This window comes from Vigna unguiculata, chromosome 11, assembly GCF_037176805.1.
Source record: "Vigna unguiculata cultivar grain cowpea cultivar isolate G323 ecotype 2 chromosome 11, ASM3717680v1, whole genome shotgun sequence".
In the NCBI taxonomy this organism is placed as follows: Eukaryota; Viridiplantae; Streptophyta; class Magnoliopsida; order Fabales; family Fabaceae; genus Vigna; species Vigna unguiculata.
Window position 1 is genome coordinate 41,750,093 of NC_140802.1, and position 71,127 is coordinate 41,821,219.

The window sequence follows — 71,127 nt, forward strand, 5'->3', positions numbered from 1 at the left end:
AACATTTTGACGGGCTTCCCCTACCCTGCCCGCTATCTATGTTTTCAGATCTAGCTACAATGAATAGCCATGTCTTTTTTTTTTTTATTATTATTACGTTTTAAATGTTAGTTAAAATATTTTTTTTCTTTACCAATTGTCCCACTCTGAAATGTTTGCATATGTTCTGCCCCTCTGTGTACAAAGGTACTCTTCACTAATCAAATTTAAAATTCGGTTTGATTGCTTTTCTTTATCAGATATAACTCATTATCATAATTTGATAAATAATTAATGAGGATCAATAACTAATATTACTAATATTGAATGGTATATCAATACTCGTCAGAGACATATGACTGTAGGTTATAAGAATAAATAACATTTTTCATGTTGAAAAATATTGTAAATAAGACTTACAAATGATATGATCTCACTAATGTTGAATGTTAAATAATCAATATTGTGAATAAGACTTAAAAATGATATGATCTCACTAACGATGAATGTTAAATAATCGGACATAATCGGACATCACTGTTCCTATGCATTGCTTCAAATGGGTCAAATAGACCCAACAGTGTTGAAATTTTTAAGTTCAAATATGTGGTTCATACTTCTCATAAATGAAGATATAGAAAAGCTCAAACTTAACTTTAAGACTCCAAATACAAAATAAGACAGATTTTAAGCTGGAACATGCTATTCTCAATGTCTTGCCATTAGATCTCTGATCAAGGCCAGGATCTCACCTCGCATGCTGGCAACCGCAGAAGAAGTAACCTGTTCCTTCACATCAGAAAACCACAAATCATTCATATCGGCATTCTTATGATTTGCATGCCAGTTGCATATTGTTCTTGCTGCGGCTGTCACATATAAACCACAGTCATAGCCATTATCTTGCATGGGTGAATTAGTGCATTCCTGAAAGCTAGCCTCAGAAGCTGATCCAGAGGATCCCATGTATCCAGCAACAGCTTTATAGAGTTTCTTGGCAGGTGCTGCATTCATACCTCTGCAACTATCATGGTGAACAAACACATTAGCATTGCGGCAATATGCAACTAAGCTCCAATGAGAACCACCTTCAGCTCTGTCAACATCATCATTGTCATTGATGGGGAACATAACCAGTGCCTTATCAGACAAATGCAGGGGTTCTATGAAATCACCAAGAGACTCAACCACAGGACATTGCATTATCCAAAATGCAATGGATGGTGGAACCAGCAGTATATCCTCAGAGGAATGGCTTGAACAAAGATAACTGAAATAAAACTCAATAATCCTATCATTCAAATAATATGGACCACTAAGGATTTCAAGATCTGATTGTCTAAGCACCACATCATTGTAGCCGAGAATCTTCTCATCTGCTCGTGATTTCTTCATCCTAGTAAGAAGGCTAGCATGGTGAAAACAAATTAGGACAAATCTAAACCAAATTATCACCTACAATCTCCAAAGGAAAAGAAAAGGGAAAGGCACATAGAGCTAGCAATTGTGCTATTTTATGTTCTAATAGCTAAAGTACAACATGCAATACCTTAAAAGTGTGAGAAAAATAAACAAACAATCTATTATTGCTTGGGGTTCTTCTACACATCCGCAAAGACATTACAGTTCTCAATATGTTATTTAGTATAAATCCAAATTGTCAAATTTTTGTTTAAGTTGGAAGATGTTTCTCCAGACATCAGAATTTCTGATGGTAAAACTAAATTACCTTCAATCATCAACAGCAGAAAAAAAAAAAAATATCAAGAACAACTTCATAAGAGAAATAATTCAAATCAAATAGATGTGTTTAGGTTTAAACTTTCATTCCACAGGGATTTGGTGGAATGAATAATGGTTGCAACCGTCTATACATCGATTGGGTCAAGAGATGAGTAATCTTGTTTCTACCTATTAAAACTTATGTTAATTTATTTTCATCAGAAATGATCTCCGGAGAAAGAAGTTTGGGGGCAAACTATTAAACTCCAACTTCAAATAATGAAAAAAAAAAAAAAAACCTTGTTTGTTTTGTTATATATCAAACCTAATCTTGCAGTATCTTGGAATTTAAATTGGAACACATTGGAATATATGTGAAAATAATGAAAAGAAAGAGAAAATGCAAGAATCAATCAAAGCTATACCAGATAATGACGCACAGTTACAGAGATTGCGCAAGTAGAGGTGAACAATTGCGATGCCACTGCGTCAGAGAAAATTGAAGATGAAAGTACTATTTATAGCATGTGATGTGTCAAACAGTGCTGCTTTTGACATGAAAGGTTAATTTTCTTCTTCATTCTCTTTACATTCATGGTTGCAAGATTTTAACATGAACCAAGATTTATAAAATAAAATTTTATAAATTAGAAATTAATATTTGCAACTTAAAAACTTAAATGATAAAATTTATTAAATATAAGTTTATTTTAGTTATATATATTTAAATTATGGTAAAGATGAAAAGCACTACTTGTATTCTATACTTACACTGTTTAAGAAAAATAACAACAGACTCATTTCTCTACCATTTATATAATTTTCTACCCATTTGTACTTCTTTTTTCTGTCTATTTTTCCTTGTTTTTCATCTTTTTTTCTAACTAATTTTCATATATTTTCTATTTATTTTTACCCTTTAGTTTTTTAAACTAATTTTATTTTTTTCTATAAATTTTCTTACTCATTTGTCTTTATTCCTCCAAATATTTTTTTTTTTAATTTCTTTTGTATTTGCTCAATTTCTTTCACAATCATTAACTTGATCTTTCAATAGTTAATTTAAATGAATTTTATAAATCACTTTTTGTTTATTTAGTTAGTATGTATAATTTTTTTTAAAATGTTTTAGAATTTTAAGTTATATTTAAACATGATGCTTGATGATTATCACGAAATTCATGGTCTCACACTTCTTTGAATCTTATGCAATGAACAAACTCAAACTCTTAACAACTATGAAACCCATATTTAAGATTAAGTGAAAGCTCAAAATTCAATACAAGACTTAAAAAATCTATGACAACAATAAAAATTAAATTGACCTAGGAACTTCATAAAAGATGATAATTAATATATATAATAAAAATGCAGGGGTTTAACATATGAAGGTTAATGGGAGGAAGATGCTGCTCAATGTATTGTTTGTTCGGAATAGAAGAGAAGGACCAATTGTTAGACTTTGAATAAAATATCCACAAATTTGATTATCATTTGAGATGAGAGAAATGTTTTAAGATTCTTTCCTCAATTGTTTTAATTTTATCAAGAATTTTCTATTTGTTGTGATAATTCTTAAAGGTTATAAAACTTTGCTGTTTGTTTGTGATGCCTATTTTTATGTCTTTTTCAATCTAATGGTAATTTTGTATGTCAAAATTTTCATTTTTCAATTCTACAAGTTTTAGACTTCATAATTGATAACATCATTATCTAAATTTCATATATGTTCATATAATTTCATTATAAATTACATCCACATTTTGATTAGGTTCAAAATTCATTGAAACTAAAAATAATATTCATCATTAATACGTCTTTCATTTCGATGTTTGAGTAACTTCACTTATAATCTCTATTGCTAGAGTTTCAAGTTATCATTTGATTTAAACATCACACAATTTTTGAATAAAATTATGCATATATTAAATACTCACAGCTTAAACTACAATAATTACAAAAAAAAAAAAAACTATTTTTACTTACACCATCACAAACTTTCATAAATTTCACATATATTAACAAACATAAATTCTTAATAATCACATGTCAATACTGTAATCTAATTCATCATACATATGATGTACTAATGCAACTAATATGTTTTTTCCACATCTAAATAACTTTTACCTAAAAGTAACATGTGTGTACAAGTAAAATCTTTATTATACAATGTATAAAAAATTATATACAAGACTTTATAGTAATCTTAGTATCAAATCTTTTACCAACATCCTTTTTACCGAAACGAACAAGAAAGGAAACTAAATCTCAGTAAGAAATGAACTACTTATCACATCAATAATTAGATTGTCTCAATTTAACACTCACATTACTACGATAAAATCTCCAATGAAACAAATGATGAATACTTATAACCTACTTATAGGCTTTTTTATATATTTATCTACTTACAAATTACCTTTACTAAAATCTCAAGTCTTATTTTTCCAATAACAAAATTTCTTGTCCTTTGAAACCATTTTTATAAGATCATGCTAAGAAATCATGTAACAACCTAAAAAAAAAGGAATATATATATATATATATATATATATATATATATATATATCACATTATTGATATAGAGCAATCTTGACCGAATGAACATCAAAAATATAATGTAGTTACAGTTCTTGGTATAAAAGTTTGTTCAAAATAAGTACATACATTTACTTATAATTTTTAAATGAAAATAGTACCACTACACTATACATAATGTTCATATACATTTAAACACAATGCAAAACACTCCTGACGCTACTACCTCTCTTATGGCTTAACTTCACCATTATCTGCAACTCTATCTGCTCACGCCATAATAACCATAATAATGATTATTGCAAAAGAAAATACACGACCAACAAAGTGAGAAGGGTAAGCTAATGTTAACTTTGACTATGCATAAATAAACTTTCGTATAACATGTTCTCAAATGATAAAATTATCAAGCCAAATGAATACTCAGTTTTGCACACTCCATTCAATACAACTCATGTATATACACATTCTATACTGAATATCTAGATTTATGCATTGACTTGGGCTCCTAAAAGGCTTGCACTTGTCATGTAAAATGAAATATTTAAATCCTAAAGTATTACAATCTAGTAATGGTACACGGTTCCTCCTCCTTCATGACAGTGTAAGTTCACCTATAAAACAAAAAGGGGTCCCTGAATCCAAATCCAACTATAGGAACCTCCTCTACTTTTCACTACTTAGACTTCATCCTCTATATGAGTTTGTGAGTCTAGTAGAGTAAGGACGATTTCACAAAGAGGATCCCTATCCAATGCATAACATTACAATAGCCATCAGACATTCCTTCCTAGTAATCTTATAACATCACAACACATAAAATTCAATCCATTTCCAAATCATATTGATATTCCCCCTCTTGAAACCATAACCAAACTCCATTATTGTTGGAAGTCCCACATAGACTAGAGATAAGACAATTTGATAGTATATAATTGGGTGCAAATCTCACCTTACAAGTTGGTTTTGTGAGGTTGACTTAAGCTTAAAACTAATTTAACTTGTATTTTTTAAAAAGGCCAACATATTGCAACTAATATGATCAAATTCCATTCTTACATCCAAACTCATATCTCAAAAAGCTTTTATAAACTCTAACTTTTTATTCATATATAAAGCATATCATTTAAGACATATCACCTTCTTTTTAACATGTTTAACTCTTTCTAATTAAACAAATACTTCAAACTCTTGCAATCACTTAACATATTAAATCTAGCACAACACAAATAACATCTTCAAAGTAAAAGCATTTAAATTTAACACTACAAAAATAACGATTCCATATCTTCAAAGTAAGTACCACAACAATCAACTATACTTAATAAGTAAAATACTTTTTCTCATGAATTTTAATTGTTAAAAAGCATAAAAGACGATTTTTTCTTACATAAATACAGATCCCAAATTCTATTTCAACTCTAAGAAAATCATACTTCTCTATTCAAACAAAATGTTAATATATATGGTTACTGAGTTAGAGCATTTATTATCTTGAAGAATCTCTATCTGAATCTCTTGTAATATCTAGTCAACTTAACAAAATTTTTATATTTGAAATCGTCTTAGGACTCTTTTACTAAAGAACTACTTCAACTTTAGAATGAGTTATAAAAATCTCTTTGGTTGAGTTAAAATACTACCAAAACTGAACTTTTGACATCCAAAATTCGCACTTCAACAATTTTGAAAAAAAAAAAAATTTCTCTTTCAGAATGCTTGACATGGTTCTCAAATGTGGTTCATTTTTATTATGAGCATAAAAGTAAATCAATATATTATCAATAAACACACATTCATAATAATTACATTTGATCCCAAAAGTTATTTTCACTTTTAGACTTTGATCTAATACAAAAATATATAGATTTCAAATCAATCTTAGCACATACCATTGTGAAATTGTAATGTAACAAATCATGAACATAAATAAAGGATGAACATGTCAAAGTGAACCAAAATCTATGTTACGTGATATTTGTACCCAAGTTATATATTAGGAGATTGTCTTATCTTTAATCGATATGAGACTTACAACAACTCATGAGTTAATCCGACTCATCACATACTCGAATTAGACTGAATTAAAAAAAAAAAAACTTTTACCAATCATGAGTCATAATGGATTCAACTTATTTAACTCACAAGTTTATGAGGGTTTGAGTCAGCTTATAGTAAACTGAACCACAACGTACATATATTTCAAAAAAACCCACACCTTAAAATTAGGGTATAATTGCTGATTTGATATCCCAATTTTTTTGTTAAGTTCAATTTGGTCCCTATACTTTTGGTTTATTCAATTTAATATTCCAATTATCTAAAAAGATTCAATTTGGTCATCTCCGTTAAATTGGACCAAATTAAATCCTTTTAAATAATTGGGATACTAAATTGAATAAACAAAAAATATAGAAACCAAATTCAACTTAGCAAAAATTAGGTACCAATTATACTTAAAATTAAACATGTAACTTCAAATAATTTAATTTCCCTCTTCTTCATATTTCTACAACCAAACAAACTCTAACTTCCCTCAGCCTCGTACACGCCACACATAGCTTCATCTCCAACATCATGTTTTGTTCGTTGGTATGCATGGATGCTGTCCCACATCGGTGATCATCGGCGTCAGTGCTCCTGGCGTCGATGCTAAGATCTTGGTGTACGAAGCTTTATCCTTTTCTTCCCTCTCGTATTTGGATTCTTTGCTCCATATCATAGACTGTGAATCAAACAATAACAATCATTTTCTGGTTTCAGGGTCTGTGCAAGAAAATTTGGAGATTTCATCAGCAGTGATGGGGTTGAAATTTTGATTAGCACTTTTTAAATTTTATGTTTTCAATGTTTGAATTTTTTTAATTTTTTATTCTGATTTCGGATCGATAATTTATGAGTTTTACTTCTAAATCTATCTTGCAAATTTGAATATTTAGAAATGATAAAAGAAATTATTTTTTATTTTTACATGAATTAATGAGACAAATCTTAAAAATTATGACTTATTACATACAAAATAAGTTGTGTTTGAATCACTTATTTTTAATTCAAGTGAGTAATCTTGTAAACGGAGTTGACTCACCTTGAATATTTATATTATTTTAAAAGTTATAACTATAATGTGAAAAACTTAAAATGTATAAAGTATTTTTTAATGAATGAGTAATTTATATTTGTTATTATTTTCTAGTTTTTAATGAGTGAGTAGTTTATATTCACTATTTTTTTTTCTTCACCATTGTAAAATGTAATATTTTAAAACGTAATTAATAATAAAACAGGAAATATGTGCACAAAATGAGTGAATTCATATTCAGTATAGATTTCAACTTGAAAAACTTATAGATAAAATGAAATAGAAAAAATAATGACCTTCAAAAGTTTTGTAACCATTGTCATTGTTCTTGATTTTTTTTTTTCTGAAACATGACAAAAAATAATGCTAAAAAGGTTAAATAAACATTATGCCTTTGAAAATAACAAAATTATGAATAAATGAGATACAAATTACACTGATTACATGATTTTGAGTAAGTAAATTATATATTAATTATTGTAACAAAAGTATAAATAAAAAGTATATCTTGAAATATTTCTTAACTACTATCACTTGATTTAGTTCATTTGATACCTCACATAATACAAAATATTTGAGGACATAGATTAATTAAAGCTTAAATATATAAGTTTAATCTAAAAGATTAATGAGTTTTATTTTAGTTTCAGTAAAAAAATGTTTTCATCTTTCTATAACTAAAATTCATTATTTTTATGTTTAAACTCACTTTTAATGTTTTTCTTAGTTTGTGAATATATAATCTTAATTAATATTAGTGTAATTGTAAGTTCGGTCTTTCAATTTTCCAAATTTAAAAGAATCATAGTTGGTAATATATTATTTAATTTTAAGTTTAATTAATTTTTGAGTCTCTTAAATTTAGATATATTTCTTATTATAATTTTAATTTAGATTTAATTGTTTTAAATCTTTCTTAGATTTAGATATTTTTAATTAGGTATTTATTAAATCTTTTAAGTACTATATTTTTTAAAGTGAGTTCCCATCTCATTAAGCTTTTTTTGTTAAGTGGTGACGTGAGATTTATTATTATTTTCTTGTATCTTATATTAAGAAATATTAAGAAATGTAGGATGATTTTGTGAGTAATAAAATAATATTATAATTAATATAAAATTATAAGTAATTTTTATTGTTTCGATATTATTTTATATTAATTACAAAAATCGTACTTTTAACAAGTGGAAAAAATAATTACATTTACCAAATTGACATTTAACAAGAATTCAAAATTTAATTGAACATTAATTTTACATATTCATGCAAATAATAGTGGTACAAGTATATTCAATAAGATATTTTTATCAATAGAAATAACATTTTAATATAAATTTCACAAATATAGGTATCTTAAAAAAATTATATCTATAGTATCATATTATTTCCTTTGTTCATAAGAAAAATATAAGCAATTTTCGTTATATATACTGTTATGTTATAGGTAGACTTTGTTACATCAACTTTCCCTCTCTTCATTCTTTTTTTAAAACAAAAATACTCTGATTGTGGTCATAATAAGACTTAAATGTTTGCCAGAACTTCCAAACTGTTAGGTCTTTCCTAATAAGTTTTATCTAACTTTAATAATGACTAATTGATTATATTATATATTGAATAGGTTAATATTAGAATTAATAATAATATAATTTTATTGCGTGTATGGGAAGTAAACATTCCTTACGCTTGAAGTTCAATTAAAGTTAAACAATGTTTTCAATATATTTTAGACAAAAATAAAAATAAATGCTTGTTTAGTAAGATATACACAAAATCAGAAAAATTAATTAACATTGCTTTAAAAAATTCATCCATTGTAATTAGTTTACTAAACAGTTATAAATTTAAAACTAAAGAAGGAAATGTAATATTTTTTATTTTCAAGTAATTTCACAAAATCATCAAATTGTATTATTTAACGTGCTCCTTTGTAAAATTTTATTAGGTGGATGCAACTGAATTGAATTATTTGTTGAAATGACCCAAAAACATCAATGTTGGAAAGCATTCAAAACAAATAACATGACACAAATGTAAGACAAATTGATAAATACATTTTTTTTTGTACTTAAATTGACACGCATTTTAAAACAATGGCCCTTTTTGAAGTATGATTTTGGATCTTGTATAGAACTATACTTAATTGTACTTAATACAATTATATGGACTTTGAATTTTTATATTATTTTGACTTCTATCAATTCATTAGAATAATAGCAGAAAGTGTTTCTATTGATAAGAAACATAAAATCAGTGTTCGTAGATAAATTAATAGGGATTTACATAAGGTAAAACAATTTTTTTTTTTAAAAGTGAAAGTGTAATTATCATATTTATTATGTATATAGACAGGTGAAGTGTAAGGTCCATTAAAAATCTGCTTTCCCTTTTCTGCCCTAATGTCTAAAGGCTGGCCTTAATCTGTTGAGCCTAAAGGCTGGCCCATAGGGTGCAGAGGCCCTAAAGTTATTAGGGTTTCCCTTTCAGCCTCACTTTGCAATCTGAATCTAAACACTGCCTCCCTTTCCATTCCAGAGCTCTGCTAGGGTTAGCCGTCAACCCCCAAGGGAACTCCGACCAGAACTCCACTTCACGTAAGTCTGTTCTAACTCGTACCTTAGTTCCATCTAGCTTCTTCTTCGTGGTTCCAACTAGGGTCAATCAGGGTGAACTCGTTTTAATCTAGTTACACTGTTTTCCAGCTCACTAATCCACTCTAAGCGTCGTTGCGTTCGCTGTTGGTGCCTAGGGATCCAACTACTAGCTGGTTTTCCAGGTAAGGGAAGCTAGAACCCTCTTGCTTGTTTGGTACGAGTCTGTTATTCGATGTTGGTTGTGATTATTTGAGTTTGCTTGCTGTTATGGGTGTGTGATATGGTGGGAATGTTGTTTGGGGTACGCTCACGAGTCTGCTGCAGGTGAAAACAGTGGTGGGCACTGATAAACTCGCCCAGGTGACTTGGTCTCGCCTAGGCGAGGTTAACAGGGGCTCGCCTAAGCTAATTTTCCACGAATGGTCGCCCAGGCGACCCGCTGTTCTTTTTGAGCGAGCGAGCGTCTCGCTTAGGCGAAGAGGGTCTTGCCTAAGCGAGATCGTGCAAGGGCTATTGTTCTCTTCGTCGAGCTCTCGCCTAGGCGGAGGGGAGCTCGCCTGAGCGAGAGTCATTCTCGCTTGAGCGAGACCCTCTAGCCTGAGCGAGGAGTTGGGCGAGGATACATGCCAAGATGTTGTTTCCTCTATGCTTGGATGTTTAAATTGTGCTATATGGGTTATTGTGTGATGGCTTATTGAGAATGAGTATGCATGTTTGGGAAGGGATTATATGTGGGGGATTGTGAGCTTGGCATGATTTTTATATGAGTTGTACATGAGAAGTTGGATACATATGTATGTGCGTGTGATCACGAATTTGGCATGAGTTACAATGGATCTGATGGTTGGTAGACCAGTGGCGTGGTTTTGGCATGAGGAGAAACACATTACTCATGGTTGGGAATAGCGAGTTGGTATTGATTCAATGTATGAGAAACGAGGATTGGTTATGGATGTTGGTATGATATTTCATGTGTAATGTATGTGAAAATTCTTGGCTGTTATATATGTTGGTCCGTGTCAGTGCGTAATTCCTTGGAGTCTCTAGGTGAGACTTTCAGGCTCGCGCTTCAGTAGTCAGGACGTAATTCCATGGCCCCTGTTAGTGGGTGTCCATGGTGGTGCCCCATTTGTATAACTAGGTAAAGATTCAAGGTAAGGTTGCATCCTGACATCTGAGGAGTCAGTTAGTCTCACCTAGAGCGGACTGACTCCTGTGATGAGAGTAGCAGGAGGCCTGAAATTCATTAAGCGCTAATCTTGTGGTGAGGGAAAATTGATCCATCGTAACACTTGTAACATATAGCTCGGGGGTGAGTAGCTCGGGGGTGAGCAGAGGTATCCACCACAAGTGCGGGCATCCGCTGAATCCGACCAAGTTATACGTATCCAGATGAGTCGAGTTGGGTCGTAGTGTATTGATTGAAAAGTCTTGACATGCTTGGATGTTGTATTGATATTGGATGATGAAAGTATATTTAACTGTATGATAAAAATGTTGATTGGTTCTAGCTTACCCTTTTCTTGTTGGTTGCTTTGTATGTCGTGTTTCTATCTTTGCGATGATCATCAATTTATTGATGGGAGCAGATGCGAGGGACAATCGTGGTCATCAGGCAAGAGGCGATTCTGCAGCTTAGCTTTCTTGGAATATCTTGAGGGCTACGACCTATGTATTTGTCAGTCTTTTCTTATGCTTGTGTTTCCAACAGACTATTTATGATGCTCTTTTATTTTCGGTGGCACTGTAGTGTGCCTTAGTTGTAAGGTCTTATGTTTAAACTCCAGAAATGCGCTGTTATATTATAATCATGTGACGTTTTCTTTTAATTACGCTCATTAATTAATTGGGACGTTACACTGAGTTAGTAAATTATTGTTTTAATTTTGTAATAAAGCAATCATTTTTACAGCTACATTGGTTGAATCACTAATTGTGTGAATTATAAAAAAATAAATATAATTTCACGATTATTACAATATTTGTATAAAAAAATATATTATCATTTGTTTTTATTGAAACACTACTGTATAAAATATAATTTAAACAAAATCTAAAGTATGCTAATTTCACATTTAACATGTTTTTAAATATTTTAAAAATTGATTTAATTTCAAAAGCTTTAACAATAAAATAAAACCATGATAGAGATAAACATGAGTAAAATATAACCCTTAAATTACAAAATAATTTATATTTATAGAACAACTTTCGAGCAAAGTTACTTATCTATTACTAATAAGACAATACAAATTAGTAAGTTGATCAATTATTTTATAAGTTAATAATGCTTAGTGATTATAATTTGTATTAAACTTGAAAATTTATAATATGATATAAAAATATGATATAAAAAACTGAAAATTTAACATCTCAAAAGGATATATTATCTATATAAATAAATTATTTATAGTTCTTATAAATAAATAATTATGTATATTATCACGCTAAATTTAGTTATTTATATTAAATTTAATGTAATAAAATATAAATTTGAAAATAAAAGTCAAACTAAACAAGAATTTAAGACATGTAATTATTGATTTAGTGTCTCAAACTAAACAATTTGCAACTGATGTTGATCAATAGTAACTGATACACCAGTTTGTTGATGTTCACCATCATACAATATAAAAAATTGTTTATAGCATTCAAAATTTTGTGAGTAAAATATATAAATACATGAAACTCACCAACCATAGTTAGTTTCACTGAAATTAATTTTAATCCTTTTAATCAAGATCTTTAAAAATAGACTTCAATAGTGTCCGAACAATGTTGCGCCTATGGTTAAAAAACAATGTTTACTTTTCCATGTTAAAAGTACATTTATTTCTACTTAGTTCTCCCAAATAAAAACAAAATTATAGTAATTTTATATTCATTTTAATCTGTCTATATATATATATAATATTACTCTGTTCATTAATTAAAAATCCTTTTAGATATAAAATTTTTTAAAAATTATTACAACAGTGAACTATAACACTATGTAAGAGAAGCTATTGTCAAATGATGGCTTAAAAAATGCTATACTGTTAATATAGTTAAATTAAATTAAATTGTTTTATTATAATAAACACTTATCATTGAGCCGAATAAAATAAAATAAAATAATCACTTGTCATTGAATAAAGTAAAATAAAATAAACACTTGTCATGAGGATAGAAAGAGATTCAACTATAGAAAAGCACGTGCACTTTTTATCTTTCTTTGTGCTTAACACACAAAAAGGCACTTGCACTTGGGAATTATATGCCAAAAGCTTAGTTTTTTATTTTTGCGAATAAGATTCAGTGGGACTAATGTGAATTTTCCATTTCTAAAGCAATGGCAGTTGCCAAAGGGAAACTGAAGCAGAGTGGTTCGGTCTAACAAACCAACACAGCACGCTTCAAATTCAAACAAACAAAGCGAAACACACAACAAAACGGTTTTCTCAGATCCAACGCCGAACTTCCATTGCCGGGAAAATGAATCGGTTCGTAGACAACTTGCCGCCAATGGATCTGATGCGTTCGGAGAAGATGACCTTCGTTCAGCTCATCATCCCCGCAGAGTCCTCGCACCGCGCCATCACCTATTTAGGCGAACTCGGCCTCGTCCAATTTCGAGACGTAACTCTCTGAGATCCAACCTTCTTTCATTTCTTTCAATTTTATTTTCTCCTTTTGTTTTTGTTCTGCGAAAACATGTTTCTCTGCATTAGTCCAGTGCGTGAAGGTGTGAAGGTTGGACGGTTATGTTTGATGTTTCCGTTCTCAAGGCATTATTTTCGCATGATGAGTTCTTGGAATCTGGAACTGCTGGACGGATATGTTAGAACGTTTTGTGTTCTCTTTTTGTTTGTTGTGTGGTTGAGTTGGATATGGATGCATGCACACATAGTTTAGATGGAATATGATTTAACATTGGAGTGTAGATTTCGTATTTTGTCGAATCAAATTATGGTTTGAGAGATTGGTTGATGAAAAGTTTAGTTGCTTTATTAGTTATGTTTAATTTTGTGTTTAAAATTTAGGCATCTATGATTGGATTCCTATAAGGATGATTTGGATAAATTGAACTACGTAAGTGATGGAAAATAGAAAATAGTTTGTTTGTCTGGTATTGGCAAGGATGATGGTTTGTTTTGTTTTTATTTCTTCATTCCAAATAAGATTGCTGCTCTCTGTGTCTTGCATTGTTCTGTGCTGCATATAAATTTATGTTCAGAAGGCTAGATTTAGAAACTTGATTTTGTGGTTTCTTTTTATCGGCCGCTGAGGGTAATTTTGTGAATTCTATCAATGAATGGTTCACTATGTCCGTAGTAGTGATAGATAACTATAAACGGTGACCTAGTGCACGAGGCTCTCACCTAATAGGGTTTAGGGTATAAGCAGGCAGATCATAAACTGAGAGGCTACTCCCGTGATCTTCAAGTCACAGACAAAAGTCTTACTGTTGCACCGAGGCTTACTCTTGTGTTAAAGAGCCATACTGTTTAAAATTGTTATTCATTACTATTTAAGTATTTTGTTGTATAAGAGGACTCTCCTTAGAAGTTGTTTCTTTATGTCTGATCATATGAGTAAAAATTGGTGGCGAACCATACACGAAACATGGGAGAATCTCTGTACGTGTAGGGAATTGTTGCTCTTTCAGGTCAAGGGTCCTGGTGGGTCTGAGTATTTCTGGATATGTGAAAACTTTGATATTAATGTTCAATTATGGTCTATTTTCCATGCATTTTTGTATGGACAAACTAAAAGTGGTGAAGTTATTTAGATTTTCAGTAATGTATCTTCTTCGCAATATCATATATATTCCTGTGTCCTATTACAAATGATATTTTGGGTGGAAATTTTCAGGTGTGTGTGTGCTAGGAAATCTTCAAAGTTGATTTTACTTTTTCCTTTGCTGCCATGTATTCTAAAATTTCTGTTTTAGAATTCTTCTGATATTAATCATTGCATTTCTTATGGATTTTTGTTTTCTCATTTGTAGTTAAATGCTGAAAAAAGCCCCTTCCAGAGAACATTTGTTAACCAGGTAGTCTACACTGCGCTAATTATTAGAAATTCTATTGCATTTTGAATTTCCTTAATTTTGTCAACTTTTGGAGTGGTAACTCATTAGTATAATTTTTTGAGGTTAGGACTTTGTATGCAGTTCGGTTATGAGGTTCTCCTATGGGAACAGATATTATGACGCTATGCTTTCCATTTTCTAGTTAGAAAAGAAAGGATTCTATTAATTACCTAGTTTATTTCATGTTAATCAGAGTATTATTTCCAAAATATCGACATTCATATTAAAATAAGGTAGAAACTGGTTCAAACTTTAGGAAATAATTTATTTTTTGTTTTCCCTTTATTTTTCTAGAACTAAACTGAATTTGGCTTATAAAATCTTGTCATTGTTTAAATTATTGGGATTATAGTAAGAGATATAAAAGAGAGTACGGAATATATTTTCCAATGTATATTGATGTGATATGTGATATGTGACTCAAAAGACAAGGTACTAATCTTTATATACTTGACTCATAATCCTTATTAAATACGGAAACAGATAATGAAATATGGAACCACTCTAAGAGATCATCAATGATATTTTAAAATATTCAAAGGTCTTTGAAAAAATATTATGAGATTTGTAGATATTCTAACAGACAGATTAGCTTTTCATAGATTCATTTCATATTGTTATCTATCTGCAGACGTTCGGATTGCGGTAATATTCTCCAAATATATATTTTTTATTTACCAATATTAACTGCATTTTGCTTGACAGGTAAAGCGATGTGCAGAAATGTCAAGAAAGCTACGATTCTTTAAGGATCAAATCAATAAAGCTGGTCTAATGTCTTCTCCTTCGGTCTTGCAATCAGATATTCATCTGGAGGATTTAGAGGTCCTTCTCCATTTCATTGGTTTTCCTCCATCGTATGTGATCACTGTCTTTAGGGTGTTCTCGATATATGCATATTGTCTGGCTGCCATCAATAACATGATGAAACCTAAGTTGGTTGTCTGCAATTTTAAAACTTCTGGTGGGTGGTTATCACTTATCAATATTTAATCTGACATTGTGAGTTCTGTTGGATTTCTCTTTAAACAGATACAACTTGCTGAGCATGAACATGAGCTAATTGAAATGAACTCTAACAGTGAGAAACTTCGGCAATCATATAATGAACTGCTGGAGTTCAAGATTGTATTAGAAAAGGTATCATGGATATTTCTATAAGCACATTCTCTTTTAAAGTACTGGAAGTTTCGATACACTAATTGTGATTTTTGGTTACAAAGTCTTTCCTGCTTGAATGTAACTCAGAACTAGTGTGTTGTTGGAGATATTTTTTATTGATCTGTTTTTCTATTATACTTCTGATTTTAATGTATTCTGTCAAATGTCAATGATATTTTACTCTTAACTATGGATGTAATTCTGTTCTTTTTATTAGTGAATACTTCCTACATACTTTTTCTCATTTATATAAGATATATAATACGGTGCCCATGTTTCAGGCATGTAGTTTTCTTGTTTCAAGCCATGGTGCTGTCATTTCAGAAGAGCGAGAATTGAAGGAGAATGTTTTCTCAATTGGAAACTATGTCGAGACGCCATTTTTATATGAACAGGTTCCTTGTAACATTTCTTATTACTGTGGATATCTTTTACTAGTTAGTGTAAATTCTTTTACTAGTTTTTTTTTTTTTTTTTCTATTTTGTCTTGTGATGTAAGTGAGCTATAAATGGTTTATTTTACAGGAAATGACGCCTGCACCATCAAATCATTCTGGTTTAAGATTTATCAGTGGGATAATTTGTAAATCCAAGGTTCTTAGATTTGAAAGGATGTTATTTCGAGCGACAAGAGGGAATATGCTTTTCAATCAAGCACCAGCTGATGAACAAATCATAGATCCTATTTCAAATGAGATGGTTATCTTCCTTATTGATTTAGAGATATTTATCATTAGGCTGTAGTTTTGTTAATATGTACTTAACATGTTATTACTTTCACCAATCCCTTGGCTAGTTTTTTTATTTCCTAATAATTTATTATCAGTCCTCCTGATGACTAGACTGATTCCTGTCCTTTCCAGGTTGAGAAAATTGTCTTTGTTGTGTTCTTCTCTGGGGAGCAGGCAAGAACAAAGATCCTGAAAATTTGTGAAGCATTTGGTGCAAATTGTTACCCTGTCCCTGAAGATATAAGTAAGCAGAGGCAAATAACATCAGAGGTATGTATTAGATTAAGAACATTTTTCCTCTCTGAACTATTCTTACAATTGTATCACAGTATAGGAGCCAGGTGTATCTAGTTTCTAGGCAAAACTTAACTTTTTGCTGTTACAGTTTCTGTGGGAGAAAATTGTCTGAAATTCAAGATTATAATATTGTTCTGATCCCACATCAACTACAAATGTATCGTATATTATGACTAATGTATTCCTTATAAGGCTTGGACACTCCTTACCATATAAGCCAATTTTTGTGTGGTGAGTTAAGCCCTAATTACAAATTCTGAAATTGTATTTGAGTCTATCTCAGATTCGTTACATTACTCATGTTTGTCTGCAATAGATGTTTATTCCTAGGCATGAGGAAATGTTGTTATTGGGTGACCCATGTTTGTCGATGGTTTTGATATACAGTTTTGGGCATGAAGGAATGTGTTTAAATATTTCATTAAACCAGAGATATGACTATTGCAGTTATTATAAACCTTATGTGGATTCTCCCTACAAAATGGTTTTGTGGATAAAGATAGCCAATAAGCCAAATTTCTATGAAGAAATATCAATCTTTACCCTAATATCTATCTAAAGAACTTGTTTCCCAATCGAAGGAGAGGCTTTGTTTTGGCAAGGTAGTTAAAATTGAGATTATGACTAGAATTATGAAGGGTTTACAAAATTGTATGTTACAAGTGCCTTAATTGGGTTTTATTTTATTTGAAACTCATTCAACCAAGAAGGTGAACGGGCCAGTAAAAAACACCCTTAATTCTTAATTAGGTTTCGATTTCTTTTAATTGAAACTCCTATTCACCAAGAAAGTGAACAGGTGTTGTGGATGCAAAAAAACGTGAATTCTAAATGCATTAACTTTTAATTGGGTGGTTTTGCTGTTGTGGCTGAAAAAAAAAACGTGAATTCTAATTGCATTAACTTTTAATTGGGTAGTTTTGCTGCTAACAACACAAATAACAGGTTGAATTTTTAATCGAATTAACTTTTAATTTAGTTTAGGTTTTAATTGAATCGAATCCATTCACCTAAGACGGTGAACAGAGTGGAATGAACAATATCGAAAAAAATGGTGGTTTATGCAATTTCACAATTTTGTTCGACAATCCGTGCGATTTTATTGTGCCATGATCATGCGGGATAATTGAATCGGAAATACTATGCAAAATCGTGGATAGCACGATTTTACAAGTTAAATCTTGATTTGAACTACATAGTCTTTTGGTGTTCTTTAATACTTCCATTCTTTAAATGTAAACCATAGTGCTTTGTTCTTCAAGTTCTTAATGTTCCTTTATATAATTACAAGTTATCATTGTTGACTGAAAAATGGGAAGTAGGAAACTGTTCAAATTATTGGGTTTAGGTGTAGGAAGAAGAGAAAAAAGAGACTAAATAATGTGAAATTGATGGATTTGATGTGATACTATTGATAAAACGTTAACCCAAATTTAGTGATTACTAGATTTCATATACTAATTAATTAAAGAAAGAAATTATGAAACATAAGAAGTATGGAAACCATTCATAAGGGATTATGTAAAACACTCCAAATTAGTATGAGATATAATAATGATATTATTAGATATTCTAACACTTCTCTTAGAGCATGAGTATATCGAACTTTAAGGTTCTTACAATTGAAGTCACAGATGAGAATAAATGAGAGGTATAACAACGTAGACAGCAGGTCAGCAATGTCTACAAATAGAGCCATACTATGTTTTGGATTAGAGTTTGGGGCAAAAGATAGCATCAAACTGCTCTTGGAAGCAATGTTGGGGCTAGAATGCTGGGGACAAATATGTAGTTGATGTGAGATACAGTAAAAAAAAAAGTCGATTTGGAATGATCATGGGAGAAAAGTTACCATTGGTATGGTCATTAGTGGACTGTTGGACAATATCAATAGGAAAAAAAGGTAACTTTACATTGAGAATAATAACGCTGAAAAAGATGCACTTAAACCAAGAGAAAAATAGTCAAATGTGTATAGAGATAGCAGTAGAACATGGCAGGAGATATGACAAATTGAAAGAAGAAAATAATCGTGGAAATAAAGGTGGAGCTCCATATTTAAGGAAATGCAGGAGCTGAACAGTGTGTCATGGTGAAATTACTCCTTCATTATCATGTTTAGATAGTGTTAAAAAGGAAGGGTGAAAATGGAGATTGAATAATCTGAATTTAATATTGTGATAGACAAATATTAAGATGAATGCTATGTTCCTTAATTTAATTGAATAAAGAATCAATATAAAAGAGATATATAAGATATTATGATAGGGAACTCGGTATTATTGGATGCCTAGGTCTAACATCAAGTAGTAGAATGGAGTATTTGAGTGTTTGGTTTTCTAATCATATTCGAAAGTATTATAAGATGCACTAGTGATACCAAGGATATTTGTTTAGATATTATAATAGAGATTCTATGATTCTAATAGAAAATATAGTTTATGGCTACAGGTTTCGGCTCGCCTTGCAGACTTAGAGACAACTCTAGAAGCTGGAATTAGGCATCGGAACAAGGCTCTAGCTTCTGTTGGAGGCCCTTTAACAATATGGATGGAGATGGTAAGAATTAGCTTCTGAATACATTTATGTTCCTTGTGATGGATCTGCAAGGCATTACTAATACCTTATCAGCCTTTGCAAGGAATGGACATTTATTATGAACCAACAGCTCTCATTCTTATCATCTTGTGCTAGGTAAGAAGAGAGAAGTCTGTGTATGATACACTGAACATGTTAAACTTTGATGTCACAAAAAAATGTCTTGTTGGAGAGGGCTGGTGCCCTGTATTTGCAAAAACGCAGGTATCCCCCTCCCCCTCCCTCAATTTTGTTTGATCCTCACCAATTTCTTTTCCCTTTGATTTTTGAGGAGTAAAACATCTTTTATTCATATTATCTATTAAAGAGATTACATCTTTCAATTTACCAGATTCAGGAGGCACTGCAACGTGCAACTTTTGACAGCAATTCTGAGGTTGACATAATCTTTCATTCAATGGATGCACTGGAATCACCACCTACATATTTTAGGACCAACAATTTCACAGGTCCATATCAGGAAATTGTTGATGCATATGGGTGAGACTAATATTTAATATATTTATTAGTGGCAACACAATATGTTAATGTATTGAATCAAATTACTTTCTTTGAAGTAATAAGTGATGGCAATGTGCTAGCTCATGTAAATAGATCATTGAATGTCTTATTAATGTACCAAGATTTGGATAAAGTCAGTTTAGTATGGAACCCTTATTTTGCAATTTTGCTATAAAAACTGAAAAGACTCCTAGTCCTAATGATCTCTGGTACTCGGCAGTGTTGCAAGATATCAAGAAGCAAATCCTGCCGTTTATACAGTTATTACATTCCCTTTTCTTTTTGCGGTGATGTTTGGCGACTGGGGTCATGGAATTTGCCTGTTGCTGGGAGCATTGGTTCTTATAGCACGTGAGAGCAAGCTCAGCACCCAGGTTATTTCATTCTAACTTTGGCATAAATAAAGTTGCTGTGCCAAAAAATGAGTGACATCTGTTAATCTTTGTGAAAAAAAAAATTAAATTGAGTTATATCAAATTTGATCAATAGTTTATCAATTTGATTATAGTAGGATCGTCATTGTCCAATGTTTTCTAGTTGGTAAACACCACAATAATTAAGTTACCTTTTTTTTATGATTATTGTGATTTTATGGCCTTAATCTCGAAATGAAGTATGGTAATAATTCTATTGTACTGCATACAAGTGCAAAAGGAGTTGCACAATTTCCTTTACTTTTGTTCTGCTCTTGGAATTGGAATTGAAGTGTGCGTAACAGCTCTTCAATTTGATTTCTTCCAGCGACTTGGAAGCTTTATGGAGATGCTATTTGGTGGGCGCTATGTGCTACTTTTGATGTCACTATTTTCTATTTATTGTGGGTTAATATACAATGAATTCTTCTCTGTTCCTTATCACATATTTGGTGCCTCTGCTTACAAATGCCGAGATAATACATGCAGGTGTCTTTTATTTCTTACTTTCCATTGCCAGTTTCATTTCTTTCTCGTTTTTTGGGTGCCATAATGTGGATCCACAATGCATTAGTTTCTGGTGTTTTAGGTTATCTTTTTTTTAAAAAAAAAAAAAAGACTTGAAACATATAATCAACCATTCAATTCCTGGCATTGACTCCTTGATTACGAAGATTCTTTTTTTTTTTTAATTTACAAATCTTTCTGCTACTCATAACTTATGCACTTACATCCTAGTTCTAAGATATTATCTCCAAATCTACATCATGACTGATATTATGACTCTTACGTTGGAAAACCAAGTTCTTAAATTGATTCTCATTTTACTTAAAAATGTTTCCTTCAAATTCGCATCATTAGGAATAATTTGATTTATATCACTTCCACAATTGCCCTCTTTGGTTATGCTCTTGGTCACTCCATCCTCCTTCAAAACTTTATATTGTCAGAGCTTGCAAAATATTGCAAAGTTGTTTTCTAAGAAGGCTTTTACGTGATGTGTATTGTTTTATCACTTTCCATCCCAGGGATGCACGTACTACTGGCTTAGTAAAATATCGAGAACCATATCCATTTGGTGTGGATCCCAGCTGGCGAGGAAGTCGATCAGAATTGCCTTTTCTAAACTCTCTCAAGATGAAGATGTCCATTCTGTTTGGTGTGGTGCACATGAACTTGGGAATTATATTAAGTTATTTCAATGCTCATTTCTTTGGCAGCTCACTGGATATAAGGTGCTCACTTTTCTTCTAACTTCTTCCCACAGTTAATGTTTTTGCTTTCCTTTGAGTAATAATGCTGTAATTTACTCTTCTTGATGTTTTTAGGTACCAGTTTGTGCCACAGATGATTTTCCTTAATTGTTTATTTGGGTATCTTTCCCTTCTCATCATTGTGAAGTGGTGCACTGGCTCTCAGGCAGATCTTTATCATGTAATGATTTACATGTTTTTAAGCCCTTTCGACAATCTTGGTGAGAATCAATTGTTCTGGGGCCAAAGACCACTTCAAGTATGATTCATTTCTTTGCTTCTTTATTGCTTAATAATTGTTCCTTTTCCTGTTTTACATCATTCTGAGTGACTGTTCATGATATGCAGGTTGTGTTGTTGCTTTTGTCTGTAATTGCAGTTCCGTGGATGCTCTTTCCAAAACCTTTTATGCTAAAGAAGCTTCATAATGAGGTGCCACTTTTGCCTCCCATGTGTGTGATTTTATTTCTTGGAAATTGAGAACGTTGTTCACCAATTTTTTTGTTTACGTGTTAATATTTTCACATTGCACATATCTTTGTTGGTTTGATTTTCCCCTTTTGATAAAATTTGTCAAGTTAATTCTCTCTGAGGTCCATCATAAGATAATTTTTATAAAGACTAAAATATGCAACTTTCAAATCACTTACAACCTCTAATGGCTATACAGACAATATTTAGCTACACAATTGCCCCTGTCCTATACTTCTGTTAGCAGCTACTTATTAAAGAAGTGCCAGGAGTTTATTTATGAAGATTACTAATCTTATACCTTTATGATAATCTAGAGATTTCAAGGACGCACTTACGGTGTGCTTAATTCCTTTGAGGTTGATCTTGAGATGGAACCAGGTTCTACCAGGCAACATGACGATGAGTTCAATTTCACAGAAGTCTTCGTTCACCAAATGATTCACTCCATTGAGTTTGTTCTAGGTTCAGTTTCAAATACGGCCTCATATCTACGACTTTGGGCATTAAGGTTTGGTCAGCTATGATTTACTCATTTGTCTTGGGTCCTTATTTTATCAAAAATATTAATCCTTGGTTGATATTTTTTACCACGGTGCAGCTTGGCTCACTCAGAACTTTCTACTGTTTTTTATGAGAAAGTCCTGCTACTTGCTTGGGGGTGAGTTTGATTTACACTATTTCGTTAATATGACATACTATCTCCTGTTACAGAAAAAAATGTAATTTATAGTTAAAGCTTTCTGAATGGTTATCATGAAAAGCAAATAAAGGAAGGTTTTCATAGTCCACAAAACCAAACTTGATCTTTTGAGCAGAGAAGACTCAAAGTACAACATCGGGAAGATGTGATTTTTTTGGTGGGAACACAGAGGAAGTACTGTTTTTATTTTATTTTTTTTGTATGTAAATAGCATAATTTATATTTATCAATAAATTGCTTGATTTTGTTATTTTGAAGTACTGTTTTATGTTTGATCTATATGGCAATAGCATGCATTAGTTTTGATGTATTAGTATTCCTAGATTAAGATCATGGTATGGAATGAGCAACATTGTTGCTGACAGTTAGAAACTCGGATAAGTCAGTAAGGTATTTTAATGGTGCAGAGTAATTTTGAACAGATCATGTGCATATGGCTGACAGAATTATCTTAATTAAACCAGTCGAGCCTTCTATGTAATGTATTTTGCACGAGCCATTTGCAAAGTCTGATAAGTTTGCATTTCCTTTTTGGCATTTATCGCTTTTAGTATCAGTTTTTAATATTCAATTGTTGATATCATCGCTGGCTGCAATTATAACAGGTATGACAATCTTATCATTCGGTTACTGGGACTAGCTGTCTTTTCCTTTGCAACTGCTTTTATACTATTAATGATGGAGAGTCTCAGTGCTTTTCTTCACGCCTTGCGTCTTCACTGGGTGGAATTTCAGAACAAATTTTACCATGGTGATGGATACAAGTTCAGGCCTTTTTCCTTTGCTTCCTTAACAGAGGATGAAAATTGATCCATTCTTGTCTGTCTGGGATCACTGTTGGCAAAATATGTGCAAAGTATATATACAAAAGTAGAAGAAGGAACACAATGAGAAATTGTGGGATCCAATTCTACAAGTTCCGGATTTGCTTGATAATTTGACTTCAGCAACAATATCCTGCTCATTTTCCCATGGCTATGCTGGTGTGACAGATTTATAGCAACAGTAATGAACGGCATCTGTAACAGAATATTTACTTTCTAATTTTTCTTTTTCTTTCTTAGAGTAGGAAAATGGGAAGAGATTAGGGAAAGGAATGGTTAGACTAATTTTGTAAAAAGAAATCCATCATAGTTTTATCTATTGGTTATTTGGGGTTACACATACACACATAATGTAGCGCGGGCCTTCCTAGGATGCAGTCATGTAGGCATTTACTCTGATTTTTTTCTTGTAATGATTAATGATTAATCACGTTATAGAACCATCTCTGTGATCTGGTTTGGTATCTGTGGCAATAAAATAAAGTGATGTTCCAAATATCCTTTTTAGGGGCACTTACCGACAGGTTTAATTTATTTATTCATCGTGCTTTATTTTTTTTTTCCACAAAAAATATATAAGCATAGGTTATTTATCACTTTTATTCACAGTTCTCTCTGGTTTGGTATTACCTGAGTGATTTCATTAGATTAATTTATAAGAAATAGTTATTAGTTAGTTTAGTCATTTACATTATGGAGAGAGAAACAATTGTCCGACACACCGAAACTAAAATAACTAGCATTTCGATCATTTTTGCCGATTTGAGGTAAAAGATTGAAATAGGTGCGTTTGTAAATTAGAATTACACGAGTATTTCGAAGAACCTTTCTCTTTTCTCCTTTTAAGTATGTTTTAAAATAATTTGTAAGTTATCATGGTAGTTTGAAGATTTTAAAAATATTTTTATTAATAAGATTGTATAATTTAAATTTAAAAAATTATTAAATATGAAGTTATAAGATTTAAAAGGATTTTATGGATATAAAATAATTCAAAGAATTTCATGTATTTAAAAATAAATAAAAAATATTTTATATTTTTACTGTAAAATACATCTTTATGCATTATTATGTTCTAGAAAATTGCATTTTAGTTGTAGACCAATATTATGGTAAACCATCCAAGATTTAAACATTTAGGTCATTATCAAAAAGGGTAACAATATTACTATTTGTCAATCATTATTTCAAGTAAATAAATGTTAAATATTTAGTGATGAAAATAATTAGAATAGAAGGGTTTAATGATTCATTATTTCAAACAAAAATAAATTGAATTTCTGCACACTAATTTTCAAAAGAACAACCACAATTAATGAGAAAGACAACAAATAAATAATAAGTTTAGATCGAAAAGAATTTAAATCAATACAACTAATCAATTGACTCCCTTTATATGCACATATATAAAGTTATAGCAGTTTTTCATTGTTGGTATTCTCCTCTTTCTACCCTTAGGTTTGAAAAATAAATTCAAAATTATAATGTTCTTTTTGAAAATTCTACTAATTATTGTATAGTAATTGCAAACATTAGTAATCGTTACTATTGTGATATATTATGCAAGAGTAACCAATATTAATGGATAAGAATGCGCATAATATATATATATATATATATATATATATATATATAATAATTCTTATTAATATGAGATATATATAAAATTATATATGTATATGTTTTATGATTTACCTTTTTTCCCATCCTGTAGTTTATTTATGAGATTTAGGTACATTCTTTTCACTATGGGACAAACATAAAGTAAGTTAACGATTAAAAAAATAACAAATCATAACTAATAATATTATTTTGTAAGTACATAGTTGTATCATTTATATCCATATTTATCACATACTAGAGAAAAAAATCAATACTTTATGATTTTTTTTAAGTTCTAAATACACTTAAGCATAAAGATATTATGACTTAATACATAATAAATCATGAGAGAGACAGGTGCTTTGTAAGAGATGATACAACACTGTACATACGGTCTTATTTTACATCTAATAAAACATAAATTATTTCAAAACCATAAATACATAAGATGAGTTAATCTTAAACCGAATGGAAAATACCTAAATATTTATTTCGTGTTGTAGAAATGTTTATTATTTTTGTCGATAAAAGAGATGCAATAACAAAGGAAACACACAAATATATAAAATAAATTAAAAAAATAAGGAAAAACCCACTTAATCCGTCAACGGTCAATTCATGATAAATCAAATTAATTACAAAATTTTTGAATCATCAAAATGTAAATTTATTCAACTACAAAATTTCTGAAACATCAAAATATAAGCCGATTGAACTGCAAAATTTATGAGTCATCAAAATGTATCTCGATTGAACCGAATATATTTTATTAAATCCGAGGTGAATAACCGGATTAGCTCGTTATAGCACTCTACACGAGGCAAAATATAGGCAGTTTTAAAAATACGGGGAGTGCAGGAAGTAAATATTGATTTTCAGAAAGTAAATGCCCAAACCAAACCCATGTGACCCAATTACATTTGTTATTACCCACTCTACCGTTGGAACACTCCCGCTCGCTGTAGTTTGAAATTGCGAACAAATTTGCAGAAGCAGACACAGTAATCGATTCATTCCAAATCTAATTACCAATTCGTGAAAACACAAAACTACAACTAACAGAAAAGGAGTGATAATATCGTATTATCATGGATTCTGTTTCTAACATTCCTCTTCTAGACGAAGACGATTCGTTGCTCTTCGATGATTCTGCACCGGCCACCGCCGATGTCTTCTCTTGCTCCCCTCTCATACCTCTCAGATCGATTCCTCTTCAAACCGGTTAGTTTTTTTTTTTTTCTATTGAATCCTCTCTTTTTGTTTTCCATTTCTGGATGATTTTTTATGGATAATTGTTGATTTAATACTGATTTACCCAACGCATCTGCAGAAAGTGGAGCTGCGGATTCTGAAAATCGAAATTCCTCGGTTAATGACAGTGCGAACAAAGAGAACGCGGATTGGAACAAACCGCAGAAGCTTAGCTTGGAGCCTCATCAAATGAAGAGGAAGAAGAAAGGAGGCGGTTACAATTTGCGCAAGAGCTTGGCGTGGAATCGAGCTTTCTTTACTGAAGAAGGCACTCTCTTCCCTCCATTATCCGTTAATTAACTATGAAAATCGATCACTCTAATTGTTCTATTATTTGATTGATTAATTAATGATTTAATTGGTTGATTTGTTCTGAATCTTACTTTTCAGGTGTTTTGAATCCGGAGGAGCTTTCTATGATTAGTGGCACTGCCTCTTCTAATTCAGGGTTGGATTTGGAAGTGATCCACGAAGAAGAGTACGTAGGAAGTTCGACAAATTTGCAGGAGATTGAAGAAAATTTGTTTATGCATTCACCCGATGCTCTTCCTCTTGAAGATAGAAAGGTCGGTGCTGCATCTCGGTTTTCTCCAAAGCGGTTTTCTCCAAAGCCTGCGGCATTAGCCAAAGCTTCTACAGCCCCGGTTTCCTTGGTCAGTCTTTATACTCTTTGTGCGAAAGATGATAGTGTATAGAAATTGAACTCTTCTGATGTGTGTCACTTGTTACTTTGGATACTTGTTTGTTAGGCTAAGAGGAAAATACTTACTGTCAATGACTCCGTTGGCAACAGACCTAAACGCAATGCGTGTCCTCCGCGGCTGCCAGTAGCTTCGTCCTCATATCCTTGCCATTTCTTGTTTAGGATAGATATTAAGTGGAGTGTCTTACATACTGTGATTCTGCAATGGAATTGAGTTGTCTTTTCTTTCTTATTTGTCGAATTATGGAAGTGTTTACCTTGACCCCTTTGCAAACTCAAAAGACCTAGCACAGTGAAAGCGCCTAGTAAAGAAGTGAAAGTTGCTAGGACACCTGGTCCTAAATTGGATGTTTCTGCAAGGACAACAACCCCTAGGAGTGGAATCTTGACCCCAGGTTTCTCTAAGAGAAATCAGAATGCACACCCTGGTATACTGTGCAACTCGCGTTTGTTTCTTCTTGTTATCCTATGAAAAAACTGCTAGTACTTTTATTGTACAGTTGCATAATACAATGTGAAAATAGATCATCTAATTAATTTATTTTTGATTGAGGTTGTGATCTCAATGAACTTCACAAATGCAGGTTTCTCTTGAGTAACCAAACATCAAATTCTAACTTTTACATGACATGAATTTATTGGTAATATTGAGTTAATTTTGTTTCTGTTATGCAGCCACTAATCCTCCGAAGCATGCTGGAGTAAGAGCCTTGTCAAAAAATCCTAAAATCACCCCAAGTAACCCAAAAGTTGTTCATGCTGATAAAGGTTCAGTTACACTAGCCACGCGACCTGGGAAACATTTAGTAGGAACTTTAAACTTCTAGAGGCTGTGATTTTTTAACATTTATCAAGTTTTGAATTCCTTTTACTTAGCTACTAGTCTCATGATTCGTCTCTTGAAACTGTTTGTCTGAACAGAATAACTCAATTGAAACACATCCACCACCCAGAAAGCTTCAGTCAGGAACGGAAGCAAATAAGGTGTCAGAAACTTGTCTCCCACGAGGCGTCTCTGACGTTAGTGAGAAAAAGCAAGAGACACAGCTTCAAACAACAAAATTATCAGGCCTTCGGATGCCATCTCCCTCATTGGGATTCTTTTCTATAGTATGTGATTTTATTTGGTTCTTTTTTTATATTTAGGTAGATTTGTCATGAGTAATATAATGCTCATGTGACGATTTCAAATTCATGTTTATTACTTATTTGCAGGCCAAAGCTCCCAGTTCACATAGCCAATTACAGAAAACTTCTAAACCTTGCAAGCCAGCTCAGAGTAACACTCTTAAATTACAGAATTTAGAAACAAATTCTGTCAATGAGGCAAGACTACAACATGCACCTGCTATGAGGTCTGAAATTGTCAAAGGGGAGAATTGCACTAAGGAGTTAACCCTTTTAGATGTGAAGTCAGAACTGAGCATGCAAGTGGATAATAAGCAGATGGCTTGTGTAGAAGTGAAATATAATTCTGTGGGCTCTGGAAAAATAAGCAAGCAAGAAAAGGTTGAAAACATTCTTGGTCATGTCAACGTAACATATGAGGAACACGGAGAACTACGTAGAAATAATAATGCTTCTAGAGTGGAGGATGCGGTATTCCCTAGACACGAAAAGAAGCTTCTTTCAGAGAGTCACACTCAAGTGCAGTTGGAGAAAGAAACTGGTCAGCATGATGTTTCGTTAAAAGGGTATCAATCTGTATTGCAGGAACCACCATCGATTCACTATCATGGTGGTGCTGCTGATCATGTTAAAAATGGAGGAGATGCTCAAAAACATTTATTGAATGGCAATCTTTCAGTCAATTGTAGCGAAACCACTGGAAGTAATTTAGAGGCAGTTAATCAACAGTTACAGGGGGAACAACTTAAGACTACAAGTGCTGTTACGGTGGGAGAAATCATGTCAACAAGGGAAAGTGAATCTCATGTAAATAGTTGTCAGAAGTCTATACCAGAAATCAAATGTTTTGCTGCAAGTGAACCAAAAATAGCAAAAATTGAAGGCTGTCAGTTATCAGTAGATGATCAGTCAGGTTTCATTCAGACAATACCAGTGTTAGAACAATGTGATAAGGTTATCGCCTCAAAAGCAATGGATCATAGTACTCAAGTCTTTGAATTGGACAGGTCGAGTGAAGATTGCAGAACCGTTTCTGCAACAACTTGCAACATTGAGTTAAACAATGTTTCACAGGAAGGCAGAACTTTTCGTGAGGATAATGTACAGAATCTTCTCCTTACATCCCAAGTATGTCCAATGGTAAAATCTGATTTTGTTTCTGGTGAAAATGAAATGTCAACCAATAACCACTGTACAATTTCCAAGTTGCAACATAGGGATGAGGGTTCTTCTTGGGATGCTTCTATCCACTATGATGTTCCGTGTTATCTCCCTGGAAACTTTGAGCAACAAACTAGCAACATTACATATTCTAAAGTTAACAAAATGCTCTGTGAAGATGTGAGTTTAGTGTTAAATCATGGTGACTTGCTTGATCAGAGTGAATTTTCTCAAGTGTCTGCAAACATCAATTCAAACACCAAAGATTTTATAGGTTCTGAAGCTGAAAAGTCCTCTAGCTTCTTACAGCATACAATATTGACTCGGTTAGGCCGAGAAGTTGATCACTCTAACACAGAGATTAAAGGATCACATGTGGAAGCACAAATGCGGTTGCTTAATGAAAATCCAGCGCCATACAAAAGCAATAGTAAGCATTTAAATGTTTTTATTACCGATAAGTTTCCCTTGGCAGATAACAATAGTATTCAAAGCCTTCCTGATATTCAAAGCCTCGGTGCTGCTGTTCGTGCAGATCCTGAGAACGGTAATAACATACTACACTCTGACAGTAACTGGGTGCCCACAAATATTGCTTCTTCTGAAGAAGTCAATAAATCAATGGAAGATGTGCATGCGCGTTCGTTTAATGAAAACCCAGCCCCATTCAACTGCAACAGTAAACACTGCCTTGTTACAAATGATACTGATTTTCAAAGGTCTGGTGCTGTTGGTACTGCAGATTTAGATAATGTTAATAGCATACTACTAGACTTGAATGGTGATATGTCCACACATGTTGCTCCTTCTGAAGAGATCGAGAAAACAATTTTATTTGAGGGTGCATTATGCGATATCTATACAAGTGAAAACAATGATTCCCATAATCATAGTCAAGCTATGCCTGAAAACAAAGATGGAAATATTCGTACAGATGATTTGCTAATTGATGATGCAAAAGAAGGTTATTCTAACATATTGCCTTTAGTTGAATTTGAACTCAATGGCAACATTCAGAAAATGACTGAAAACAAAGATGGAAATCTTGATATGGATGATATTAAAGACGGTTCTTCTGATATATTGCCTCCAGTTGAGGTTCAACTCGATGACAACATTCAGGCCATGACCGAAAACAATGAAAGAAATCTTGATATGGATGATTTGCAAACGGATGATGCAAAAGAAGGTTCTTCTGACATGTTTCCTTCAGTTCAAGTTCAAGTCAATGACAACATTCAGGATATGTCTGAAAACAATGATGGAAACGTTGATATGGATGATTCAGAAGAATGTTATTCTAACATATCGCCTCTGGTTGAAGTTCAACTCATTGACAACATTCAGGCTATTTCTGGAAACAATGATGAAAGTCTTGACATGGACTATGCAAAAGAAGGTTCTTCTGACACATTGCCTCTAGTTGAAATTCAACTCGATGACAATATTCAGGCCATGTATGAAAACAGTGAAAGAAATCTTAATATGGATGATTTGCAAATGGATTATGCTAAAGGTTCTCCTGACATGTTGCCTTTAGTTGAAGTTCAAGTCAATGACAATATTCAGGATGTGTCTCAAAACAATGACGGAAATCTTGATATGGATGATTCAAAAGAATGTTCTTCTGACATATTGCCTTTAGTTGAAGTTCAAGCCAATGACAACATTATATCTTCTGAACGCATTTTTTCTTCAGCAGTGAACAAAGATTCTTTTGCAGATGTAGTTGCCTGGAAACCCGAGGAGCGTTGTTCTTTAAGTGAAAGTTCAAATTTACCAGCTTCAGATCATCTAACCTTCAATCTAGATGAATTTTCCGATACTGACATGCTATATCAGTCCAAAGGTGGCATTTACTTTGCAGAAGACAACAGAAAAATAATTGACTTGTAAGTATCTTAGTTTGTGATATTATTTGGTCTATTACGCTTTGACACCCCTTCCATTTCTACATCTAAGACATCGTTTGAATGACAGACATGACTCTGCTCTTAAAAGCAATCAGGAAGTTCTTACAGGGAAGCTTCCAACAAATGCTGCTCCATTTTCTGATGAATGGTTTACTGCAACCGATTCCGCTGAACAGGTGACTTAGATTTATCGATTGCACATGCATGTTCTTAATGATAGCTTTTTGCATATCGTAGTGTTTCATGCCACTTTAGCGTTGTTTTTCTGCTTTCAATTCTTACGATGCTTTTTTTTGGGCTTTAAACGTTTTTATAATAATAATTTTTTCGTATTCTGTGTTGAATTATGGTCTTCTTCTTTTTTTGCGAATGTAGAAGTTGAATCAAAATCCCCCCCGTGGAGATATGCCGGAAACTGTTGCTTGTGATACTGAGGTAAGCAATGCTTTTGTGGAAAGCAGACCTTTTAGTGAGAATGATGGAGTAAATCTACACTTTATAGCCCAACTATTTCCAATGGTGAAAGCAGATTTAGATTCGAGGGTAAACGATCTATCAACTAATAACTGCTGTACCATTTTTGAGTTGCAGCTTCGGGATGCTGGTTCTTCCAGGGATGCTTCTATTCAGCATCATGTTAACTGTGATGCTTCTAAAGCTGAAGAAATGCTTTGTGAGTACAAGGGTTTGGAGCCAAATCATGATCACGTGGGTGATCAGAATGAATTTTCTGAAGTATCTGCAGATTTCATTTCAAACACCAAAGATTCTATTGGTAGTGGAGCAGAAAAACCTTCTGGCCATATACAACATTCCCTTCTGGGTCAGTTTGTCGAGGAATTTATTCAGACTAACAGAGAAATTGAGGAATCACATTTGACCACACAAGTGCAGACACTTGCTGAACATCCAGTGTTATACAACTGCAACAGTAAACAATGTCTTGCTGTTTCTGATAGTAAGTTTCCATTGGCCGACAGTGACAATATAAATGAAAATTCTCAACTTCCTGATTTTCAAGGGCCTTGTGCTGTTGTTGGTGTAGATTCCCAGAATGTTGATAACATACAGTTACACTTGGATGGTAATTGGCTGTCCACAAATATAGTTTCTTCTGAAGAAATCGAGAAAACAAATTTGTCTGAAAATGCAGTAAAAGGATGTGATGTCCGTACAGGTGAGTACAATGCTTCCAATGACCATATTCAAACGAATGATGGAAATCTTTACGCGGATGAGAGAGCGGAGCATTTGCAAACGAATGATGTGAAGAAAGGTTCTTCAGACATATTGCAAGTAGTTGAAGTTCAACTCAAAGACAACGTTGTATCTTCTGAATGCAATTCTTTTATAGAAGAGATCAAAGACTCCTTTACAGATGAAGTTGCTTGGAAACCTGAAGAGCATAGTTCAAGTGAAAGTTCAAGCTGTGAAATTAGTTTGTTGAACTCTACAACCTTTTCAGAAGAAGCTGGAACTAATATTTTTGAGAAAGACGAGTCTCCTAATACCGACATGGAGCACAAGTCAAAAGGTGATATTTATTATGCAGAAGACAGCAGCAAAATAATTCATTTGTAAGTTTCTTAGTTCGTGATAATATTTCATAATCACAGTTTGGCAATCCTTTCGTTTCTACTTCTGAGATACGGTTTTGATACTTTGACAAATTGAGTGATGCAAATTAATTTTTTGAATGGCAGGCAGGAATCTGCAACTAAAAGCAAGCTGGAAGTTCCTACATTGAAGCCTCCGCCAAATGCTGCTCCGTTTTCTGAAGAATGGTTAGCTGCAATTGAAGCCGCCGGAGAGGTGAGAGATTTCTTGACGGAACTGGATATTTTTTATGACTGATTAATAGCTTTTTGCATGGCGCGATTTTTCATGTCACGTAGTGTTGTTTTCCTATTTTCAATTAGCATCACGGCATTATATAAAGTCTGTTCTTTGCCATGTTAGATTCATTTTTACACCTGGTGTTGACAGGAGATCTTAACGATGAAAGGCGGTGCTGTGCAAAATTCTCCCACTGAGAAGACTCAGCACGAACCTGGTCCTTGGTCCCCGGTAGGTTCATACTTCGCCCTCTAAACCTGACTCAAGTTTTAAACATAGTGATCTAGCATGACAATTTACTTTTTTTTTTAATGGGATAATAAAGTAAACTCACATACCTATGGATTCTCTAACTGAATTGTGTATAATAAAGTAAATTCAATCCCTTTTCATTAGCTTTACGTAATGTAACATAAAAAATCTGCGCAATCGTAAAGTATGGAGTCTTTAAAACTTTCGAGAAATTCTACTGAAGTTGCTCGAGTTTCGCCCTAGATGATATCGGACAAGCGCTACCAGCTCAGAGCAGTTTGTAAAGATGAGAAAAAAAAAACTGGCGAAACGTCTGGAAATCAAACCGTGAGCATGATATTGCAGGAAAATGGGAAAAAAGTGAATGCTATGGGTTACAGTCAAATGATTGCTATTTTTGAATTGGACTCAACTTTTTAAATATATATAAAAATGATATTTTTAAATTAACAATATTTAAATAATTGTTAAATGTAAAAGTGGAAAATCAATGTGTGGAGAAAAAGAACTCGTAATATTATTATGTACCAAATGGTAATCTTCTTACCCAGAAAAGATTCAAGAAACATATATGCACACCATTTTTACAACTATAGGGTTCATGTATCTCTTTTTATCTCTATCATTGCTTTGTATTTTGACATTATTGTGTGTAACTTTAATTTCTTTTATTTTTTAATTTTATTTTTTGCAGGTGAGACGTAAGAATCAATCGATTGGACCCTTTGATTGTACCAAACACAATACCCAGCCATCCAGTTCATAGTAAAACCGAGATTCAGTTCCTTATTAATTACTAACCATTTTTTCTCCTACGCATATAGAATTGCCGGTTACCAGAATTATGCCACACTCTGAAGATACCCAATAAGTAAATAGTATTCTGATTCAGATTGTTCTCGAATTGTAAATGATACTTGTTTTCTACTTATTACATAGAACTTTTGTTCTTGAAGTTTCCCACGAGCTATATAATAAGGCTAATCTCCACTTTTTTTGCATTCATTTTCGTCTTCTTTTGCATGATGTTTTCATTGATAGGGAAAGGTTATCCAAGCAAGCAAGTGAATTTTATTCTTAAGTATATTTTTTTTATTAAGAATGGATATACCGCATCTATGTTTTGGGGGAACTTAGATGAACCGAAATTGAGAATTATAAAAGCTTTCATCATGTCCATGAGATAAAAGAAGGTTCTAAATATATGTTAAGTCATCCTCAATCTGATTACATGCGTACCTTTTTCGTTGACTTAAAAACTCGGCTAGATGTCTGGAAAGTTATAATTAAGTAGTGATGATGAAAAGGTGGAATAAACGTAGACATAATATTTTGAGACTCATTGATATATATCATCACACGTTAACATCACAGAAACATTGCAATGTAAATCTATATATCATCACACGTTAAACTTGGAATTAGAAAAGTCAGACGAAGTTTCATCCATTCAATTTTCTGAACCATTACAGGAACTACTCTAAAGGGTTTGCTCACTGAATTCAAATCCACTATACATATAATATAGCAGAAAATAGATAAAATTAAGATACAAGAAGTTACAATGCAAATAACTTAGGCAGGATACATGATGAGTTACCCAAGCCCAAAAGAAAATAAAAATAATAGTAATAACCCATCAGGGTTAAAAAAATTTGTGGAGCTTAATATCGTTGCATGACACTTTACAACAAAAGGGCACTCACCAAAACGTGGTTGAACCTAACTAGTCACACAGATTGAATAAAATACCTAAGGAGCTTGGTTGGGAACAAAGTTGAATTTTCATTCAACTTGATACTTTCCTGCTTGTAAGAAGCGAACTTAGTGATGAAAAAATTACGAATTTTTTTATTTTTCCTTCTAAAGATACAACTTACAAGTCCTTGAGTCTCTTTCTGCTTTAAGCATGCTCAGGATTGAGTGCTAATGCTTCCCTGTATATCATCTCTTTTATTTGCTCTTCATCCAATGGCTGTTGCTCAAACTCAAATGAGAATGGTTCCATGCAGATTGGTTCATCAGCTACATCATGCAGTTTTTCAAGGTATGGATGGGCAAGCGCTTCTTCAACTGCCAATGTTTGAACAGAAATATATAAAAAAATTTGCCCATTTTCATTCAATATGTAGCTTTGCAGATATTATCCATGTTCAAAATGAAACTACATGTGCCTTCATCCAGATACAAAATTATAAAATAAAAAATGACAGGAATGGGAAAGGTACCTGTAATTCTTTTGGTGGGATCAATTGTCAACATTTTATCAATAAGATCAATGGCTGCGGGATGAACATGGGGGAAGACCTGAGCTAAAGGTTGGCGAGGATATTGAGGAAGCTGTCTAATATATCTTCTTGCGTCTTCATTTTTCACCAACCCAAGGTCAGCATCAGTTGGGGTACCAAGAAGCTGTGGATAAGACAAGATGCATAAGCATGGAAATAAAATTACCTTTTAAAATTGAACTATTGACTATATCCATGGTATTAAATAACTTGAAACATGTTATTCTTATTATACTCAATAGTCCACGTCACTTAGAAGTCGAGAACTAATAGGAAAAGAAAAAAAGGGAATTTAACCCGTTTGAACATATGTTATCGTAGTATTTTAAGAGAGGCTACTGCAAGCATTGTATACAATTTTTTAGGTCATTGTTTTTTCAATCTCACCTCTGTCAATAGGCGCATCTGATGCACATGGTCTTTGCCTGGGAAGAGAGGCTTTTTATTCATAAGCTCCATGAAGATGCAACCAACAGACCACACATCTATCGCAGAGGTGTAATCTGAGGAGTTCAACAATAATTCGGGAGCCCTGTACCATCTTGTGACTACGTATTCTGTCATGAAGTCACTTTCCATAGTTGGTCGGGCAAGACCAAAGTCAATAATCTTCAAGTCGCAATTAGAATTCAGCAACAGGTTGCTCGGTTTTAAATCTCTATGGATTATGTTTGCAGAATGTATGTACTTTAGCCCACGAAGAATCTGATACAAAAAGTACTGCAAGTACAAGAGCATCCAATCATCAGAAAAACAAAAGGTTCCAATTTAAAAACATTGTAATTATGATAAATAGAAATTAAAAAACAACAGCTTGAGAGCACTCACTTGGCAGTGCTCCTCCGACAAACTTTGATTAGAGCGAATGATATGATGAAGATCAGTATCCATGAGTTCCATGGCTATGTAGACATCATTAAACTCTCTACGCAATGGTGGAGGAATAACATCTCTCAAACCAATTACCTGATATCCAAACAGGCAATTAGTCACAACTGGTTAGACACGGCTTTTGTATTCTATTAATCGAGACTTCGATGATTTTCACTATAGTCAAACCTTAAAGGCTTACCAACACAACCAACTTGTTTCATAAGTTAAATTAAATTCAATGTTATGAATAGAAAAGTTTATAGCCAAATCCCAGTTACATGTCATCATGTGTTCCCCAAATTAAGATATCATGGTCAATCTCGGACTTGATTCTATTAAATCCCAACAAACAAGTCGCCACGCCACTCGTATTTTACTGGCATTTTATGCTTCTACAACTTTTCGTAAAAAAAGTTATACGAAATCTCATAAGAATTTAGGTTTTAATTTCTTCACTACTCTATAAAAATGTCAACTAATGGTATAATTTTGAAGATACTTACTGTAAAATTCAAGAAGTTTATCATATAAGTTGTAATTAGCATAATTTTAATGGGTTGAATTTCTATGTACTTTTATTTTGTACGAAAAATGTCAACTACTCAGAAAACACGACTGATAGGATTGTTAATTATGATAAATATATTGTAAAGTGAAATAATATCATGTTAATTTGTTACTGTATATCAGGATACTTCTGAGTCCATACTCCATTTATTCAATTTTAATTGATTATAAAGTGAAAATTTCAGTTAAATACGTGTCACAATAAAAACAGTTTAAGAAAATAATTTCTCCAACCAAAACCAAGCATGTATTACATTTGTATCATTCGATGATACGATATATCTGAAAGTCAAATTCCACAAAGAAGAGATCACTCACATTTTCATGATCCAGATGTTTAAGAAGCTTAATCTCACGGAGCGTTCGCTTAGCGTCCATGTGATTGTCGAAAGCGTTCGCTATCTTCTTAACAGCCACCAGCTCATTCGTCTCCGTATTCAACAGCGAGCTTCAAAAATCACATCAACAAACTATTCAGATTTCATAATCTCAAAATCATAAAAAAAATAAAAAAACGCACGAGCTGACATTCCATCACAACAGAATCCGACTCATACAATCAGAGAACCACACAATCTCTCAATTAAACCAATCGCGTTTCCAAAACCACAATAACTCGAAGAAAACGAAGCAGTACCAAACGATTCCATACGCGCCGCGTCCAATAGGCATGATTGGAGGACGGTACTTCGCCGTAACCTCGAAGAGGTTGCCGAATATGTTGTATTGAATGAACTGTCCGCCGTGCGTCGAAACCGCCGGAAAATCAGCTACGCCATTCGGATTAACTCCGGCCATCACTTTCTCTCTCAATGAAACTTTCTCCCTCTAGAAACCGTTCAGAGAAGAGCTTTCTCTCTCTTCTCGCTCGCGAACCGCACCACCGCACTTTCTCCCTCTAACAAACTTTCTCTTTCTAGAAACGGTCAAAGAAGAAAATGATGAAGATGGAGAGTAGAAGAGGCGAGTGGAGCGGTTTTAACTTAAATAGTATCCATCCAACGAGTGAGTCACCGAGTCAGTGTGTGCGTGCGTACGTGTAACTACTTTCGCTCGGTCAACTCGGCCTGGTAAGCACGTTGAGTCTTCACACTCTTTCGGAGCAGGTGCCAGGAAGACGGGGCGAAAACGCGCCATGAGAAGAAAAATAACTGAACGAACCACACACGCACACGTGCGACGCGTTTGGGACTCCATCGGACGGCTCAGATTTCAGCCGCCTCTCATCTACGGCCACCCTTTGTTCAATTATTTCAACAGCCATCAACCTTTCTTTCCTCTTCTATTATTACGTGATTTGTATTGTATGCTCGTCAAAGCCACCTCGTGGATTTTATATTCAAGATTTAAATCAATAAATAAATCTATAACATTAAATATCAAATGTTATCCTTAGCCTGAAGAAACTGAATAATTGAGTCAGAAGCGTGTAACTATTTGTGCAAATTTTGACTCGTGCCTATTTCCATATATTTAATGTATAACAAATAAAATTATTTGATTCTCTAGTTTGGGCTTTTTGGACCCTTTCATTTCACTGCAAATAAATATTTATTTTTAGTATTGTGCAAATAATTGATTAGGCTAATAAACAAATCCATTATTTGTTAATCTATCACTAAACGACTACATTAGATAAAGCTGTGCCAGTGACAATGCCAAAAAGTCCACTGCTTTAGGTCTCGTTTAAGTTCATTATTTTTTGTTTTCTATTGAAATATTTTGAAGCTGAATTATTACATGATATGTCTTATTATATTGTTTTATCGTTATGTGTACCCCAAAAAGATGTATTATTACTGAAAGTTTAAACTCAAAAGACAAAATTAATTTTTCAGTACTCCAACTCTTCTATGAAGAGGTTGTTTTTCGGTATTTAAGAAATTTTAAGTGTAAACTTCAAGAGAAATTCCTCTACAAATATGAACATAATCTTATTTTGTTTATTGCGTGTCTTTAGTTTGAAAGAAGGATAAAATTCCAAAATTAAATTTTATTGAATGATAGTGTGAATTTCTTTTACATTATTTGTATCTTTTTATTTAAATCCGTATACACTTAACAGTATTTTTATAACCGTGATGCCTTACCTATACTTAAAATCTAAATTTAAATTTTTGTCCATAATTAGAAATAAGAGTTTAATAGTAATTATTTTTTATTTGTAGATAAAAAAAAACACTCTTTGATTTTATTCTTAAAGCAGTGATTGAATAATAACTGAAGTTATTATTGGTCAACCTTTTCAATCTACATCAATGAAGAATCTTCCCCAAATCCCCTTCTATACTTCTGGGCCCTCGGCATGATATTTAAATTAACACTAATCTCGGGTTTAATAAATAATTAATAAAAGGTACAACTATTTATGAACCTTTTATGCTTAAATAAAAATACTTAAATTTTTTTCTCGTGTTAAAATTATAAATTGACCATATCCTAAAGAAAACATAAGAAAATGACTTGAATAGAATGTAGTATGATGAAAAACACTTAAGCAAGTTTAGACCATATCCTAAATTACTTTTTCTTAAATGAAACATTTGTAAACTTAGTCAAATTTACTTGTCATATATTTTTAATCATCTTTTATTGTATTAAATAAGTAAATGTTTATGAAAATAAAATATAATCAATAATTTTAATTTAATAAGAAATCAAAAACTTTCCGATATTTTATCAATTATATTAATAAGACTTAAGAAGAGAAAACCTGTTTTATTCTTTTAAGTTCCTGGAAGAATTGAATATTCCTAATAGCCGTTTTGTTTTAGAAAGTATAATAGTTCAACGAAATTGGTTTATAAAAAATGTGAAGTGAAAAATAAATGTAAAATATAAAAAATCCAAAAAATATATTTCATTTTAACAATAAAATACATTTCTTTAAAATAATATAGTAAAAATCTAAATTTCACATTATTTAAAGAATTAGTTAAATATTTTTAGAATGAATTAAAACCTATGAAATATTTAAATTTTATTTCTCGTTTTCAAATATACACTATTATTTCTTCAAGAATAGAAACAAGTTACACTTCACTATTTTTGGTAGAAAATTGCATAAGAATCCCTAACATTTTCTCAAATTACAAGTATACCTCGTACACAATGGCTTTCCCCACGGTGGTGCAGATGTGGGCCATTTTAAATTATTTCCGAAATCAAAATTGGGCTAAAGCTTTCTGCACCCCATCAAATTTCACCTTCCATTCCACCGATAGCTTCCAAAAAAATGTTTTTCGTAAAAGGAGAGGATAATTGATTTCTTGAAAATAAAAATTCCTGAACTCATAAAAGAAATAATAAGGTATAGGAAAAAAACGTTAAATATATTTTTTGTTCTTGAAAATTAGAATTAATGTTAAATATATTTTTGATTCTTAATTTTAAGGAAAAATTGCTGAAACTAATTTGTATTTTGTCTATTTGCTATGTTACATTTGAATAAAGATAGTACATATAGAAGTGTTGAAGAAAAGTTAGTCTGCATAGAAGCTTGTAGGAAGCATAAATTATACTAAACCCTTATGTATCAATTAAATTTTTTCTGCAATAATTATTTTAACAAATTGCTTTTACAAGACTTTTGAGGGAAAAATAGTTATGCCAATATTTCTCTCTTCAAACACTAATATACTCTATCTTTGTTTAGACATCTTTGTTACTAATATACACATAACGAGAAATCGAAATCATTGGCAAACCCCAGACAAAGTAAATAAATATCCAATCATTAACCACACTACCATCAACAAAATAACGATATCGATACCTTTAATGTTTTATTCTAAGTTGTTTCCTCTTGTGTGTGTTACTTTATATACTAACAAAAAACAAAATGAAGGTTGGACCAATATAGTATAACATATATCATAAATTTACTAATACCACATTAAAATATAATTTCAAGAAATAAGATGTAACATGGAGAGCATCACCAGTGCTATTAAATTTTGGTTTTAAAAAATACAACTCAATTTCTGTTTCCTTCAAAATTTGTAAGTATCATAACGGTCAGTGCTCATTATTTATTTGCCTAAGCAAATCTAAAATGCACAACATACTTGTCCAAGATTTTTTGAAGTTAAATTATAATCTTATTATAATTTATAGACACGTTTAAGAATTATAACTACTTTAAATTTAGAGTCAATAGATTGTAAAGTTCTGTGGACTTCTTAAGTTGGAGCAGAGTCCCGTGGCGAATTGAGATGCGTATTAATCTCTTAATCGTAAAACAAACGAGTGGCAAAAGTACACAAACAGAGAATAGAACATACTTTTTTTCACTTAGCATGATATTTCCAGATTCAAAATGCATAAAATTGTCGAATGGTAACTCTACAAAAGGTCACCTAATAAAGAAACAATAATTAAATAGATATGTAATTAGCTAAACAACAATTACTATTACCGTGTGGAACTTTTGGAAAATACAAAAAGTCCACATAATAAACATAATAAAGATATGATTATTAATCAAAAATCGCACTTCCTATATGAACACTAAGAACGGTCTAATTATAACAATTCGCAAACGCAAAAAGGCACATAGTAAGAACGCAAACAACGAAACATCGCACGAGCCATAAGACGTAAGAATGACGTGAGGTCCCAATGAGTTCAACCATTAACTCTTAGAAATGTTATTTAACAAAAGGATCAACCACAATAAAGGAAAAAAACAATCCAACTTGCCAATGGTGAAATAAAGGCTGGGCAAAACACATCCTCACATCGACATTAAAAACCACATCCCTTAGATCTCTAAATCTCCAACAGCCTATATGTGGATTACGCATCAGCAAACCTGAGGTAAATTTCATTAAACATATCAGAACATAATTGATAGTTCAGGAACTTAACAACTCAAGTAAAGTTTGACAAAGAAGTTTTAAATAAGAATAACGCTGTATATCAAGACTCACCCAAGCTCGGAAAGCTTTTGGTGAGCAACAGCGTAATCAGCGAAGAAGGCATCTTCGTCCTGAAATCATCAGAAAACCAAGATTAGATGCACTTGATTCATCAATCTTATCACCAATTTTAAGATAATTGTGAAATATACACACCGCTGCATATTTTTCAACAAGAGGGCGGAATACAGGATCAGACAAAAGTGCCTTGTCAGAAGGCAACTGAAGGAGGCCTTCCTTTTCACCACTCAACAACTCCCTAAAACATTTTTGGACATCAATAAAGAGTTATGGAAGAATTTTAAAACGGAAAGAGAAGGCTTGTCTACATAAAAGGCGATGCGAGAAACATAAAGTACTCACTTAAAGTATGAGTTGTCAAAAATAAGAGGGTTTGAGGTCCATGGGCCCTCAAATCCTGAACGCTCCTTGTGTGCCGCACCCTGAAAAATACATAATTAGAATTGCACCAGCAATGATACAAATTTAAGTGTGCTAGTGTCATTTACAATATGACTCGGACAACACTCAAAATAACACAAATTAAAAATCATAACATACAATGGTGTGGCCACCAGATAGAGCAACAATATCCTGATCACTAAGTCCCATAGCCTTGCCGAACACATCCCTTAGGTGATCAGACCCTGCAACAATCAGTGAGCCAACCGTAAGCAACACAAACACAATGGATGGCAAAGATTTTTTGACAACAGAGTACTAACCCTTGGTTGCATCGGGCAAGCGACCCTCTGGAGGTGGTTCTGGCTTGTCCTGTTCAGAAAGAATATAGAACCATTAACCACGTATTTGATCATAAAAATCATCATAAAAATCATTCACAGAATAATACCATTTCTAAATAATTCATTTAAAATTCGTGTGCACAACAGTACAAAAACATTGTGAACATAGTCCCCTAAGTAACCATCTAAGAAATAAAAATTGATAAATTATCAAAACAAAATTTGGTGAAATAAATTGTGAAATTTGCTAATAAAATAAAATATATGAAAAAGCATGTTCGAGCCTGGAACCTTAATCAAGATTAGAATAGCTGAATCCATCAATCACAAAAACAAACATGGAATTATAGAAATTTAAGAAAACAATTTCAGCGACTAGAAAGCCAACAACACACCATTGAATGAAAAAGCGATGGATCATATTATTGGATCATATTTTTGAAATGTGCACTAAGGTTGAATCAAACAAAATATGAACAGCATGATCCCCATCAAATAGTAACCAGTTAAATGCTTCAATGAAAAATATTGAATACAGCGGAAATGAACAGAAACTCAATAAAACTGATAAAAATTACACACTACAATCATGATCTAGCACAATTAATATCATTTTACCAAATAAGAGTGTTAACCTAACATAAATAATAAACAGGCATAAAACAATTAAAACATGCAAAATTGTACCTCTCTGCCCGGGTGGAAGGGAACTTCAGGTCCACCAGTGACCTCAACTGCGACAACGCCAGCCAACTGCGTTTTACACAAGTACCATTAAACGCACAATCTCCAAAAATAACAAAACACTTCTCAGATCTAAAAATTGAACTAAATATAATCAAGCAATGAAATCTCACCTGGTAGAAATCTGCGTGGCTCAAGATAGGAAACTCCGCTTTAATTGGCTCCAATAGCCTAACAGCGATATCGAGACCGTTGTTGGCACCGTGAGCGAGTTCGGCAGGGTGCTTGATGGTTCCGAAAGGACCACCGGTCTTCGTGCTGACGTCAAAGGTACCAGCAGAGTGCCATCTACACACAAAACGCACCAAAACGAGTCAAAACGATAACACAACACAAAAAGTCAGAGTGCTGCCTAAAGTTGATCTAACTCAAAACGAGAGAACTTACGCCAAACGGAGCATCAAAGGAGCACATCTCTTCTCAGCGATGAAGCCTCTGAGCTTCTTCTTTGCCTTCTCAATGGCCTTCTGGTAATCGGCGCTGACGGTTGGGTAAGATTTTCCCATGGCTTGCAATTCTAAACAAAACGAAAAATCAATCACATAAAACGCATGAACGAGGAATTATGCAAGAGAAAGACCAATCAGTTAGAATGTGGATCATGAACAGAATCGTCGATTCGTGCAAGTTTTCGAAAAAGATTCCGACGAACGAACCTAGGAACTGGAGAAGAGATGAAGAAATGAAACGTTAACCCTAGTGACACGAGCAGACCACAAGCCTCAGTGAGTATTGCAGCTGAGAGGAGCAAGGTAGATATAATGGGGAGAAGCGGAGAAAGTTCTAGTAGGTGGTTGTGAACCGTATGATTTTTTTGATGTGCTGTTTTTGTTGATTTAAGAAATCAACGGCCGAGATGGATTTGCACGTGTAAATTACACAGTGCAGGTCGTGGGGTAGGTGAGGAAAGCTTTTATGACTGACCAGTACAGTGCAAGAGAAATAAAAGAGAAAGAAGCAAATTGTCATGGATTGGATTTTGATCCTGCGTAGTCGTATCTGGGAATGCATTAATCAGGTCCATCCAAATAGTCATTACACAATAAAATGATATGTATGTGGGATTGGAACGGTTGGATTTGTATGTGGACGGTGTGCTGTTTGCTTTGGAAACCGTAGAGGATGACATTCTGGATTGGAGTATTGTTTCGGAAAAAGTGAGAACGGATTTCCTGGCGTTATGCTTTGACCATTAAATTTGGTGTGTAAATGACGAAGGTACCCTCGTCAAGTTTTGCATCTGGCTAAACACCTAGTTCTAGAAAAAGAAGAAAAAAAGAAATGTAGACGTCATTCTGCGTTAAATTGTCTTAATACAAATTTAATACCAAAAAATTTGAAAAACAGTAAAAATACTTATTGATAAATGATATAATTTATAACTAAACTTTTCAAACAATTATCTGTAAATTATTATTTTTACAATAACTGATAGTAAACAACTTAATGGTCAAACATTTTTTTTTAATATCAAATATTGCTAAATCTTTACTTCGTACCTAATTTTACACTAAATTAATTATACCTAATCTCAGAAGCAACATATAATTTAAAAGCTGTGTTCAGCGCGAGTCTCCATGCAAGGGTATTTTCGCAATTTGATATCATATGTATAAAACGGAGCGGGTAAGTTTGCGTGGCTGAACTAAAAAAAATGTTCAAAGTCCAAGTGTGAACGCGTTCCACTCCGGAAGATTCCATTTTGGGCAATATTAATGTCACCTGTGAGGTATAGTCACTTCCACACTCCTTCTTTGCTGATGCAATAGAATCGCTCTCCAACGTATATATTTTGGCTTTTTGTGCTGTCCAAGCTATTTTTGTATGCATTAATGTAATTATAATATCAAATTAATGTAATTATAAATATCAAATTAAGTTAATTATAGATATCAAATTAATGTAATTATAAATATCCAATTAATGTAATGATGATCCTGAAACTAGAGGAAAGGTGACGTTGAAATAATTATCTGCTTTATAAAATTCAGTATTTCATAAAGATCTATCACGAATTGTGATTGATATTCTACGATTTCTGCATTAACTTTTTTTTATATTATAACATCTAAGTAAAGTATCATTGGGGTACCCGGTGAAAATAGTGGTGATCCTGAAATAACTCCTTTATTTTAATGGACTACATCATTTCATAATATATATATATATATATATATATATATAAATAAAAGTACTTATCATTGATATTCAATAAATTCTGCGAAAGATATTTTTACTATTATAAAACTAAGAAGGGTAAACTATAATTAAGGATGCCACATGCGAAGCGTGGATCCTGAAATCATTTTCTATCTTAATGGAAATTCTGCATTTCATACTTAATCTATATTAAGAATGACCATTGATTAAATATAAAATAAACCATATTATAAACATTAATACATAAAATAATTAATTATATGAACTCAATTAATAATTTTAGGATAGAAACACAAAAGAAATATAACAAAAGAAATGAACTATCACAGGACAAAAGTAACCCAAAGTTATATAAATATGGATTTGTACAATTATTAAGCATATGGTGTATTTATCTAGCTGTTAATTTTTAGCCCACTTGTTCAGAAAAATCTTTTAGCTTTTCCACTTTATTTTATTCTCCCATTTTTTTTTACTTTTCATTATTGTCGTCTTTTTCCTCTATCCTTTTTTTCTAACTCAGTCGCAATTATTTTGTGAAGCACATATTAAAACTGGAACCTTCATGGAGTTCTCGTCGAAACAAACCAAACGTTCATTTCCTTCAGGTAAGTCAATCCCAGTTTCGTTCTCTTTCATTTTCAGTCTCTGAAGTCTTGTCTCTGTCTGAGTTCAATAAAATCTCATTTTTCTTTCCTTGTGTTCTTGTATGTTAGCTTCTTAGGCTATATCTGAGTTTTCTAATGCTCTTCCACTTAGGACTTTCTTCTCCTCAAACTTTAACATGTGCCAAGGTAAGGGAAGCAAGAGTTTAAAAACTTTTTTGAGTGTCTTGTTTGTTTTTGGTCTTGAATCGTATTTGAAATGTTGGTTGAATGTTTACTATTGTGTGAAAATGAACTGAGAGTTGTTTTGGTTTGGATTTTAGGTTTGCATGCGTGAGCAGGTGAGAAATCTATCGTTCTCGCCCAAGCGAGCAACCCTCGCCTAAGTAAGAATAGCAGAAAATCCACTTTTGCTTCTGCTCGAGTTGTCATTCAGGCGATGAGCTTCAATTTTAAGTGAACAGCAATCTCGCTTAAGCGAGAACTCGCATAAACCTTGCAATACCACCGTTCGAACTCTCGCTCAGGCGAAAAGGGTTTGCTTGAGCAGAAGAATCCCTTTCACCTATGCGAGGACTTCTAGCTTAAGCAAGATTCGTGCAGGAAGTGTTTAATTGCTTGATTCCTTCCATGATTGGTTGTTTCACTTCTCAAGAGCACGTTGTATAATGTTGTGCATGTATGACGAGGTGTTTTGGGACTATATTTGATGGGGTTAACATGAGATGATTATTATTATGAGATAACATGTGGACTTGGTGTGGGAATTTCATGGAGAAATCCCTTTAATGATAAATTAGTGTGTGGAATGACTTAAGTAACCAGTAGAGGTCACCACAAATATAAGCAACCAGTAGAGGTCACCACAAACATAAGCAACCAGTGAATCTGATTCCATTACATGTATCCGAATAATTGGGTTAGAGGGTATTTTATTGGTTGCTATCACATGTTGTCTGTGCTCAATAACTTGCTCATAATCTGCTTATTTACCTATTCAAATTATTGTCACTAGCTTACCCTTTCTCTCTGTTCATGTTTCTTGTTTGGTTGTTCTTTTTGTGATGATCACCAATATTGGTGGTAGCATGTAAGAAAGTACATGTTGAGGTATAACATGTGGACGAAGATGTTGTAGTCTATAGTAGATTGCTTTAGTTGGTCTTTACTCTTGTCTTTCTTTTTGAAAAACTTTGTATTGTTATGGTTACAATTTGATCTTTGGCGTATTGATGCCCTTAGTTCTTTTTTAGTATTATAGTAAACTCATGGGTGACTGTAATAGTTAATTTGAACATCCATCTTGTTGCTCTATATTATTAAATTATGTGATGTTTTATTTATTAAAATATTTTATTAATTGGGATGTCACGTTTAGGGTATGTTTGAAATTTAAAATGGATAAAAGGGAGCAAATTTTAGTATATTCGAGGGGGGAAAGAAAATAAAGTTGGGGTAGTCTGCATTAAGAAAAAGATGTGTGATTGAGTAGATCGCTTGACGGGGGACTCATACCGCCAAGCGCGTAGCGCCTCGTAGCCTACTGTTTTATAGTTATCGCCTGGCGAAAAGCTCCTTGCTGCTAGGCACCATGAGTGAAGGTTGCCCTCACTAACATTGTTATCGCCTAGCGGTTCTCATACTATCGTCGGGCGCCACACCAGTACTTGCGCAGTACTGGTTATAGTTTGGATTCAAGCACCATCTATTAGCATCCTCACTCACATAGCCACTCGCAGACCCAACTACCATATCTTTATCCCATAAAAGTGCCTAAACACATGGCTACCATCATAATTAAAATCTCAAGAATTTGCTCAATCAAAATCATGTCATTAAGATTCTTAGTCTCACATATCCTTAAATTAATGTTGTACTTTCACCACTAACATATAACCCAACACCACATTTATTTCATAGCACTATTATTACCACTCAGGTCATAATATAATCTAATTTATATCGGACTTGGCATATTCCATAGCTTACAATTTAAAGCTTATCCAACTAATCTATAAGATATATTGTATTTATGACCTTTACTTCTCATATCATCAGTACTTTACAATGATTTACCTATAGATCATCTAACTAATCCCATATAGTTACCATTCCTCATTACTCAAAGTTCTTAAATTACCAATTTATCACAATTAACATTAGTAACGTCTACCCCAAGACCAATCCCTATAACAACCCCCAAGTTCCAAAACTTATACTTCACGAGATCTTGATCAATTTCCAAACCACCACTATCTGCCAAAGTGCATAAAAACCACTATGTTCTGGTATAGTGCCTGGCGATAACCATAGTATCGTCAGGCGACGCACACAGATTATGGGAAGTCTCCAGAGTTTCCAGCACCTTGCAGTTCGAAGCTCGTCTTCCTCCTCCTTTGGCCATTTCGTCAATATTGTGCATTTAATGAGACTTAGACGATAACATCCCATACAATAATTCACTTCTCAAATCAATTCCCTATGAAATTGATTTCCTAACAAAAGTCCCTAATTCCCAAACCCTAAACCATGTTCATGCATTCTTCACCCAATTTGAACATTCAATTACCTATAATTCAAAGAATTCTGACTTCCAATCACTTCCAAACAATTAGTATTGTCTTTTCTCCCGATTAGAAACAACCTAGAACCCTAAAATCATCAAAATCAAGTCGAATTGACTTTCGTCGCCTGGCGATTATTCATCACTGCCAGGCAGTGCATAAAGAAAAACCTATAAATGTGTTTCAGCATTGCGTCACCTAGCGGTCGGGACTCTGCCGCCAGGCGGTTCTTCTCCAGGAACCCATAATTAGCTTGGCAAGGATGAGTCACCTAACGGACATTCATCTCTCGTCAGGCAGTTTCTGGAAAAAGTCCAGAAACCCAGAAAATTAACGCAAACAACAATGTATCCCTTTGGTTCTCTTCCAATTCAGTTTTCCTCTCCTCACTTGATCCTCATAGAAACTCTCAATTTTCGCACTCCTCTCCCTATACAGCAATGTCAAATGCAATGTTAATTACCATTCAAGCACACTTATGAAACGGTTTCCAACCCCCTTGGCTGCTAGGGTTTCATCTGCCCTTTCATATCCATGCCAAAACTAAGTTTAGCAAAAATAAAGTTTAATTTGGGTTCTCCAAGGTTTGAACCCACAACTATGTCAATGCCAAAGCAATGCTCAACCAATTCATATTTCATGATGACAACAATTAAATACTCTCAACCACTTGAGCTAATACTTTTTCACATCACATTAATCAATATTTAATGTCATAAAGGTTCCACTACCCGCATTTATTAATTAATTAATTATTTAATTAATTAATTAAATTTCACGGGTCTTACAAGTTGTAAGGGGAATGACATATCATCTCCCAATAGAGGGCTTAAGGACCGATGGTTCATCTTAGAACCTAGTTTTCGACCTCACGGTGGATGTCAATGTTTTGCACTCAAGTCTGATGATAAAATCGTTGTCAATCACTATGCATCTAATGTATTGTATGCTTTTGATCGTGTGCTCCATCATGGTTTTGTCATTAAAAATGTGTTTCAGATGGTAGAAGGAGGAATGTGTATTTAAACCGCCTTAGACTTCGACTTCTAAACAATGTAGGACAATTGAGTGTAGTATGAACATGTTTTTTTTTTTTTTTTACATTATATATTTAATACTATTATATTTTATTTATTATAATTTTTGTTCTGATATAAAATATATTTAATTAATATTTTGAATAATTGGGTGCTCTCGCGGTACAAATATACTTGTTTTCTAATAGGAATAAGATGAAAAAAATTATACTCTTTAAATATAAATATTAGAATATGAATAAATTTATATTTTGAGATGAAAAATAAAATATTTAAACTCGTAACGCACCATCTCTATGTTGTCATTCATATTTTTATCAACGAAAGATAAATAAATACAGATATACATAAAGTTTTATAAATATTTAAATTACAAAAAATATTATAACAATTGTCTAATTTTGATGTTTTAAGTCTAAAAACTTTTAAATTATTAAGTAATGGAATTTTTTTGATGAATGTAAATGTTAACAAAACGTGGAATTATATGAAGTGTTAATTAATGTCATATACAAGTCCTACTTGGATATGAATAATGGATTTTAAATGTTGAGTACAAATTAAATTTAAGTATTTTTTATGTGATGTAATCTGAAAAAAACTTGTTAAAAACTTCATGTTTATTTTTAATATATATATATATATATATATATATATATATATATATATATATATATATATATATATCCTTTAATCACAATCTCATGTAAGAAAATATTCACTGTTTTAGTAACATTAAAAAAAATTGAAAACTGAAAAGCCAAATGTTATAAAATAGCTAGTAAATATATCTAAGGTTGAAAACTTAAACCATATCAAAAGAAACTTAAACTACTGAACCAAGGATAAAATCACAACTCAGTATATTGTGCTTAGGCTTAAACAACGAAAATGGTCACTTATAAAAGTATAATTTTAGAATAAATTTGACCTATATATTGAGATTCACAATCCAGAATATATGTGGTATTATTTTAGGTTGTGCATTCTACGACACCTTTGTCTTATAGTATAGTTTGGGTTCAGGAAGAAAATCCATTTGTTCAATCTTATTATAAGTTTTGGGCTATTGATTCCTACACCACCACAGTTACTAATTACACCCTATTAATATTGGAAAAAGACTAAAACATTCATCACCACCACTGCACCATACCGCACCATCACTTTATCACTTTTACCACTGTCAGCACCGCTACTGCAGAGGAAGAATGCTGCATAGAAAAAAAGAGAGAAAATGAAAAAAGAAACTCATTCGGAAAACTTTTTTTTATAATATATTACATGTATTCCAATTTATTTTTTTTCAAAACATACTTCGTGTGTGGTAGGTCTTATGGAAAACTCATTTCAGAGCATTTTATGAGTTCTACAGTTTTGTTTTTCCAAAAATCACATTGTAGAAAAATTTATTTCTGAACACATTTCGGAAATTCTGTTCCGAAATCACATTCTGAAATTTTATACCAAAAATTATGTTCCAGAAATGTGGTTCTCGAAAGCTTGTTAAGAAAAATTTTCAAAATATGTAATAAAAGGTACAATGGCCATTTTGAAAGTTAGAAGAAGTAAGTGAAAAAATTGTGGGGTACAGGAGATAAAAACCTGAGTTTCCGCCAGTTCTCAGACTTTTTCTCCCTGCACCTCCAGCAATCACTTTAGCATCCCAAATTTTACAAAACTATCTAAAATATTATTTTAACTTTCAGCATCTATGCACCTAAAAGTAACATTACCGAATGTCCAAATCCGATTAAAAAAATTACAAGATTGAGTGATATTCAAATTTTTTCTGTGGATATATATATATATATATATATATATATATGGTTAAATCTAACAAAATTTAATTAAAATAAAATAATTAAATTTATGTATTTTTTAAAAAATAAAAGATGAAATTAATTCAAAGTTTCGAAATGGATTAATTCAAAAATTTACTAAAAGGTTAAGAAAAAAAATATTTAACATGTATGTATATATATCACATGTACAAAATAGATAAGGCATTATATTGTTTCTGAAAAGTATTACATTATAAATTTTAAGATGTTACATAAAGTATAGCAGTAACATATGCATAAATATTAAAAAAAATAAATGTTATAATTACCGTGCAAGTGGTCGAGGGTCAGTTTTTATCATCATTAGTGCATAGTTATTTTTCTTATAGTTTGGTAGAAATAAAATATATTATACTCTAACAGTATTTTTTTTCCTAATTTTATACAATTATTTGTCAATAGAGTGTTAAGATACGACTTAACTAAAATATTTTTTAAAGAAAGTTCAATAAAAAAATAATATCTTAACTTAATTGTAGAATGATAAGCAACATAAGTCCAATAAAATATGTTATTGAAGAATACAAAATGTCTTATAAAAGTAGTATTGTATAATTCAGTTAATTAATTGGAGAGTGAAAATATGTGAATAAGTAATAAAACAAATAAGATAACTTTTTCAGAAAGTGGAGTGAAATAAAAAGATTGCGTAGCGATATAAACAACAATCACCTTGCATATTATTAATATTATAAATTTATATTACCACATAATTAACGATTTATATTATTGTACACATTTGGCTAAGTGTTAAATTTAATACACTTGTTCTTATTTTTATTATTATAATAAGTTTTAGAAAACTTTTTAAAGACTATACTAATTTTTACCTTTGATAGTTTATATTCAAAATTTTCAAACCATGTGTTTACTTTGAAAATTATTATATATAATTGTTCATTACCACTGGTGGCTTTAGTATAAATTAATAATCCATCATTTTCTAGTAGTTTTTTTTTATTAATTCTCATAATATGTATGAGACAATGGTAACATATTGTCTCTTTGCAAGTTTGAACAACTATGAAGATTGAAAATGAGAGATAGAACATCATAGAAATGTAGTTCATATTGGTAACTTTCATTTCAACCCCAATTTTTACTTCAATTAGATTATTTGTTACTTTAGTAACGATCAATATAATAATATAGCATAACCATATATAACACGATATAAATTTCTTGATAATATTATGAGTGTTTAACTTTTTAATTTGTTTTTGTGACGGAAAAAAACTAAATATTGACAAAGATGATAAAAGTAATGAAATTAAATGTGGTAATGAATTACATGAATCAACTATAAAATATAATCACTATTTTAATTAAAAATCTCATGATTGAGATCATAATGGTTTTAAACATAAAAAATCATATTTTTATATCATTATATAAATCATTATACGCGTTTTCAACAGTTTTATTATGTCTTCCAAGTTAAATTTTTAAAAAAATTACAGGAATGCCAACAGAAGCACTCTCATCTCATCATTTAATTTTTTGTTTTTTTCTCATCTCCAGAAAATCAACTATGAATAGAAGCATTGCTAAAAATAAATTAAAATGTAAATTTTAACGTTCATTATATTAATTAGAAAAAAAAAGCGCAATGTTACGATCTTCTTTTATATAAACTCAACGTTAGACTGCAATAGGTTTTGTAAAAGCTAGGAGTTAATAACAGAATGATAAAACACTTTACACTATCTAAAAATAATCTTAGTAGAAAAAGTGATATAACACTTTTTTTTTTTACATAATATATTTACGCACGTTATTTTCATTATCTACGTATTTTTTAAATATATATATATATATATATATATATATATATATATATATATATATATATATGAGATAATAGTAGACAATAATATTATAACAATGTTATTAAATTATTATAAAAGATTAATAAAATAAAAATAAAAGGTAACTATTAATAAATAGAAAAAAGGAAAAAAATAAAATATGTAAAAATAATAATTAATTTTTAAAGATTTATCACATAATTTTATTTTAAAGAATAAAATTAAAATTATAAAATATAAACATAAAAGGACAAATATTTTTATATATATCTATAACAATATATAAAGGGTATTCTTCTTTTTGTGTCAATTTTTTCATTTTCCAATTTTACTCTTAATTATTATTTTAAAAATTAATTGTTATTTAAAAAAAATTTAGATAGTTATTTTATTTAACAATTATTTTAAAATTTATTATATAAATTTAAAAAATAAATATTATTGATTTTATAATAATTAAAAAATCGGATACACAAACGATAGTGTCTGTGTGTTCGCTAGTATATATATATATATATATATATATATATATATTTTCTCACAATTTATGTCCACACATTTCACTTCTCGATGTACCTGTTACTGTACTAAGGCCACTTTTATTTATACTATCTTTTGCTTTGTTCCCTTTTTCAAGAGTTATAATTTAGGTTAAAATACCTTTTTTTCCCAATTTTTGTTAAGTTTTTTCAAATAAGTCATAATTTTGATTTTGTGTTTAAATAGGTCCCAATTTTTGTTAATTTTGTTCAATTAGGTCCTTTTTTGTTAACACCGTTTAAATCATTAACGGCCATGAACAATGACTGCCACGTGTCACTTCGTGGTTTTTTTTTATTTTTTTTATTTTTATTTTGATTTTTTTTATTTTTTTTAAATGTACACGTGTCAACCCAGGAGCATGTCACGTATCACCTCGTGTTTTTTTTTTAATTTTTTTGAATTTTTTTTAAATGTCCACGTGTCAACCCACTAATATGTCACGTGTCAAACTCAATATTCTATATTCAATTTGGTTCCTATATTTGTTATTTTTGTTCAATTAGGTCCCAATTTTTATTAACATTAACCAATTTGGTCCCTATTGAAGATGTGACCAAATTTAATTTTTATATCAAAGTTATAAAGATGTGAATTTTAATATATTATATAAAAATATTTAATAAAAAATGTGAATTTTAATATAAAAATTAAATTTGGTTTTAATTTGGAGAGGGACCAAATTGGTTAATGTTAACAAAAATTGAGACCTAATTGAACAAAAATAACAAATATAGGGACCAAATTAAATTTAGAACATTGACTTTGACACGTGACACACTATTGGGTTGACACATGGACATTTAAAAAAAGGGTTAAATATGTTTTTGATCCCTCAACTTTGAGTGGATTTTGGAATTAGTCCATTTTGAAACTTTGGACCAATTTAGTCCTTCATTTTTTAAAATACGTAGATTTAGTCCTTTTAATCAAATCTTGTTAAATTTATTTGGCATTTCAAACGTGTTTCATAATAGTATTTGACTTGACATTAAAGCAAAAATGTGTCAAACAGTATAAACAACTCAAATATGATTCTGAAATGCGTACCAAACATCAAATAAACCTAACAAAATTTGATTAAAAGGACTAAATCCATATATTTCGAAAGATGAAGGATTAAATTGGTGCAAAGTTTCAAATTAGACTAATTCCAAAATTCACTGAAAGTTAAGGGACCAAAAACATATTTAACCCTTAAAAAAATTCAAAAAAATTCAAAAAAAAAATTCAAAAAAACCAGAAGTGACACGTGGCACACTCCTGGGTTGACACATGTACATTTAAAAAAATTTTAAAAAATAAAAATAAAATTCAAAAAGAACACGAAGTGACACGTGACAATCATTGTTCATAACCGTTAATGATTTAAACGGTGTTAGGAAAAAAGGACCCAAATGAACAAAATTGACAAAAATTGGGACCTATTTGAATACAAAACCAAAATTAGGACTTATTTAAAAAAACTTAACGAAAATTGGGACAAAAAATGTATTTTAACTTATAATCTATTACTCTTGACATTATACCATTTGTGTTATCTGCTTTCTCACATTTCATTTGTTTTCTGTCCAAACGAATGGCTTCAAAATCATTTGTCTTAAATTTAATTCACTTAACACTTTAAAAGAATCGTTAGTTAAATTTAAGCTCATGACATATTATGGAATTATTTAATCAGAGAGACACATTACTTTTGAGTAATGGAAGTTAATTAAAATAGCATCTATTTATTTTGTATTGAATTCTTCTAAGATTAAGTAGAATATATATATATATATATATATATATATATATATATATATATATATATATATATATATATATATATATAATTAATAAAGTAACATCACTACAATAAAAATCGCGTTAGGCAACAACACAAAATTGTAAGTTAAACAATAAAACATGTGGACTAAAATTTATACAATAATTTTTAAGGTGTAGTCGTAGATAATAAGTCACGATTTTCATTATAATAACAATTTTAAAATCGTTGCTTAAAATTCTCATAAAAGGCAATAATTTTACTGTTTGTGTTTTTCAAAACTTCACATTTTCAACATTGTGAGTCCTTGGTGTTTTTAGTCTAAAATCAAATGGAGGAAAAAAATTCAATTTTTTGCATTTTTTGAACTAAGTTTTACATTTGTAGTAAAAAAAGAGGGATAATATATATATATATATATATATGTATGTATATGTATATGTATATGTATATGTATATACGTATATACATATACATATATATATATATATAATCTAAAAGTTTTAATTTTAGTGTATTTTATACACATTTTTATGGATTAGTCCACACTTTTTACAAGCAACATTTATATAAAGGTTGTTTAAAATAGTTTTTAAGTCACATATAAGTAAACGTTGTCTTTACTATGTTTAGACTGCATTTTTATACTCATGGTCTCGTTTAATGTTGTCTAATTTTTTTTTTTGTAGTGCATGATTTTTCATTTTAACCATTGAAATTATCGATTAGAGATTTGTGGTTAGAATATTTGTTGTTTTGATGTACTTAATGAAAATATTGTATTTAAAAATGCTAATGCAATAGAAACTAAATAATGAATTATTAGTATTTAAAATAACATGTTATTAATTTTATGAAATGAGTTTGGACTAAGGTAAATTACATATTATAACATTCTATGACGAGTTAAGATTATGCGAGAATATGATGAATTATATATATATATATATATATATATATATATATATATATATATATATATATATATATATATATATATATATATATATATATATATATATATGTAAAGTTATGTTTGAAATGGAGTTATGATGAAAGTGGATTGACTTTCAAAGAAGGAAGTTTTTCACTCTTAAGTGTTGTGGTGAATTGAATAAGGATTTTACGTTGGATTATCTACTAAGTATACCAACTCACATATAGAGATACTCAGGTGCTCTGAGTTTATGGAGGTTCCTATGGCAACAAATGTTTGGAAATAAAACTTTTATAACGTGTAATAATGAATTAACCTTGTCACATGGAATGGACTTTGGATCTACTGTGGGGCTAGGTAGCCCTAGTATCACAAAACAAAATCTATTGGGATCCATATGACAAGTGCAAAATCATTAAAGGTGTGTTCTTTTGTAAGGAATGATTTGAGGGAGAGGAAGATGATTGATTTTGGTGGATTTAAGGATGAAGTTTATGTTGTTTGTTTAAACGAAATTTTAGGTGATGGTGAAGTTAATTTGAAAGTAAATTTTATGAAAGTTTGTGAACGTTTTGACTCACAAGACTAATAAAAAGTAGAATTGAGTGTATAACAAAGTATAATTACCAAATTGTCATTGGTCTTAAAAGTAATATAAAATTATATATATATATATATATATATATATATATATAAAAGTTGTAATTCATTTTGAATTTTTTTAATGATGAAAAAATATTATTAAAATTAAATAAATATTATAATACATTTGATTTGAAAAATTAATTATTTTAATTATTTTTCTTTATTAATGCAAAAAAGACATTTGTAATAATAATATTTATTATTTGAATAAAATAAATATTATGATATAATTGATTCCAAAAATTAATTATTTGAATTTTTTTTCTTTATTAGAGAAAAAAAAAATTAAACATCTGTAATCATGAATTTGGAATCGGATACAACAAAAATGAAATTGGGTAAATACACCAAAGTTTTTTTTTTGGAATGGGATACAACAAAAATGGAACTAAGTAAATGCACCAAAGCTTTGGAAGTTGGAATCAGATTCAACTAGAATTTATCAAGTTCCATTAACTTCTTTAAGAACACTTATGGTTTCAACAAACCAGTTCGACTTTCGCGCTGCTATCTTTGTGGTTCTTCGTCACTGACCAGCAATGGTGGAAAGGGAGGAAAATGTTATGGAACATAAAAAATCAAAGAGAAGGAGAATGCTAGGGTACATAAAAATTAAGAACAACCATATGGTCTCACCACGTACATAAAACTCAACCACGAGAGTGCAATGTTGCATTTTGTAACATAATAACGAGAGGTATATTAGTAAACGACAAGATCACTCTCAAATCTCTTCAAAATAGCAGGATGCAAAGTGTTGAGATATCTCGCAAATTAGTGTTTTTCATTTATTTACATTCATAAAAAATAAACACGATAAATTTCTACAATCATCGTTCTCCATCATCTTTCAAAAGTAATTCATCTTAAAAGAACACACCTTAAGTCCTATTCAACTTACATAAATCCTCCAGAGCCAAACGCAGTAGTTTTTGTAAATCTGTGTTAAGAATGTTAGTGTTTGATTTGTAAAATCCATATTTAAATGATTATGTATTTATTATTTTTTGAACTATACAAACTTAGTGTGGTTTGCTATTGTGTTTCTTTTTACAATAATCGTATAATTTAACGGGAGCACATGTAGAAGAAGGTTTTTATTTGTAAGTGAGTTTGTAGTAGTTTAGGTCTTTTTGAAATATACCTATATGTATAATTTGCTTTGAAATGCATTTTTTTCCTCTTTCTTTTGATTAAGAATTATGGCTTGAAAAATCTGTTTATGTAAATATATGGAGGAAACTGTAATACATATTGTATGTTTAAATATTTTTTTTTTAATGTCAATTATGAAATGCTTCAAATTAGTAGATTAATTCTACTAATCCGTGTGGGTGGTGTTACAGTGAGAAAATTCATGGTTATGTTACAATTTCTTTACATGATTTCACAATTGTGAGAAATGATTTTGGCCGTTTGAAATAAATGATTCCACAATTATAAATACTAAAATTTTATGTTGCGTTTTAAATATAAATTAAAATTTAACTATTTGATTATTTATCTTTAAAAGTCCACATCTTTAAAAAGAATCTCTATAATTTTCCTTAACATTTACTTTTAATTTTTTAAGTCATTTTTCATCTTTTTCTAATTAGATTTTAGTCGTTAGAAGGTAATTAAATATATCTCACCTTTATATATATATATATATATATATATATATATATGTTGGGAATAGTCCAAGTGTGAGTCAAAAAGTCCCACATTGGATAGAAAAGACAAAGTTAAACACCATATAAGAATAAAGACCCATAACAACATTGCCTTAAGGTTTTGGGGTTAAAGTGGTGTCTAAGGTCTTATATGTGTAAGACTAATGTCATATAACCATATAGAACCATAATCTCCCAATAACCATATGCCATAACCATGCCCATAACCGTATATGAGAAATATATATAACTTATCAGTGGTATCAGAGCCGATGGTTCGGAGTGACTGACCGCATAACCATAACCAAAGGGGTCACTCATACACACCTGAAGGGAAATATACCATATGAAAAAAAGAAAAAAACAAGGGTGAATGTTGGGAATAGTCCAAGTGTGAGTCAAAAAGTCCCACATTGGATAGAAAAGACAAAGTTAAACACCATATAAGAATAAAGACCCATAACAACATTGCCTTAAGGTTTTGGGGTTAAAGTGGTGTCTAAGGTCTTATATGTGTAAGACTAATGTCATATAACCATATAGAACCATAATCTCCCAATAACCATATGCCATAACCATGCCCATAACCGTATATGAGAAATATATATAACTTATCAATATATATATATATATATAAATTTCTCATGTTTTTAATAAGTGGATAAAGTTGTTTTTTCGCTAAGTTCATTATCTAATCAATATTTTGGTATAAGTTTTCTATTTTTTTTTTTTATATTTGCAGTGCTTTCTCTTATGCAGGAGTTTTTGTTTATTAGAAAGTAAAAAAAACAAAAAACAGAGTTTAACACAAAATTTAGTTTGGATTTGATAATTGCTTGAAACTTTTAAATTACACGGTGATCAACAGAAGAGATTTGAAATTTAAGGTATATATTAATTTTTGTATACGATTTTGGTGTCATGAGCCAGAGGTTGATTAATAGTAAAATTAGTTTTGGAACTCTATTGTGAAATGTATTGATTTTTACTTGTTTTGCATATATTAAGAAATGTTGTGATTACAATTTTCCTAGCCAAAATAATTTATATATAGTATACATAGATATACAAAATATTAATACGGGAATAAATGTTCTTTAGTAGAAAAATTATATTTGATTCACAAATATAATTTTTCATTAATTTATTACCCAATATATATAATTAATGATCACGTAATTAGAATTAAATAAATATTTTTATTAGAAAAAACAGGCGTTATCGCGTTGACGTGTATATATGCGTTTCTGATTTTGAATAAAAATTATTTTATAGATTATTTTGTATACACAATCTATATTTTGAATAAAATTATTCTAGAAGAAGGATATAGAGTATAATTTGTAGGATTGCGAAAGCATAAGTGTAACTGTCTACTGTTACTTTTTATAGATGATTATATTTTTTAAAATTAAAACATAAACATGTTAAAATACAAATATTAAACATGTATATGAGATCGCATTATGTTTTATTATAGATATAGATTAATCATAAATTTGCATGAAAGAGAAAGCCGTAACTGTATTGTAAAGTGATTGAAGTTTGTATAATTATTAATTAAAGTGTGTGAAGTTACTTTAGAAGATAGGTAGTATAATTATAACTAAAAATAAAAAAACATGTGTAGAGAAAATATAAATTATATATAATTGCAGATACGTATATATATATAAAAAGAAACTTATCTTACACAACTTATTATATTTTATTTGTAAAGTAGTTTAAAATCACAACAGAAAATTAAATAATTTAATTTTAGCAAGAAATTTTAATAATTATTGTAACGTCCTATTTAATTATTAAACAAAATTAAAGGAAACGTCACGCGATAAAGTATAACAGCGTAGTCTTGGGGTCCTTAACGCAACCCCTACAGCCTGACACACCACGATGCCAACAGAAAACAAATACAATTTTAACAAGGAATGTAGAGTAAGAAATCATAAGACGATACAGGGGCCGTAGCCCTAAGGAAATCATGAATAAAAAGACTCCAGCCCAGATGGCTAAGCTGTTGAACCACCGTTCCCTTGCTAACCACGAGAACCTTGCCCATATGCTCCCATCAACCAAGTTGATGATCATCGCGAGGAAGAATAGCCATATACAACACAACCATGCAACAAAACGGGTAAGCTAGAGCCAACAACATATGCATCATACAGTCAAAAGCATTTTCATCATCTCACATTCATGTAATCAACCAAACATGTTATGACTCTCATTCAATACACTACGACTCGACTCGACTCATCCGAATACGTATAACTTAGTCGGATTCAGCGAATGCTTGCACTTGTGGTGGATACCTCTGCTCGACCCTGAGCTGCTCGATCCTGAGCTATGTGTTACCATTGTTACGATGAATCAAATTTCCCTCACCACAAGGTTAGCCCTTAATGGATTTCAGGCCTCCTGCTACTCTCACCACAGGGGTCAGTCCGCTCTAAGTGAGACTAACTGGCCCCTTAGAGTGTCAGGATACAGTCCTTACCTTGAATCCTTACTTAGTTATATAAATGGGGCACCACCATGGACACCCACTAACAGGGGGCCCATGGAATTACGTCCCGACCACTGAAGCGCGACCCCAGAGGTCTCACCTAGAGACCCCAAGGAATTTATGCGCTGACACGGACCAACATTCATAGCTCAGAAATAAATGAACGAAAAATCATATTTACCTTTCCATCCCAACCCTTGAGATTAATTCCTCATACGCATCATATTTCGAATCCCTACCTCTGATCATCACCACCCCATGAATCTAGGGCCTCATCTCATATTTATCACGTGTTCCTTTAGTTCCAAACCACTCATTCATTTCACATGCCATTATCATACCCAACCCGTCATACGCAATTCATGAATCATGCCAAAAATACCTCATGCTCCACTATATACATATCATTCACCATACAATCATACCCAACCAAAACAGATCATTCAGGAACAAACAGACATTCAATCCCAGCTCTGCCTCGCCTAGCACCTCGCTCAGGCTGAGGGGTCTCGCTCAGGCGAGTTCCCCCTCCGCCTAGGCGAGGGCACAAAAACCACGAGCATGGACAACGCGGGATCTCGCTTAGGCGAGACCCCTCTCGCCTGGGCGAGTTGTCTGCTCGCTCAAAAGTCGAGCTGGTCGCCTGGGCGACCTTTCGCGCAAAAGCTCTGGGCGAGCTCCCTGTTCATCTCGCCTAGGCGAGTCTGGCTCGCTTGGGCGAGATTAACAGGTCTCGCCACTGTTTCACCTGCAGCAGCCAAGTTCTTCACCCAAATAGTTCATACAATAAGCTCTCACGCACCAAAACGAAATATCACGCCATCAAATTAACAACCAATTCATACAAGGTTCAGAAGCGTGACTCGAAATTAAAACCCTAACTTCCCGTACCTGGGAAAAAGGCTAACAGTTGGGTTTTTGGGCACGAACAAAGACCACAGCAGCTCCTAGAGCAGTTTAACGAGCTGAAAATAAAAGAATATTATGAAACGAAGCTACCTAGTGCGGTCCCAACAGGAAATCCGAAATAATAGTGCTAACGAAGAGGTATGGGGCAGAAACAACTTACGCGGGGCGGAACTGGTTTAAACAGGCACGACGGAGACCAAAGATTGAACCCTAGCGGAGGTGATTGCGGCTGCTCAAAGGTTTGGGAGATCTGTTTCAGCAAAGTGAGAGTGAGTGTGGAATTAGAGCAGACCGAAGGACTTTATGCGTTGGGCCGGCCTTAGGCCCACTGACAAAGGGCAGCCCACTAAACTTTAGGGCAAGAAAGTTAACAAATTTTTAATGGGCCTTACAATTATTATAGTAATCTTGATATGATTTATTTTAACTGATTTGATAAATATTGTTTATCAACTCAAATATTAACTATCTGTCAAGTTTTTAGCTTAATAGTTATCTAAAATACATTATAATTTTTGCATGATATTTAAAACCCGACACTTTAAAAAACCAGAGGTAAATGAATACCATGCAATATCTTCTTATAATAAAATTAAATATAATTTTACTGAAAAAGATAGAAATAAATTATTTTTGAAATTTTAGATTAATTTAGTCACTTAATTTTAAAAATGTATTTAACTAATTTTTTTAATTTATTCAACATTCTAAATACATTTCATAATAATATTTAAATTATTTATAGTTTGACTTTTTTTTAATATTAATTAAATAATATATTTAAAATATCAAATAAATTTAAATTTTATATTTAAAAATGAAAAGTTAAATTATCTATAATTTCAAAAAATATTAAATATCATTTTTAATAAAAAATTAAAAAATAAAAACATATTTAACCTCATATAATATAACGAATAAATCGTTTAAAATACATGCATAAAACATATTAAAAGTTAAATATAAAGTAAATATAAATAACACACGTGTTATCTATAGAGTTAATAGTAATAATCTTAACAATTACAAATATTTCTTTAAAAAACATTTACTAGTATTAGCATAATATTTATAAGAAAACTATTTTTTGTTTTCTATTATTTTAATTTTCTTGTCTAGAAAAGTGACTATTAATTAAAAGATGGAATTAATTCATTTTATTTATGCATCCATATCCCAGTATATCATAGAATTGTTCGACAACCACATTTGTAGGATCAAAAGACGAGACAGGTGTCGCATATCTAATGCACCGCTTTGAGGCGAGTGAAGAGTATGGGTAGTATAGGAAGCGGAACACTGGAACAAGTTGAGGTGTTGGAAAAACCAAAGGGAGAGATATAATGAAAAGAGGCAGGGGCATTTTACGTAATTAACTAATAAGATGAGGTTATTTGTCTCAGCAAATGACAGCAACGCGCAAGAGATAGAGATAGAGAGCCAAAAACCGAAAACGCCATCATCCAAACAGCCCCTTCTCTCTCTTTTAAAAGACACCCTGTGGTTTTTCTCTGCCCTCTTAACTTTTTGCCCTCTCTTTCTCTCTCTCTCTCTCTCCTCTTATCGATTTCACAGACAATCTCCTCCTCACAGTTTCGTCTTCTCGATCTCACTGTGAGTCATCGACTCCCAATTTCTAACCCTAATTTCTCATATCCAATGCGATTTCTGCTTAGATCCCTAATTGCTTCTCGAATTACGGTTAATGTTCTCGCCGTCCGTGTTTTCCCCTTTTTGTTGTCAAATATTCGAAGCTCTCGTTTCATTGCATATTGGATTTCGTTTGTTGATTTTGTGGGTTTTATTATTGTGTGTCTGCAGGATTCTCTCTGTTTTGGTTAACGATTTAGTTGATCTGTGGTGTCTGGGCTGGGCCGTACTTCAATGCATAGATTATTTTTTTTTGTAGTGATTTGGTGTTTTTATTAATTTATTAAATGTTGTTAGAGTCGAAAGACTGTGGGGGGGGGTTTTTGTTTGGATTTATGTCTAGATTCCTCGATGCTATTATCATTCTTGTTGTTGTAGTCATCATCTTAATGTTGAAATTTACATGCAAATGCACCATCTCTACCTGTATGTTGTTGGCTACAATATTCGTTTAGTGAATGATTAACAATCTAAAACATTGTGAGCTTGTTGTATTGACAGGTGTATAATAGTTTTCAGTATCACAGCTGTGGTGTGGTTTTTTTTTTCTCATATATTTTGTGTCTGGATAGTTTTTTATGAGTATGCTGGATAAGATTTTCATAATTTCTTTTTCTGGTTTAAGTTTTCGATGCCATGGTTTTTTATTTTTATTTGACATCAGTGTTTGTTGTTTATGCCTGTTTTCCTCCAGGGCAATCATGAGTGACAAAGGAGAAAGAACATGTCCCCTCTGTGCTGAAGAAATGGATTTGACGGATCAACAGTTGAAGCCTTGCAAATGTGGTTATGAGGTTTGATTCTATGTATTTTTTGGATTAATTTTTTTATTAAGTCAGTGACTTGTTCTTTGGTTTGTAAAAGGGTTTTCCTTGTTTTCTAAAGAATATATAATGTTTACCAGAGTTTATGATTTTTCTCTCCCTCTAGCTGATCTTATTAGTTGTCTTATTTTATTCAACCAATAAAATGTGTTAAGTAGCATGTGTCTTTTGATTTAGTGTAACTATTATGTTGTTGTTTTTTGGTGTTATTTCTCGTAATAGTCGGCACTTTTGATATTATTTCACCCCTAATAAAACCTCATTACTTCATCTTTTGGAAATTGACTTGTGCATGATGTGATGTAGGTGCTGTCTGTGATCTGTTTCTGGGTGATATGTCTTAATCACAGAGCATCATTATGATTAATGTCAGTCTCATTCCTCCTTGATTGCAGATCTGTGTCTGGTGCTGGCATCACATTATGGACATGGCTGAGAAGGATGACACCGAGGGGCGATGCCCAGCATGTCGTTCTCCTTATGATAAGGAAAAGATTGTTGGGATGGCTGCAAACTGTGAGAGGTTATTCTGTGAGCCCTATTTTATTTGTGTAGGATTGTTTTTTGTGTTATTGTTTCTGAAGCTCTCTTTTGTCACCTCCTTATTCAATAAGCGTTAATTTATTTATATAACTATTTGTCAGAATGAGAAATGGTTGCAACAAAATCTTTAGTACTTGTTGAGTTTTATCAGAACTCAGGAAATGGTGATAGCACTACCAACGATTTTTTCATTCTAAATAATTTTCAACATATTGTAGATAATGTATTGATGTATTAACAAGAGTATGTTTCTTGTACTTGTCAAAATAGTCTGTTGAATTCAATTAGATATATATTAGAAACTCTGAAGCTTTCATTACTTGATATGAAGCAAAAGAACTGAATTTGTTGTTCCTCAGATCTTATTGTTCTACAGGTTTTATGCATACTGAGGAAACATTAGGCTTTTTCTTGTGCATTTATGGTGATGTTATTTTTCCTGTAGATTGGTGAATGAAGTTACTATGGAGAAAAAGATGAAGACTCAGAAGGCGAAGTCTAAATCATCTGATGGGCGCAAGCAGCTCAGCAGTGTGCGAGTGATTCAGAGGAACCTTGTTTACATAGTTGGGTTGCCTCTCAATCTTGCAGACGAAGATGTAAAAATTTCACCTTCTTTTCTCTTGAGCACCAGAATGTTTCCATCTTCTCGTTTGTTCTCTTTTTTATTGGATTTTTCTGGATCTTCTTCTTATTTTAATCATTCATTGTGTAGCTTCTTCAGCGAAGAGAGTATTTTGGTCAGTATGGGAAGGTCTTAAAAGTATCAATGTCTCGAACAGCAGCTGGTGTCATCCAACAGTTTCCAAATGATACATGCAGTGTGTAAGTGTATTCTCTTCAAGTTTGTGGTTTCAGATAATATTGTGGAATTCTGTTAATTATTAGCTGGCCAGAGCAAATGGAATCTGAGCTGTTTAATCTTGTCGTCATTGATATGAATTGAATAGCTTTGGGTTATTGCACATTTCTTTTCACACAAGAAGGGAGGAATAACTAGAGATAAGAAAAGTCCATGTACTGTAATCTTTTTCGTTCATGGAAGGAAAACACGAAAAAGCTGCTTCACGTGGTTAAAAAGAACTGAGAATGGGGCATCTTCTCTCTTTCTTCATTTATTTCTTGCTGCTATAGCAAAATGATTATCTTCATCCTTATACCATACACTGTATTAATATGAGTAACATATTTCCTAATAAAAGATTCCTGTTTCAGATATATAACTTATTCAAAGGAAGATGAAGCAATTCGTTGTATTCAAAATGTACATGGGTTTGTGTTGGAGGGTAGACCTTTAAGGTACAAAATATTTGCTTTCACTGAAACTTGTCTTAAATAGGATGCTTAGGAATATGTTTTTGAATTTAAAATTTCAGGGCTTGTTTTGGAACCACAAAATATTGTCATGCATGGCTCCGAAGTGTGGTATGAGAATTACTAGTCTACACAACTTTCAAATTATGCTTAATTGTGCTTATAATTGATGAGAGATGTCCATAACCAGCCTTGCAGCAATCCGGATTGTCTATATTTGCATGAGATTGGCTCTCAAGAAGATAGCTTTACTAAAGATGAAATAATTTCAGCTTACACCAGGTTTGTGATCTTTGTATTCAAGCTATTTAATTGGTTAAAAGGAAGAATAGTGTTTAAATTATGTAATATATTGTGGTGGACAAAAGATGCGTTCTGAAGCATGTTTACTGACTGTACTTTCCAATACTTGTAATTGATTGCACTGAATATAGTGTTTTTCAAATAATTATATCTTGATTCACCTTGATATTTTGAAGAAGTCGAGTTCAGCAGATCACTGGTGCAACTAACAATATGCAACGGCGATCAGGGAATGTATTACCTCCTCCACTGGATGACAATATGAATACTACTCCTGCAAAGCCTATTGTGAAAAATCCTTCAAGTGTAAGACATTTTTCAATCTTCCCTGAAACCCATTTTGTTTGCATATTAGCCTTTGCCATATTGATGTTTAGAGCTCTTGTGAATTTTTATCTTTAATGGCTGAACTGAGTTACATGTATACACACACACACACACACACACACTTAATGATGCATTAAAACTGACATTTCATTTTATTTTCGAGGCAGAACTCTGTTAGCACTGTTAGAGGTTCACCTCCGAATGGAATCTATGAGAGACATGTTCCCCTCCCTGCTAGTGCTGCGTGGTATGTACAGTGTATAATTTTTTATTTGGCTTTGAAGGTTGAACTTATCTAAAGGTAATTATGGTTCCAAGCTATGTTTATATTTGATAGGGGTACCCAGGCCACAAGTTGTCAGCCCCCAGCTGGAGGTCTATCTTATCCAAATGGGCCATCCAAGCCCAAACCTGATACAGGCAGCAGCTCGCTAGCATTTTCTGCAGCTGTTACAGGCTCCATTCAGGCTTCTGATGTTACAAAGAGACCACCATCGAGTGATGGGAGTCATAGTATGACAACTAGAGTGAAAAGTGAATTGTTGAAACCTGTTAAGCAATATAACAATAGTGTGGACAGTTTGGTTAGTTCAGGAGAAAAATCTTCATCCTCTGATGCTTCTCCTGTTCCTGTGAATTTGAACAGCCAGTTGTCTTCGCTACCATTGTCCCGAGATGGTGATGGCAATTGTACTACAGCAAACACAATAAATTCTACTAACCTTACTGGACAGTCTTGTAACTCTGGTCCCGAGGAAGCAATGCCTACTACCGTTGAAACAATTCCGAAGTTGTCCATTGACTTGTCCTCAATTAACATTGATGGAAATGCGGAACATTCCAGTATAACCAAACCTAATAGCCCGCCCACGGATTATGTCTTGATTAAATCTCCCCAAATTCAAGGATCACAATATAAAGACAGATTTAGGGATGTAATAACTACAAATGTGGCTGGTAAAGCTATGCCGGATAATGAGGTTTGTAATTCTAGGGAACAGGGTGATTGGAAATTGGATTCTCAATCTATAGTAGCATCAAATGCTGTGGAATTCGATGATGATGTAACATCTTTTGACAATCAAAGACTCAAGGATCCAGAAGTTGTTTGTCGTTCTTATTTGCCAAAGTCAACTGGTTTCCTTCATGTATCAAACCTTTCCAGCCCTTGTCTTCTGCAGCATGGTGAAAGTTGTAATGCCATGAATGCAGGTTCTGTATCTGTTGATGAATCTATATTACATGCATCTAATATATTATGCAACGACCACTCAGATAAATTGGTCAGCAGCAGCTCCTATGGTCTGCTTAATGACGAAAGAAATGGTCATAGCATTCAAAGATTAGTTAGTGAAGCAGTAAATTCTGGTCATGATGTTACTATGGATAAGGGTGAAAGTAGTATAATTTCAAATATTTTGTCCATGGACTTTGATGCCTGGGATGACTCACTAACATCACCGCATAATTTAGCTAAATTGTTGGGTGACAATACTGAGAACCAGTCTGGTCCTTTAAACAAATCTAGTTCTTGGAAAGTTCACAGTAACAATCAATCAAGGTTTTCTTTTGCGAGGCAGGAGGAATCCAAAATCCAAATGTTTGATGCGAATGCTTCTTATGGTGTAAACCATCAACGTCCAAATAATAAAGTTTTCCAGAATTTTTCAGAGAGAGACTTGTATATGGATAAGTTGGGCATTGCGAATGGATTTCGAACAAGTAACTTTGAGGAAGCTGAAAATATTGCTAGTGGTCATTTCATTTCATCTAATAAGCTTTCGGGTGAGTAATACTATCCTCCTTTAGCAGCCTACTATAACTTTTGTATATATTCTTTAATATAATTGCATTTCTTATTATTGTTTCCTCTGCTACTGTAACGTACATGTATTTTAAAGATTTCTTCATGTATTGTAATCTTAGGCGCATTTTGGTTATTTTCCTTTGTATATTATAATTTTCTCTGCCTTGAAAATTTATAGCTTCCTTGACTTTCTGAATTACTGTTGCCTGTGTATATTTGTTGTCTGCGACCTGATTATTTGTGCTGTTTGTGGTATTGGATTACACAACTGTGCTTTGAAGATATTCTATTTGTGTACGTGGAAAGGGGAAAAGTTGTATCTTTGTGTTGACTTTTCAAGTGGGTTGGAAGACTTTAAGAAATGACATTTTTCTTGGCTTATGATGTAATTGTCTTCAACCCGCTAGCTTCTGAAACTAATGAGCCAATATTGAGTAATATTTTAACGTCACAGCAGTTAAATAACTAAGTAGTGAAAATCTTCAGCTGGAAGGGAACTTCAATGCCTATTTTGCTCTTTTAAAAATGCTGAATAGTGTTTTGTATGTTGAGTTTGGTATCGACGACTGGATAGCAATTTGTCAAGAATTTAGTGAGAAAAATAACTGGAGAGCCTAAATATTCAATTTTTTGATTATTGAATTGCTGGATGTGAAAGAAAATTATGTCCACTGTAACAAAATGTGGTTTACCAGCTGCTGGTTCTATTGTTTGATTGCTTCCTGTAAGGTTAGAAAGTTCAAAACTATTAGCTATGGTTAAGTATCCACTTTTATGGTACTGCATGTTTACTTTCCTCTGAATTTGTACCTGGCAATGTGTTAGATTGATTACAGGTGTCTCAGATTTTTGTTTTCATCTAACGTAATGACCTTGCTTTTATTATGGTTACAGCCATTTCAAGAGCGCAAGTTTCAGCCCCACCAGGTTTTTCCATTCCAAGCAGGCCACCACCACCTGGTTTTTCTTCCAATGAGAGAGTGGAGCAGGCTTTTGACTCCATTTCTGGTTAGTTATGATTCTTATTATCTTTTCTAGACACCCTTTTTTTAATATGTTAGTTGATTTTATTAGTTCTTTTGATAGGGAGTTCTCTGCTTGATCATTCTTCCCTCTTGAGAAATTCATATCAGTCACCTTCAACTGGAAACCTTGGTGGTGCTGGGGATATTGAATACATGGACCCTGCTATTTTGGCAGTTGGCAAAGGGAGACTTCAAGGTGCACTGAACAGCCCGGCACTGGACATTCGATCGAATTTTATGCCTCAACTAAATTACTTTGAAAATGATGCCAGACTACAATTGTTGATGCAAAGATCTCTCTCACCACAGCAAAATCATAGATTTTCTGAAATTGGGAATACTTTTTCTCAGCTTGGTGATTCTTTTGCAGTTGCTTCAAGGTTAGATCAATCACAAGTCAGTAGTCTGGCTCCATTCCAACAGCTGTCTATG

At 32.1% G+C, this 71,127-nt stretch overlaps 7 protein-coding genes and 1 long non-coding RNA gene across 17 annotated transcripts in view; 5 read left to right on the top strand and 3 right to left on the bottom strand.

Annotated features, from left to right (window-relative positions):
* The window catches only part of LOC114168400 (arogenate dehydratase/prephenate dehydratase 2, chloroplastic-like), a 4,656-nt gene extending 4,524 nt beyond the window's left edge, over nt 1–132 (top strand). Inside the window, exon 12 of the mRNA XM_028053194.2 lies at nt 1–132. This exon is cut by the window's left edge and continues 127 nt beyond it. The gene's annotated coding sequence lies outside the window, so the exon portion shown is untranslated.
* A 371-nt stretch (nt 133–503) lies between these two features.
* Nucleotides 504–2,283, bottom strand: LOC114168687 (Cysteine proteinases superfamily protein). 2 transcript variants are annotated; one of them, XM_028053593.2, is made up of 2 exons: nt 2,127–2,283; nt 504–1,387 (listed from the first exon to the last, which is right to left on the bottom strand). In XM_028053593.2, the coding sequence occupies exon 2, from the start codon at nt 1,372–1,374 to the stop codon at nt 688–690; it is 687 nt and encodes a 228-aa protein (XP_027909394.2). In that variant the 5' UTR covers nt 1,375–1,387; nt 2,127–2,283; the 3' UTR covers nt 504–687. The 2 variants fall into 2 exon arrangements, with proteins under 2 accessions (XP_027909394.2, XP_027909395.2); XM_028053594.2 differs by having other exon boundaries at nt 504–1,375; nt 2,127–2,260.
* Nucleotides 2,284–9,721: 7,438 nt separating this feature from the next.
* Nucleotides 9,722–11,744, top strand: LOC114168202 (uncharacterized). Its single transcript, XR_003600637.2, has 3 exons — nt 9,722–9,915; nt 10,024–10,097; nt 11,505–11,744. It is a non-coding gene; the product is annotated as an uncharacterized LOC114168202 (long non-coding RNA).
* A 1,408-nt stretch (nt 11,745–13,152) lies between these two features.
* Nucleotides 13,153–24,439, top strand: LOC114169912 (V-type proton ATPase subunit a1-like). Of its 2 annotated transcripts, XM_028055302.2 has the most exons (18): nt 13,153–13,533; nt 14,906–14,950; nt 15,695–15,814; nt 16,022–16,129; nt 16,432–16,545; nt 16,676–16,849; nt 17,014–17,151; nt 19,630–19,737; nt 19,873–19,980; nt 20,108–20,256; nt 20,498–20,651; nt 21,019–21,179; nt 21,719–21,925; nt 22,019–22,202; nt 22,292–22,375; nt 22,732–22,925; nt 23,016–23,075; nt 23,723–24,439. In XM_028055302.2, exons 1-18 carry the CDS (start codon nt 13,390–13,392, stop codon nt 23,925–23,927), a joined length of 2,457 nt encoding a protein of 818 aa, XP_027911103.1. In that variant the 5' UTR covers nt 13,153–13,389; the 3' UTR covers nt 23,928–24,439. The 2 variants fall into 2 exon arrangements, with proteins under 2 accessions (XP_027911103.1, XP_027911104.1); XM_028055303.2 differs by lacking the exon at nt 13,153–13,533 and having other exon boundaries at nt 15,695–15,846.
* A 2,069-nt stretch (nt 24,440–26,508) lies between these two features.
* On the top strand, nt 26,509–34,746 carry LOC114168225 (uncharacterized). 5 transcript variants are annotated; one of them, XM_028052972.2, is made up of 15 exons: nt 26,509–26,764; nt 26,874–27,062; nt 27,185–27,447; nt 27,544–27,635; nt 27,771–27,925; nt 28,173–28,303; nt 28,419–28,607; nt 28,713–31,678; nt 31,767–31,875; nt 32,075–32,134; nt 32,291–32,657; nt 32,745–33,276; nt 33,403–33,511; nt 33,686–33,766; nt 34,482–34,746. In XM_028052972.2, exons 1-15 carry the CDS (start codon nt 26,632–26,634, stop codon nt 34,551–34,553), a joined length of 5,448 nt encoding a protein of 1,815 aa, XP_027908773.2. In that variant the 5' UTR covers nt 26,509–26,631; the 3' UTR covers nt 34,554–34,746. The 5 variants fall into 5 exon arrangements, 4 of the variants coding, with proteins under 4 accessions (XP_027908773.2, XP_085524715.1, XP_027908774.2 ...); XM_085668589.1 differs by having other exon boundaries at nt 28,713–30,855; nt 30,976–31,678; nt 32,291–33,276; XM_028052973.2 differs by having other exon boundaries at nt 28,713–30,216; nt 30,322–31,678; nt 32,291–33,276.
* Nucleotides 34,747–35,202: 456 nt separating this feature from the next.
* Nucleotides 35,203–38,608, bottom strand: MPK3 (mitogen-activated protein kinase 3). Its single transcript, XM_028052974.2, has 6 exons — nt 38,153–38,608; nt 37,834–37,963; nt 36,904–37,041; nt 36,463–36,795; nt 36,016–36,199; nt 35,203–35,860 (listed from the first exon to the last, which is right to left on the bottom strand). Exons 1-6 carry the CDS (start codon nt 38,311–38,313, stop codon nt 35,691–35,693), a joined length of 1,116 nt encoding a protein of 371 aa, XP_027908775.1. The 5' UTR covers nt 38,314–38,608; the 3' UTR covers nt 35,203–35,690.
* A 3,506-nt stretch (nt 38,609–42,114) lies between these two features.
* Nucleotides 42,115–44,743, bottom strand: LOC114169494 (L-ascorbate peroxidase, cytosolic). The gene is made up of 10 exons (XM_028054667.2): nt 44,581–44,743; nt 44,312–44,441; nt 44,038–44,212; nt 43,868–43,933; nt 43,160–43,208; nt 42,996–43,081; nt 42,798–42,877; nt 42,591–42,693; nt 42,447–42,505; nt 42,115–42,328 (listed from the first exon to the last, which is right to left on the bottom strand). The coding sequence occupies exons 2-10, from the start codon at nt 44,428–44,430 to the stop codon at nt 42,313–42,315; spliced, it is 753 nt and encodes a 250-aa protein (XP_027910468.2). The 5' UTR covers nt 44,431–44,441; nt 44,581–44,743; the 3' UTR covers nt 42,115–42,312.
* A 19,563-nt stretch (nt 44,744–64,306) lies between these two features.
* LOC114170567 (RNA binding (RRM/RBD/RNP motifs) family protein) overlaps nt 64,307–71,127 on the top strand; it is an 8,321-nt gene continuing 1,500 nt past the window's right edge. For 3 of the 4 annotated variants that reach the window (XM_028056073.2, XM_028056074.2, XM_028056072.2), the window contains exons 1-13: nt 64,307–64,516; nt 65,247–65,346; nt 65,772–65,899; nt 66,365–66,518; nt 66,635–66,744; nt 67,135–67,218; nt 67,296–67,344; nt 67,424–67,515; nt 67,713–67,842; nt 68,031–68,110; nt 68,201–69,648; nt 70,565–70,678; nt 70,757–71,127. The exon at nt 70,757–71,127 is cut by the window's right edge and continues 361 nt beyond it. In XM_028056073.2, the coding sequence (XP_027911874.2) occupies nt 65,254–65,346; nt 65,772–65,899; nt 66,365–66,518; nt 66,635–66,744; nt 67,135–67,218; nt 67,296–67,344; nt 67,424–67,515; nt 67,713–67,842; nt 68,031–68,110; nt 68,201–69,648; nt 70,565–70,678; nt 70,757–71,127 (2,853 nt within the window). In that variant the 5' untranslated portion in view covers nt 64,307–64,516; nt 65,247–65,253. The remainder of the gene's footprint in view (nt 64,517–65,246; nt 65,347–65,771; nt 65,900–66,364; nt 66,519–66,634; nt 66,745–67,134; nt 67,219–67,295; nt 67,345–67,423; nt 67,516–67,712; nt 67,843–68,030; nt 68,111–68,200; nt 69,649–70,564; nt 70,679–70,756) is intronic. The other variant, XM_028056075.2, reaches the window with a different exon arrangement.

Coding starts and splice junctions, on each gene's coding strand:
- LOC114168687 (XM_028053593.2), bottom strand. CDS start 1,374: ATGAAGAAATCACGAGCAGATGAGAAGATTCTCGGCTACAATGATGTG.
- LOC114169912 (XM_028055302.2), top strand. CDS start 13,390: ATGAATCGGTTCGTAGACAACTTGCCGCCAATGGATCTGATGCGTTCG. Junction 19,738..19,872: donor TAACAATATGGATGGAGATG/GTAAGAATTAGC, acceptor ATCTTGTGCTAG/GTAAGAAGAGAGAAGTCTGT. Junction 20,257..20,497: donor GAAATTGTTGATGCATATGG/GTGAGACTAATA, acceptor GGTACTCGGCAG/TGTTGCAAGATATCAAGAAG.
- LOC114168225 (XM_028052971.2), top strand. CDS start 26,632: ATGGATTCTGTTTCTAACATTCCTCTTCTAGACGAAGACGATTCGTTG. Junction 27,063..27,184: donor AGCTTTCTTTACTGAAGAAG/GCACTCTCTTCC, acceptor CTTACTTTTCAG/GTGTTTTGAATCCGGAGGAG. Junction 31,876..32,074: donor CAACCGATTCCGCTGAACAG/GTGACTTAGATT, acceptor TTGCGAATGTAG/AAGTTGAATCAAAATCCCCC.
- MPK3 (XM_028052974.2), bottom strand. CDS start 38,313: ATGGCCGGAGTTAATCCGAATGGCGTAGCTGATTTTCCGGCGGTTTCG. Junction 37,042..37,833: donor AACATCTGGATCATGAAAAT/GTGAGTGATCTC, acceptor TTTGGATATCAG/GTAATTGGTTTGAGAGATGT. Junction 35,861..36,015: donor TCCCACCAAAAGAATTACAG/GTACCTTTCCCA, acceptor AAACATTGGCAG/TTGAAGAAGCGCTTGCCCAT.
- LOC114169494 (XM_028054667.2), bottom strand. CDS start 44,430: ATGGGAAAATCTTACCCAACCGTCAGCGCCGATTACCAGAAGGCCATT. Junction 43,934..44,037: donor GCCACGCAGATTTCTACCAG/GTGAGATTTCAT, acceptor TGTAAAACGCAG/TTGGCTGGCGTTGTCGCAGT. Junction 42,878..42,995: donor TATCTGGTGGCCACACCATT/GTATGTTATGAT, acceptor TGTATTTTTCAG/GGTGCGGCACACAAGGAGCG.